General features: G+C 36.8%; 1 protein-coding gene and 1 long non-coding RNA gene across 2 annotated transcripts; one reads left to right on the top strand and one right to left on the bottom strand.

The window, feature by feature from the left end:
• The first annotated feature begins 53,674 nt into the window (after positions 1-53,674).
• LOC128283506 (uncharacterized) lies at positions 53,675-54,768 on the top strand. The gene is made up of 2 exons (XR_008273867.1): positions 53,675-53,897; positions 54,527-54,768. It is a non-coding gene; the product is annotated as an uncharacterized LOC128283506 (long non-coding RNA).
• An 8,242-nt stretch (positions 54,769-63,010) lies between these two features.
• LOC108475176 (serine/threonine-protein phosphatase 7 long form homolog) lies at positions 63,011-63,451 on the bottom strand. Its single transcript, XM_017777164.1, has one exon. It carries the CDS (start codon positions 63,449-63,451, stop codon positions 63,011-63,013), a length of 441 nt encoding a protein of 146 aa, XP_017632653.1.
• Positions 63,452-72,089: the final 8,638 nt, after the last annotated feature.

The following is a 72,089-nucleotide window of genomic DNA, read 5'->3' as shown; positions in this document are numbered from 1 at the left end:
AGGAATAGATTAGGATACAAGTGACATGTCACTAGGATGGTTGAGCATCCGAACTCGTTGAGTTGAGTCCGAGTTCACTTATGGATGCGAATGTCCGAACTCGTTGAGTTGAGTCCGAGTTCGTGAGATGTAACTAGGCATCCGAACTCGTTGAGTTGAGTCCGAGTTCACTTATGGATGCGAACGTCCGAGCTCGTTGAGTTGAGTCCGAGTTCGCTTATGGGCGGGTTACATGATTGCTTGATTGCATATATGGCACTTATGTGCAAGTTATCCATGTATCCGAATTATATTCCGATGTGTTCAACGGGTAAAGTTCTACTCAATGGAGGAATATTTGAGATGTAAAGAGACGTATTGGTGAGTGATGTGAAATGGATATTTTGGACAGGTATGTATTTAACCCTCGGGTTGAGTATTGATACAACCACTATAAGGTAATAAGATGATGAAAAATGATCAGAAATGTGATATGTGTTTTAGTGATGTATGCTAATGTTGATTGGTATAACTGTTTGTTATGTTACTTATTATTTGCATATGAACTTACTAAGTATTTATGCTTACTCCTCCTTCTTACTCATTGTAGTTTTGGACAAGCCGGTTCAGAGTCGGGATAGGTCAAGGCTCACCACACTATCAGGAAGATTTTTGGTAAATGGCTTGTAAATTTAAGTATGGCAAGTATAGTAATATACCTATTTTGTGTAAATGATCTTATGGTATGGTTGTGAAATGGTTGAGGAAATGCTTGATAATGATAAATTATGAAAATGGTTAGTTTAGATTATGTTTGATGTTAAGGAAAACTATTAAGATACTTAGTGCATAAAAACTCATAAAAAGGATGAAATTTACCATAAACAGAATACCGCAGCAACACTAACGCAAGTTTGAAAATTTACTAAAAATCATAGAAATTGAAATTAGTGGTGAAATACATATCAAATTTAACCTTATTATGTCTAGTTTCACATGAAACAAATGAAACAAGTAAAGGAAGTATATGTTAGAAGATATTTGAATTTTAGTGAAACAGAGTCATAGCAGTTTCTGAATCCCCTGTTCCTAATTTAGAAATTCACCATAAATTGTAAAGATATAATTAGGTGGTGTATTTTATATCCTCAGAATCCTTATTGAGTCTAGTTTTAGTATAAACAAACCTCATAGTCATATGAATTTTGTACAGAGAGAAATGTGGTTCGTAGTAAACAGAGGTCAGACCAGTCGAGTCCTGAAACAGGGGTAACTTTAACTAATAAACTGTACTAATTGGCCCAACCAAAAATTCTAGAAAAAAATTAGTAGATAGTTATATGAGTCTAGATTCAGGGAAAATTTACGGATCTTAATTTTGAGTTTCTGTAACACCCCGAACCCGAGACCATCGCCGGTGTCGGACACGAGGGGTTAGCAAGCCAAGTTCACTTGTTTTGCCCATCCATTGGACATTTCTAGTCAGGCTGGAAAAACTGCGTCACTGTCGCCTTAAAAATCATATCTCGAGTTTCAAAACTTGGAAACTGGTTTCGTAAATTTTCCCTGAATTTAGACTCATATATCCATCCATGGATTTATTTCTAGAATTTTGGTCGGGCCAATTGGTACAGTTTATTAGTTAAAGTCACCCATGTTACAGGGATCGACTGCTCTGACCTTCGCGCGGTATAACTTGAATATCTCTCTGTACAGAGCTTTAATGCTGGTACCGTTTGTTTCTAATGAAACTAGACTCAAAATGGAATTTTTACATATAAGGTATGTCTCCTAATTCTTTCTGGATAATTTATAGTAAATTTTTAAAGTTGCGACAGGGAACCCAGAAACCGTTCTGGCCCTGTCTCACAATAGCTTTAATATCTCTTAACATGTAACTCCTATGACCATTTCGTTTCTTTCATATGAAAATAGACTCATCAATGTTCATTTACATAGCTGATTCACTATTTAATACCATTCCTACAAATTTTGGTGATTTTTCACATTCACGTTACTGCAGCTGGCAGCATCTGTTTTTGAGGTAGGTCTTACCTATTTTGTAGTCTCCATGAACCAACTAGTCTTGCCTTACATAGGTCCACATATGATCATTTTAACCATGCCAATGGCTGATCATGTGACCAACATTCCCATTTCCAATTCATAGTCACATCATGACACCATATATATATATACAAACCGCAAATAGTTTAAGTTGATACTTCACTATTACGAGCCATTTTCGCATGGCCGTACACATATACATCATAACATATTTAAACCAACAAGGGGTAGTCCTATACATGCCATTTCAAGTTCAACCAAGAATTTATACCAAAATGGGGGCTTGATAGTGTGGATGACTTGACTTCAACGATCCCGAATCCGATTGCTATCGAGCGAAATCTAGAAAACTGAGAGCCAAAGCAGCGGAGTAAGCATTTTTATGCTTAGTAAGTCTCAAGGAATATAATCAACTCTAATTACAGCAATACATTCACATAGTTAAATGCATCATTTCATTAATGCACATTCACATAATCATACTTACTTCACCATCCCAACTCTTATGTTCATACACAAATAACGGCTTCATTAAGGCCGATAACTCGTTCCATCATAGGAGCGGATATTCACACGCTCTTACTCCTAGCGCGCAAAGCACACACCGCACTTACCTTGTCATTGGGAAATTTCACAAGTGCATTAGCTGAAATTTTCCAGCAAGCTTAAAATTTTCAAATCACATACCTTCGGAGTTTAACCGGATGTCGCTACTCGATCAATCGCCTTCGGGACATAGCCCGGTTATGGTAACCCGCACCAAGGCCTACGGGACTTAACCCGGATATCACGATTTGCACAAATGCCTTCGGGTCTTAGCCCGGATAGAATGACTCGCACGAATGCCTTCGGGTCTTAGCCCGGATGTAGCCACTAGCACAATTGCCTTCGGGTCTTAACCCGGTTATAATTTCCAGCATAATTGTCTTCGGGGCTTAGCCCGGATATCATTCAATTTCTCATGCACACATACATCAATAATCATTGGACATACATATTTATTTTCGTTACTAAGGCTCAAACACAATTATAATCACTAACATAATCGCCTTCGGGACTTAGCCCGGGTATCATTCAAATACTCATACACACATAAATCAATAATCGATCCATCCATATTTCATTCCACATAATTCAAGTAAGGTCACTTCTTGAGGACTTACCTCGGATGTTGTCGAACGGCTTTTACGGCTATTCGATTACTTTTTCCTTCCCCTTGTCCAATTGTGGCCCTCTTAGCTCTTGAGCTAATTCAAACAAATTCAATTTATCAAAACCTCATTGTGCTAGCTTATGGCCGAATATGACAAGGAATTTAAATGGTCATATGGCCACCCTTTAGCTTGAATACACAATGGTCATGCACATTTTATACTATATCAAGCAATTCAATACAATTTATTCGAGCATCAAGGAAAAGCTAAGGCCTTCAATAGGCTACCCAAGGCCGAATATACTTGTCCATGTTGAGGCCAATTATGCACTTAATACCACACAAAAACAGCATGCATTTTACTAGTTAATGCTTTGCATATTGTAACTCAAAACTTACAATATAGCATCAAGCACTCATATGTGTGCTAGGCCGAATGTGCTTACAATTTCACAATTATTCTTCAACATCTTCTTCTTTAAACAAACTTATTCATCACTTCCTTCATAACCAAAACATCATGTGCAAACATATATATACATATATGAGCATGGCGAATTTCAAGGTGTCCATAGCCATCCAAAACACAAATTTTAACTAACATGCAAGAAGCATGAACCATGCTCATGAATGCATCATGGCGAATATGACAATCATGCTCCTTTTCAACTTCAATCATGATAAAACAAAAGAAAGCTCAAAATCTTACTCAAGAGTAGACAATCCATCATTGCATGCATCATCATCAAGCTTCACACTTAGCATGCAATGGCTTTATCACCATAACAACTTTGGCCAAATACCATTTCCATGGCTTAACAAAGATTTGAGCCATGGCTAACATGCACATCAAGTTAGCAACCAAAACATGCATGAAACTCCTAACACAACCTCATACATACCTTAATCTTGATGCAAACTTAGCCAAATCTCCTTCTAGATCTCTTCCAAACCAAGCATGAAGCAAAAATCCTCCTTCTTCCTTAGTTTTGGCTCAAAGAAAGGATGAACAAAATTTTTTCTTTCCTTCTCTACAACTCACGGCAATGGGGGATTACCACACTCACACACATTTTTTTTTCATTTTTTATCACCCATACACCTTTGTTTATTATTTCACCCTAATGCACCAACAAAACATGTTTCATGACATGTTTAGCCCATCCTCCCTTGTCATGGCCGGCCACCACCTATAAAAGGGGAATTTGACATGCAAGTCCATTATTTTGCATGCATGCTTTAATTAGTCATCACACATTTCCTATCATACTTTCAAAGTTCATTACTAAGTCCTTTCTTGTGGAATTCACCCTTATAACACTAAATCAATCATCATAAAATGTCATACATGAGCACACATATTATAGGCATCAAAATAAATTTTAATTATTTTATGCCTCGGTTTTGTGGTCCCGAGACCACCTTCCGACTAGGGTCAATTTTGAAATGTCACAACTCTCCCCACTTAAGAAATTTTCGCCCCGAAAATCTTACCAAGAATAGGTTTGGATATCGCTCTTTCATAGAGTTCTCGATCTCCCAAGTAGCTTCTTCTATCTCGTGCTTGAGCCATAACACTTTTACTAGCGGAACCCGCTTGTTTCACAACTCTTTCACTTCTCGTGATAGGATACGAATCGGTTCTTCCTCATAACTCATATTAGCTTGAATTTCAATTTCGATGGACTAATCACGTGCAATGGATCGGATCTATAGCGTCAAGCATCGAAACGTGAAAGACATCGTGAACCTTTTCGAGTTCGGGGCAAAATCAAACGATATGCCACCGGATCGACTCGCCGGATATCTCATATGGCCCAACGAACCTCGGGCTCAACTTGCCCTTACGGCGAATCGAGTATCTTTTTCCAAGGCGATACCTTGAGAAACACTTTATCACCCACGATACTCGATATCCTTACGCTTCAGTCCGCGCACGACTTCGACGATCGGAGGCTATCTTCAGACTTTCACGGATTACTTTCTTTCTCGCTCAAAGCATCCCTAATCAAATCCACCCGAAAATCTTGCTTTCACCGAGCTCGGTCCAAAACAATGGTGTCTTGCATTTATTTAATCGCATAAGGCCTCGTAGGGTGCCATCTTAATACTTGATTGAAAGTCGTTGTTGTAAGCGAATTCAATCAACGGCAAATACCGCTCCCATGAACCACTAAACTCGAGGACGCAACATCTTAACATATCCTCAAGTATCTCGAATTATCATCTCGGATTGACCATCGGTTTGGGGTGAAAGGCGGTCTTTGAAATGCAACTTGGTACCCAAAGCTTCTTGCAACTTTTTCCAAAATCGCGAGGTAAATCTCGGATCTCTATCGACACGATGGAAATAGGCACCCGTGTAATCTCACAACTCGAGGAACGTACAATTCAACTAATTTGTCTATTGAAAATCCAGACGTACGCGGACAAAGTGGGCCGACTTAGTCAATCAATCTACCACGACCCAAACCGCATCCTTCTTACTTGCTGACAATGGCAGTCCGGATACAAAGTCCATTGTGACTCGATCCCATTTCCACTCGGGTATCGTGATTGGTCAAGTAATCTTGAAGGCACCGATGTTCCGCTTTCACTTGTTGACATATTAAACATCTCAAACAAAGTCGGAGATGTCTCGCTTCATACCATGCCACCAAAACCGACGTTTCAAATCATTGTACATCTTCGTACTCCCGGTTGGATTGCCATTCGGCTACAATGGGCTTCATTTAGAATTATCGAAATGAGTTCAATTCTTTGGAACACACGACGACTTTTGAACCTCAAACAATCGTCATCATCGATTTGAAACTCGAATCCTTGTTCGAACACACTCGGCCCGTTTTGCGACCAACTCGTCGTCGACTTTTCGAGCTTCTCGAATTTTGATGTATCAATAGTGGTTTGGCTTTCAATTCAGCTACTAACACACTATCGGATCAAACAGACAAGTGCACGCTCATCGCTCGTAAAGCTTAATAATGATTTACGACTCAAGGCATCCAAACCACATTCGCCTTTCCCGGTGATAGTCAATGACCAGCTCGTAATCTTTTAACAGCTCGAGCCAACGTCTTTGTCGCAGATTTAAGTCTCTTTGGATCATCAAATATTTGAGACTTTTGTGATCCGAGTATACATGGCACCTTTCACCAAATAAGTAATGTCGCCAAATCTTTAAGGCGAATACGATGGCGGCCAATTCGAGATCATGAGTCGGATAATTTTTCTCATGTGGCTTTAATTGCCTCGACGATAGGCCACAACTCGACCTTCTTGCATTAATACGCAACCTAACCCAAGTAGAGAGGCGTCGCTATAGATGACAAACTCTTTGCGGACTCGGGTTGCACTAGAATTGGGGCTTCATCAAATAAGTTTTCATTGATCGAAACTTTTTGGCATTTCTCCGTCCATTCGAACTTAACATCCTTTTGGAGTAGCCGTCATCGGCGTGGCTATCGTTGAGAAGCCTTTACAAATCGTCGGTAATAACCTAAGAAGCCCCAAAAGCTCGAACCTCAGAATATTTCTGAGGCTTCCAATTAAGTATGGCTAAAATTTTATTCGGTCGACTCGAATACCGATCTGATACCACATGACCCAAGAAGCTAACCTCTCTTAACCGTAACTCACACTTGCTTGAACTTAGCATATAATTGCTTATCCCGTAAAATTTGCAAAGACTAACCGCAGTGTTCAAAGATGTTCGGTCTCATTTCTTGAATAGACCAAGATGTCATCAATGAACACGACTACGAATCGATCCAAATATGGTCTAAAGATCCGATTCATTAAATCCATAAATACCGCAGGGCATTAGTGAGCCCAAACGGCATCACTAGGAACTCATAGTGACCATATCTCGCTCAAGGCGTCTTGGGTAAGTCCGAATCTCGGATTCGCAATTGATAATAGCTCGATCTCAAATCTATTTTTGAGAACACCGAGGCTCCTTTAGTTGATCGAACAAGTTATCGATCGTGGCAACGGATATTTGTTCTTTATTGTCGCTTATTGTCGACGATAATCGATGCATGTACCGCATGGTTCCATCCTTCTTTTCACGAACAACACCGGCGCACCCAAGGCGAAAAACTCGGCGAGCAAAACCTCTATCCACCAATTCTTGCAACCGAGCTTCCAACTCCTTTAATTCCGTTGGTGACATACGATACGGAGCTATCAAAATTGAGTGGTACCGGTACCAATTCGATGCCAAATTCTATTTCCGAACAGTGGTAAACCCGACAATTCTTCAGGAAAACATCCGGTATTCACAAACCACGGCACAGATTCGGGTTTCTTTTCGATTCCTTGTCATCGAAAGCACGACGCAAGGTACGCCGCACTCTTTTCTTACATATTTTCGGGCCAACATTGCGATATTACGGTGGCAACCCTTTAAGTCCGTAGACTTAACCCGAATTATCTCGTTATTCGCGCACCTCAAATCGATAGTCTTGCTTTTGCAATTTACGACCGCATCGTGCATGGTCAACCCATCCAAACCAAGAATAACGTCGAATTCATCGAACGGCAAAAGCATCAAGTCCGCCGGGAAACAAGAACCTCGGAACACTAGGGGACTTTTCTTGCACACTTTGTTGACAAGCACGTAATGACCCAAGGGTTTGACACCGAATTACAAACTCAAGAGACTCAATAGGCAAAGTCTTCTTTGGATGCTAAGGTTTCACATATATAAGATTGAGTAGAACCAAGGTCAATCAAAGCAATCACATTAGTATTGAAAAGAGTGAAAGCACCGTAATGACATCCGGAGAGGCAAGATCCTCGGCGTGTGCGTATGGCATAAGTCCTCGCAGAGCACGAGCCTCGGATCGATGGTAGCATCTCTAGATCCTCTCTGACCGCCACTGACATTGCCCATATTTCTAGGTGGCCTACCTCGAGCAGTGGTAGCACCCGAGTTTCCACTCTGACTCACATTCTGTTCAAGCATCCTCGGGCAATCCTTCCTAAAGTGGTCGGCCGATCCACACTTATAGCAGGAGCGATCACGAAACCAACAGCTCCCGAATGCCATTTGCCACAATGTTGACACTCCGCCCTCTCTCGGCGATCATTTCCACCACTGGCGATCGAAGTGACTCGTGTGGTCACAGGGGGTCGATCGCGTCCTCGTCTAGAAAAGCCCAAAGCGCCTCTAGACCGGTTCACATCATCTCGAAATCTCTTCGGTGCCTGTTGAAGAGACTTTCCGAGGACCTCTTCGAATTCTCCGGTTCCCACATCGCTTTTTGTTTCTCCTTTCTAAGCTCTTCGACTTTACAAGCTCGCTCAACAAGTACTACGATCTCGTATTTCGAGAATGCCAACGAACATCCTTATATCATCATTCAGCCCATCCTCAAGCGTTTACACATAATAGCCCGGACGAAATGCATTCTCACACGATCGGCTAAGCCTCACAAATTTTCGTTCATAGTCGGTAACCGACATAGAACCTTGCTTAAGATCAAGAAATTCCTTCGCTTTTGGTCGATGAATCTCGATCGATATACTTTTTTTTTTTTGAACTTGGTTTGAAAGAATTCCCAAGTCACTTGCTCTCTAGGTACCACGAAGTCGAGTACTCCACCTATAGTAGGTGGAATCACGTAGCAAGGAGATGGTACACTTTAAGCACTCATCGGTGTACAAGATAGCTCATCGAGCACCGGATAGTGTTGTCCAACCAAAATTCAGCTCGTTCGGCATCATCATCATCCGTAGCTTTAAATTCAGTGGCCCCATGTTTTTGAATCCTATCGATTGGGGCTTACTTGACCTTATTTGGTCGATTCACGGAGGTATTGTAGGTCTTGGGGTTGCATTTGTCGGGAATGGAGGTTGTGGGACAGCCGTGTTAGTTCGAATGTATTGATTAAACCATTCGTTCATCACACTATAAAAGGCTTGCCTAGCCTCATCATTCGGATTGCTGGCCATAGGTTGAGAGTCCGTGGCGCTGTCCCTTGTGCGGGAGCAGCGCCACACTCTCCACATCATCAGCTATTGCTCGGTTGGGATCGGGATCCATTGCTATAAACAAACTTAAAGTCAAATTGTCAGAAATCACCACACTATCGATTTATCATTTAATGGCATGTATAGCTAGACCCCAAACACCTCACGGTAGTCCTAGAATCGACTAAACCGTGGCTCGATACCAATAAAATTGTAACACCCGAACCCGAGACCATCGCCGGTGTCGGACACGAGGGGTTAGCAAGCCAAGTTCACTTGTTTTGCCCATCCATTGGACATTTCTAGTCAGGCTGGAAAAACTGCGTCACTGTCGCCTTAAAAATCATATCTCGAGTTTCAAAACTTGGAAACTGGTTTCGTAAATTTTCCTGAATTTAGACTCATATATCCATCCATGGATTTATTTCTAGAATTTTGGTCGGGCCAATTGGTACAGTTTATTAGTTAAAGTCACCCATGTTACAGGGATCGACTGCTCTGACCTTCGCACGGTATAACTTGAATATCTCTCTGTACAGAGCTTTAATGCTGGTACCGTTTGTTTCTAATGAAACTAGACTCAAAATGGAATTTTACATATAAGGTATGTCTCCTAATTCTTTCTGGATAATTTATAGTAAATTTTAAAGTTGCGACAGGGAACCCAGAAACCGTTCTGGCCCTGTCTCACAATAGCTTTAATATCTCTTAACATGTAACTCCTATGACCATTTCGTTTCTTTCATATGAAAATAGACTCATCAATGTTCATTTACATAGCTGATTCACTATTTAATACCATTCCTACAAATTTTGGTGATTTTTCACATTCACGTTACTGCAGCTGGCAGCATCTGTTTTTGAGGTAGGTCTTACCTATTTTGTAGTCTCCATGAACCAACTAGTCTTGCCTTACATAGGTCCACATATGATCATTTTAACCATGCCAATGGCTGATCATGTGACCAACATTCCCATTTCCAATTCATAGTCACATCATGACACCATATATATATATACAAACCGCAAATAGTTTAAGTTGATACTTCACTATTACGAGCCATTTTCGCATGGCCGTATACATATACATCATAACATATTTAAACCAACAAGGGGTAGTCCTATACATGCCATTTCAAGTTCAACCAAGAATTTATACCAAAATGGGGGCTTGATAGTGTGGATGACTTGACTTCAACGATCCCGAATCCGATTGCTATCGAGCGAAATCTAGAAAACCGAGAGCCAAAGCGGAGTAAGCATTTTTATGCTTAGTAAGTCTCAAGGAATATAATCAACTCTAATTACAGCAATACATTCACATAGTTAAATGCATCATTTCATTAATGCACATTCACATAATCATACTTACTTCACCATCCCAACTCTTATGTTCATACACAAATAACGGCTTCATTAAGGCCGATAACTCGTTCCATCATAGGAGCGGATATTCACACGCTCTTACTCCTAGCGCGCAAAGCACACACCGCACTTACCTTGTCATTGGGAAATTTCACAAGTGCATTAGCTGAAATTTTCCAGCAAGCTTAAAATTTTCAAATCACATACCTTGAGTTTAACCGGATGTCGCTACTCGATCAATCGCCTTGGGACATAGCCCGGTTATGGTAACCCGCACCAAGGCCTCACGGGACTTAACCCGGATATCACGATTTGCACAAATGCCTTGGTCTTAGCCGGATAGAATGACTTCATACGAATGCCTTGGTCTTAGCCGGATGTAGCCACTAGCACAATTGCCTTGGTCTTAACCCGGTTATAATTTCCAGCATAATTGTCTTCGGGCTTAGCCGGATATCATTCAATTTCTCATGCACACATACATCAATAATCATTGGACATACATATTTATTTTCGTTACTAAGGCTCAAACACAATTATAATCACTAACATAATCGCCTTCGGGACTTAGCCCGGGTATCATTCGAATACTCATACACACATAAATCAATAATCGATCCATCCATATTTCATTCCACATAATTCAAGTAAGGTCACTTCTTGAGGACTTACCTCGGATGTTGTCGAACGGCTTTTACGGCTATTCGATTACTTTTTCCTTCCCCTTGTCCAATTGTGGCCCTCTTAGCTCTTGAGCTAATTCAAACAAATTCAATTTATCAAAACCTCATTGTGCTAGCTTATGGCCGAATATGACAAGGAATTTAAATGGTCATATGGCCACCCTTTAGCTTGAATACACAATGGTCATGCACATTTTATACTATATCAAGCAATTCAATACAATTTATTCGAGCATCAAGGAAAAGCTAAGGCCTTCAATAGGCTACCCAAGGCCGAATATACTTGTCCATGTTGAGGCCAATTATGCACTTAATACCACACAAAAACAGCATGCATTTTACTAGTTAATGCTTTGCATATTGTAACTCAAAACTTACAATATAGCATCAAGCACTCATATGTGTGCTAGGCAGAATGTGCTTACAATTTCACAATTATTCTTCAACATCTTCTTCTTTAAACAAACTTATTCATCACTTCCTTCATAACCAAAACATCATGTGCAAACATATATATACATATATGAGCATGGCGAATTTCAAGGTGTCCATAGCTATCCAAAACACAAATTTTAACTAACATGCAAGAAGCATGAACCATGCTCATGAATGCATCATGGCGAATATGACAATCATGCTCCTTTTCAACTTCAATCATGATAAAACAAAAGAAAGCTCAAAATCTTACTCAAGAGTAGACAATCCATCATTGCATGCATCATCATCAAGCTTCACACTTAGCATGCAATGGCTTTATCACCATAACAACTTTGGCCAAATACCATTTCCATGGCTTAACAAAGATTTGAGCCATGGCTAACATGCACATCAAGTTAGCAACCAAAACATGCATGAAACTCCTAACACAACCTCATACATACCTTAGTCTTGATGCAAACTTAGCCAAATCTCCTTCTAGATCTCTTCCAAACCAAGCATGAAGCAAAATCCTCCTTCTTCCTTAGTTTTGGCTCAAAGAAAGGATGAACAAAATTTTTTCTTTCCTTCTCTACAACTCACGGCAATGGGGGATTACCACACTCACACACATTTTTTTTTCATTTTTTATCACCCATACACCTTTGTTTATTATTTCACCCTAATGCACCAACAAAACATGTTTCATGACATGTTTAGCCCATCCTCCTTGTCATGGCCGGCCACCACCTATAAAGGGGAATTTGACATGCAAGTCCATTATTTTGCATGCATGCTTTAATTAGTCATCACACATTTCCCTATCATACTTTCAAAGTTCATTACTAAGTCCTTTCTTGTGGAATTCACCCTTATAACACTAAATCAATCATCATAAAATGTCATACATGAGCACACACATATTATAGGCATCAAAATAAATTTTTAATTATTTTTATGCCTCGGTTTTGTGGTCCCGAGACCACCTTCCGACTAGGGTCAATTTTGGGCTGTCACAGTTTCGTAATTCGAGATATGATTTTTCTTGTGACTGTGATGCAAGTAGCTTAAAAGCTGTGAATGTAGAAACAAATAATCCAAAGTTCTAAAAATGTTAAACTAAGCTTAGTAACACCTCATACTCGACTCTGGTGACGGTCTCGGGTGTGGGGGCGTTACAAGTAGAATGATTAAATGAGTCTCAGAATTTCTTCGATGGAGACTGATAAGACTTACTAAATGATCTCTTTCTCGAATCTCTTGCTTCAAAATCAGCTTTACTCTTTTCTTTGCTGAGATCCTCGGCTTTACAAGCCCTTTCAACTAACACAACAAATTCTTTGATTTCCAGAATCCCAACCAGAAGTTTTATATCTTCATTCAGCCCGTCAACAAATCTTTTTCACATGATATTTTCAGTGGAGACATATTCCCAAGCATACTTGCTTAATCGTACGAATTCTCTTTCGTACTCAGTCATAGTCATTCAACCCTGTTTCAACTCTAGAAACTCTTTATGTTTTTGATCGAGAAATCATTGACTTATATATTTCTTTCAGAATTCAGATTGAAAGAACTCCTAAGTAATCAGTTCTCTAGGAACCACAGTTATTAAGGTTTTCCACCAATGATATGCATTATCTCTCAGCCATGATACAACATACCTGATATGTTCATCTAGAGTACAGGACAATTCATCAAATACTCTGATTGTGTTATCAAGCCAGAACTCAGCTCCCACAGCATCATTATCAACTTTAGCCCGAAACTCTTCGGCCCCTTGTTTACGTATCTTATCCACTGGTGGCTTACTCAAACGAATAAGATCTAACACTTGCGGCATAACTGGGACTTGTCGAGGAACAGGTGGGGGTGGAGGTTGTTGAGTAGCCGGATCCATTCAAACGAACTCTGTGAACCACTCACTCATCATTTGGAAAAAGGCTTGCTTAGCCTCTCCCCTTTGGCTACATGAAATAGGCCTAGAGTCGACCGGCGCTACCCCTTGAGCGGGAATGGGCGCATTACCTTCAACATTGTCAACTATTGCTCAATCAGGATCCATTTGTTAAACACATTTTAACTTTTAGGAATCACCACACTATGGCAATTTATATATATGGCATGTATAGCTAGACTCTCACACGCTATGTTAGTCCTAGAATTGACTACATCGTAGCTCTGATACCAATAAAATACAACACCCCTTAACCTGTATCCTTCGCCAGAATAGGGTTACGAGGCATTACCGATCAATACATAATGTTCACATACATAACGTATACATTTATGTATTCATACTCAAAATCCATTCAAAACATTCACAATGTCCCTTGTAAGGCTCTTCAAGACCTTAAAACAAGCTCAGAAGTGGTTTGCGACTAAACCGATAACATTTGCAAACTTTGGGAAACTTAGAAAATTTTCCAACATTTAAGGGTCACACGCCCGTGTGAACAGGTCGTGTGCCTCACACGGCCACCAGACATGCCCGTGTCACAGGGCATACATACTGACTTACACCACACGACCGAGGACATGCTGGTGTGCCAGACCATGTGAAATCTAAGGGGGTTACTAACTTGGGTCACACGGCCGACCACACGCCCATGTGCCAGCCCGTGTGCCACACATGGTCAGTAGACACGTCCGTGTGTCTAGGCCGTGTTAAAACTGTAGGGTATACTAACTTTAATTTGAAGGGTACCCCAGAAGACACACGGTTGTGCAACACGACCGTGTATCACACACGGCTGAGACACACGCCTGTGTCTCTTCTCATGTGGACAAAAATAGGCCATTTGAAAAGCCAATTTGCCACCCTTTCCACAAACACATATAGCAACCAAACTAGCACCATTTCAATATATCTTTAAGCAACCAAAAAAAATATTTCAATTCATACTCATATCATGCCATCTATTCACAACAATTTCAACTACTCAATTTCACATTCAAACATAGCAAATCATTATTTTAAAATCATCACAACTTATCTAATTTCCAAATGCATTTACTCATCAATTTTATCGTCTATTTCATGACACAATTTGCACCATATCTCCGTCTCAAAATCAAACCACAATTGAAAACCTTCCAAGCATTAATACATCATCAACTATTTAACCAAATAAGCAACCACTTAGCCATACTAATAAACATGGCAAACATGCCAAAACACATAGTAACTTATAAACATCACATTTATCACTTGCTAACATATAAATCAAGCCAACTCAAATGGCCATACACTTCATCATTTACAAGCCAAATCTCATGGCTAATATCATAACTCAAAACATACTAAAATGACATTAGCCTATACATGCCATATACCATATATACAAAGCTTCAAAAGTACCAATGAGATGATAGATAGTGTGATGATGTTTCCCGATGATCCCCGAGTCTGAGCTAGCTTTGATAACATATAAAACATGAAAACAACACACAAAGTAAGCTTTAAAAGCTTAGTCAACCATATACAAATATAACCATCAAATGAACATTTGCCTATTAATTCAAATATCCTAAGAATAGCTACACACATACAAGTTCACAAACCTTTCTCATTAAACACATACTCAATGTCATAATTGAATTCATCAAGTAAGTAATTTTATGAATAAGCACATGTAAATACACAAACATTTCTCAATGAATACTTATTCATATTCACATATAAGTTCATCAATTACTTCTCTTTGTAATACTCATATGAATTTCATACGTATCTGAGTCAATTAACTCATTCACATATTCTTTCTCGACTTGACTTTGCCCGTTGAACCATTCGGAATCATTAAGGATACTTAGAAATCACATAGACTCGTACAATGCCATATCCCAAATATGGTCTTGTATGTTATCACACATCGATGCCACTATCCCAGACAGGATCTTACACGAAATCTTTTAACAATGCCAATGTCCTAGACATGGTCTTACACGTAATCTCAATACAATGCCAATGTCCCAGACATGGTCTTACATGTAATCACATCTCGATAACCCAATGTCATGACATTCATATCCTATACTATTCCTAAGGTTCATATGAGACTTTCGGATGTCGTAACTTCGTCGATTCATACTTGTATTTGCTCATTCGAAATTCATAGCATTTCAATGATAAATAAACATATATAATTTAATTCAAAGACATTTATTTGCATATGAACTTACCTCGTAGTCAGAATAAATGGACGGAATCAACTATTCATCAACTTTCGATTTTCCCCAATGTAAATCCGTTTTCTTTCATCCTTGATCTATATACATTCAAGATTAATTCTTTTATTCATAAACACATTCAATTTAGTCCACAAACACATATTTAAGCATTTTTTCACTTTAGCCCCTAAAGTTACACATTTATTCAATTTAGTCCTTATTTCAAATAACACAAAATTACACCAATTCATTATAAACCCATGTGTGCCAAATTTCATATAGCTTCATAGTAGCCCATATTTTCATTTATTTTACACATTTAACCATACATTTTCATCTTATCACAAATTAATCCCTTTTATGCAGTTTTAGTAAAAATCACTTTATAAAATATGATAATCTATCAACAAATACTCATTTTCCATCATCAAACATTCAAGAACTCAAGCATTCATCCATGGAAACTTTTAAAATCATCAATACTTTTAAAAATTGAGGCATGGGCTAGCTAGTATTTAAAGCAACAATCATAAAAACATAAAAATCATCAAAAAATGATCAAAATCGTACCTTAATTGCTTGAATGATCAAAACCGAATGAAGAACCCTAGTTGTTCTTATTCTTCCTTTAAAATTTGGCTATCAAGATGATAATGGTACCAAAATTTGATATTGTTTTACTTAATAATTCATTATTAAACAATTTACTATTTTAATGTTTATTAAACCATTTAAAAATCATCATATTAATGCCCATTTAAGTCCATTCCCACTATCCATGGTCTAATTATAGCATAAGGACCTTTCATTTAATAAATCATGGAAATTAAGCACTTTAAACAAATAGAATGCATCTTTTGCATTTTACACGATTTAGTCCTTTTTCTCAAATTGAGCTATTAAACGATAAAATTAACACACGAAACTTTCACATTCACATGCTGTAAACACATAAAATAATATTAAAATAATTTTATGACATCAGATTTGTGGTTTCAAAACCACTGTTTTGATTTAGGTAAAACCGGGCTATTACAAAAGTTTTCAAGTGTCGAGAATATAATTTTACATTCATCGACCTTGGTCTCTTATCATTGACCTCCATTGCCTTCCTTACCTCCTTGACGTGCATGTGCCTTGCCTACATTTTTTGTATTTGTTTCAACAACATTCTTGGCATCAAAGTTGCAGGCCTATAGAATGTTGTTGAGAAAATGGCTTAAATTTGAAAATGTTGTGTACATTTTAAGATGGAGTTAACCGCTTCTACGAGGTTGATGGTCATATGACCATATCGAGACTTGTCATCGAAACTTTGAGCCAATTGTCACAACTCCATGCTCCCAAGCCACTCTTGTAATCTTCGATTCATTTGACCATTCATTTCAACCTGAAGCCTTGCCAGCCTCTATCTGAAACAGTGTTTTTCTAGCTCGTACCTTGCATATGTATTCTGATATGACATATTACCTTTCATTTTAGTTTCTAAAACTTTTCAATTTTCTTTAAAAAGAGGACAAAACTGATAATTACGCATGTTCACAACTTATGGCAGATGTAATAGATGAATTTCCACGGAACATCAAAACGCCTAATCACCACAACTAACCCTTCGATCTATCGAAGATTATGAAAATGTTATCTTTTCTAACAATATGTCTCAATAAGTTTTTCAAGAAAAATTGTCATGATTCCATGTTCTCAAACTCCATGATTGCAAAGGCAATTGGTAGTACATTTTGATTACTGTCTTGTGCAATCGCAACTAGGATGAATCGAATGGATCAAATGTCTAGAACAAACAGTGGAATTATTTTTCTCGGTTGTAGTTCATCATTTAGGTCATTACAAGGTAGTGTCTACAAGTCAACCACAATACTTGACATGTGCTTTTGCATCGCAACTAACTATGTAACACCCCTAACCCATAGCCATCGTCGGAACAAAGTTAAGAAGCATTATCGGAACTTTCAGAAAATTTACAAATAATTTATATCTATCACCATTCGTCCTACGAAATTATTCGTAACATCCCTTAAATTGACCCTCGAGGCCTAATATGAACATTAAAATCAAGTTAGGACATAATCGAAAACTCTAAGAATTTTTCGCGACATCTCAAAAATTTTCTAAGTTACAGGGCTCACACGCCCGTGTGGTCCAAGGGACATACCCGTGTGACCCTAGCATACGCCCGTGCTGTAGGCCATGTTCAAACCCGTGTAACTCTTTGACTTGTGCACACGGTCGGCCACATGCCCGTGTGCTAGGCTGTGTGGTTAATTAAATTCTTCGAAACTAGGTGCAGGTTTTACACAGTTGAAACACACGCCCGTGTCTCTACCTGTGTGCTCAATTCTGAGCATTCTTTTACTCGAATTAAAGGTGCAAGGGACACACGGCCTAACCACACGCCTAGGTACCAAGCTGTGCGTCACACACGGTCTAAACACACGCCCGTGTGGACAAAATGAAGCCATTTCTAGCTTCATTTCTCACCCAAAATCACACTAATGACCTGCACTTAAACTCACATCCAAATACCAACCATTTCAAGCATTCAAATTAAGCAAATTTTATCATTCAACATAGCATATCATTACATGTATACATGTTTATAATCTTTGTAACAGGCTGATTTTAGGCCTAGTCAGAATAGTGGTTTTGGGACTAAAAATTTGAGGTCATAAGAAAAAATTTAGTATTATTTTGAGGTCTAAGGTATGATAATATGTTTGTGTAAAAAAATTGTTAAGAAATTTTATCGTTTGAATGCTCAATTTGTGAAAAAGGACTAAATCGCGTAAAGTGCTAAAGTTGTGTTCTATTAGATAAATGTGTTAAATAGCTATATAACTTAAAATTTGAGGCCCTTATTGAGTAATTAGACCACTATATGTGTGATTGGATGTACATGGAGTGTAATAAATGAAAAGTCAAGGTAGGTGGGGTTTGGTATGTTAATGACTTAAGATAGATTAAATAAAATAAAATAAAAATGGTCATCTTTTTAATTTCCATCATGCACCAAAAATTTCAGCAAGAATAGCCATTTGGGAGCTTGAAATTTTAAGAAAGAGAAACCCTCTACTTGCAAGTCATTTGGGTGTTAGTTTTTGTTGATTTTTATGTTTTTAGAACCCTTGAAGCTTAAACTAGCTAAATAGGGGACTAATTTGCAATATGGTTGGAAATATAGAGTTTTTCCATGAGAGAATATTTTCTTGTTTTGAATTTTAATGGAAGAAAATGAAACCTTGTTTTGTGTTGAACAATTTTTGTTAAGGGACTTTTGATGAAAATGTGAAATAGGGACTAATTTGTGAAGCATGAAATTTATGAGTTAAATATGTGAAATTGTGAAATGTGTGAGCTTCTATAAGCATGTAAATGATTCAGCTATGCATGGGTAGTAAAGAAATTGAACACATTTCATTTTACGAGCCTAGGGGCAAAATTGTAAATATGTTAAACTTTAGGGGCAAAAACATAATTTTTCCATAATATGATTTTTGGATCATATTGAATAATTTGACTAATAAATAGGCTAAATGTGATATTATAGATCAAATAAAACGAGATTCGTGCCTAAAACGGGGGAAAAACGTGAAATTGACAGTTAGGTCCCTTTTTGCCATTTCCATATCGAGGTAAGTTCACGCGCAAATAATACAACCATATGTTATGTATTTACTATTTCGATATTGCATGAATCGTATACATTTGTTTTTATGAAATTGATTAATGACGATTTTAACAAAGTTTCGAGAAATGAGAAATCTCGATTTAACTTCAAGGGTAGAATACAAATGTCATGATATTAGGACTACCGAGATTCCGTATAAGACCATATCTGGGATATGGCATCGGTATATGATTTCGTATAAGACCATGTCAGGACATGGAATCGATATGATATTTCATGTAAGACCATATCCGGGATATGGCATTGACACGGTACTAAGAGTATGAGATCCCCGAGCATCCTTAGTATTCCAATGTGTTCAACGGGTAAATCAAAGATGAGTATGAGAATGAAATTACTATGAGTAAATAGGCATGTATGTAAGCCTATAATTGTAAATTCATGATTATTGTGGAAATAATTGTTTATTACCCATTGTGGTTGATAGCGCACATATTTGTGATGTTGGATATATGACAAATATAAATGATGATTATTTGTTAGGCTATTGGGCCAAATTGAGATGTGATCTAATATGTTTATATGCTTAAATTGTATTTCAACGGGTATGTTAAGAGCGAGAAAGTATGTGACTATATTACGAGTGGTACAGGTATGTACACAGAACTCATGTGAGGTGGATTTGGTATATGATGAATTCTTGGTGAGAATGTACATAAACAAATTACTTGTGAAATAATGATAACCTTGTGACAAATGATCTACATTTATGATAAATGGATGCATGTTAAGATTTGATAATGATCATGTTATAGGCTTAGGAGCCTAATTGATTTGTGATATTTTACGGTTCATTTATTTAAATTGTGTTTCATTGGATATAAGGAAAAGAAATATAGGCATAATTGCCGAATAAAGTCATTATGAGAACATAGTAAGATAGGAGCTTAGACAAGTGAAAGGTGGTTGAACTATATGTTGAAATTATGATTACTCATAAATGATGTACATGTGATTAGGAGGATGGGAATAACTTGTTAAATAATGTGATAAGTTATATTGGAGAGACTATGGTGGTTAGGCAAATGCCAAGGCATGTAAATGGTATTTATAAGATAAAAGAGTAAGCATTATGAACGAGTAAGTGGTAATCATGAGAATTAATACAATTTGTATCAATAATGTTCTCATGGATGGGTAAATTAAATGGATGTTAATAATTGTTTATTATTTGCATATGAACTTACTAAGCTCTAAAGCTTACTCCCCTTACTTTCCCATCTTTTATAGGTTAATTTAGCTAGTTCGGGTTGGAGATCACCAGAGAGACCATCACACTATCAAGCTATCACTACGGGCATTGATGAATTCAAGTAGTTGAGTCTATGGCATGTATAAGGACTTTGTCTTTTGAGTAATTAGTCCATTGTAAATGTGACCAAATGAGTTGGCCTAGAATGGCTTGTGGTCCAATTTGTATAAGGCCATGAGATGTGGCTCATATTGATTATTATGTTGTAAACCAAATTATTTATGCATGTATATGTCTATGCAATTGTAATGTAGCTGATTGTTGTGTGTATGTGATGGAATTGTGAATGAAATGCATGATGAAAATTAAGACTTGATTATGTCAAATAGGAGTAATCTACCACTCTTAGTGCATGCAAAATTATAAATTTGGTTTGACAAAGTATAAAGTCTTATGCATGTGTAAGTAGAGATGAAATGATAATGACCATGTCTTGTTTGTGTATGTTTAAGTGCTCAATTATGCCCTGCTAAGTGCCATTGAAGTCATGTTTGTGTATGTGCAATTAAGGGTGGTAATTGGCTTAGGAAATAGCCTCAATAATTGTCCACATGGGTAGACACACGGGCATGTGTCTAGGCCGTGTGTGACACACAATCTGCTCCATGGACATGTGGTCCGGCTGTGTGTCCCCTGCTCCCTAATTAATGCAAAACAGAATGCCCAGTAGTAAACACACGGGCAGAGACACGGCCGTGTGTCTTGGCCGTGTGAGGGACACGGCCTCAAGACATAGGCGTGTGCCCAGGCCGTGTGAATTCTGCACCTGATTTTAAAATTTAATTCACCATATGGTCTAAGGACACGGGTGTGTGCCTTGCCCGTGTAACCACATTTCGTGCATGACGTCATAAACAGAAAGCTACACGGGCTGAGGACACGGCCGTGTCCAAGCCACACGGCCTACCCACACGGGCGTGTGACCCTCCAAAATGAGAAAATTTTCTAATGTGGTCAAATTTCCATTTCGGGTTTAGTCCTGAACCACCCTCGATGTATGTTTTGGGCTTCGTGGGCCTACATAAGGGATGATATGCATGTGAATGAAAAGTTTTAAATTTGGGCAGAAATTCATGTCTCAGTTGTCTGAGTTTATGTTCGTTAACCCCTCGTATCCTATTCCAGCATAGAATATGAGTAAGGGGTGTTACAATTTTACCTTGGTATATTCCATATGTTAGACATAATTTGATCAACTGCTTAACATACATGTGGCTATCGTAGTATGACATTACAAGTATATCAAAAACAACCATTACTAGCCATTCCAATAGCTAGATTACAAACCACATCTTTAAGCCATCTGTGACCAAGTTAGCCTATACATGCCATTGTACCAAAATGATTTTACTATATATACCCAAAATAAGCTAATGGATAGTGTGATGATGCTCCAATGGTCTCCAACCTTCACGAGCTTTTGAGCACTATAAAAATAGGGAAAATAAGATCTAATAAGTATTACATGCTTAGTAAGTTCGTATAACGGAAACTAAACTTACCACTCCTGTTTATTAAATCTAAGCATACAATATCATGTTTTCCATCAACTTGGCTAAATTGCCTAAACACATGCATTCCATCAAACATGTTAGTCACAATATTTTCATATACATCAAATAAACATAGAGGAGCTCATCATACAATTTTCCTTTAAGACATTATTCATTTCATCCTATAATTCTCTTATCATGCCAAGAGTTGTGTCTGTTGAATCATTGAAATTTCGATGTATACTCAAGTAGTACAATTCAATAACCCGTCAGTTCTTATTCAAAAGTACCCATTAGGGAATTTAATCAAAGAACACACTCTCGAGCCACACATCGTATTATAGGATTACCAGTCCAGTCTAAATCCTTTATGTAACGTATGCTCAGAAGAGATCAATTAGGATTACCAGTCCAGGCTAAATCCTAATTGTAACATATGCTCGAGAGGGATTATATCAGGAATGAGATCAATAGGATTACTCGTCCGAGCTAATTGTAACACCCCTAACTCGTGACCGACGCCGGTGTCGGACACGAGGGGTTAACGGCCAAATCCTCTCAAGATACCAACCAATTTGACATTACCAGTCAGGCTAGAAAACTGTGTCACCGTCGCCTTAAAAATCATATCTCGAGTTTCAAAACTCGGAAACTGGTTTTGTAAATTTTCCCTGAATTTAGACTCACATACCCATCCATGGATTTATTTTTAGAATTTTTGGTCGGGCCAATTGGTACAGTTTATTAGTTAAAGTCACCCATGTTACAGGGATCGACTGCTCTGACCTTCGCGCGTTACAACTTGAATATCTCTCTGTACAGGGATTTAATACTGGTGCCGTTTGTTTCTAATGAAACTAGACTCAAAATGGAATCTTTACATATAAGGCATGACTCCTAATTCTTTCTGGATAATTTATGGTAAATTTTCAAAGTCGCGACAGGGGACCCAGAAACCGTTCTGGCCCTGTCTCACGAGAACTTTAATATTTCTCAGTATACTGCTCATATGGTCGTTTCGTTTCATCCATATAAAAATATATTCATCAAGGTTCAATTCCATAATTTACTCACTATTTAATTCTACTTCTACTATTTTTAGTGATTTTCAATCTCATCTCACTGCTGCTGTCCGCAACAGTTACTGCAGTAGACTATGCCAATTTCATGAATCTTTCCTTGGCCTTAATCATCCATCATACATGACACAAATTATGGCCACCTTATCAAAATTAGAGTTTCTAAGACTCGTGGCTATAGGTTCTAGCATCCCACTCGACGACCACATAGGCCATTTTCACATGGCTTAAAGTTTACAACCCACAATTCGACAAAATATAATAGCCTATACATGCCAAATGTTCTTCAACAACAAAAACAATACCACAAGATTTCAGCCGGTGTGATGACTTCAACGACGGTCCCGATCACGCAAACAATACGAGTCCGAGAGACCTAAAATGGGTGACAAGAAAACACCGAGTGAGTTTACAACTCAGTAAGTCATAAGCATTCATCAATCCACTGATAAAGCTACTACAACATGTACAACAAACGAGGCTAGGTACTCATCCATATCGAATCTATACCATAATACCTCGGACCTTTCGGTCCAATCTCGTACCAAGTCATACATCCACATTTCATATTTTACACAACAAGATAATCGAAGCATTTTTACACATTAACTCATTTTCCAGCACAACCATACAATTTCAATCATCACATAGATTTAAGGCTTATCAAATTCAACCCCAAGCATGAACGTATTCTCTATTCGTCATGAGCTCGAGGTACTTACCCGATCCGCTGTCCATACTCAATTCAATGGAGACACACCCTCCATATATATAGAGTACGCACACACAGTGCTTACTACTCGATTTCGCACACTTAGTGCCACGTAATTTAAGCCCGCACACACAGTGCCATACCCTCCGAGCTCGCACACCCAGTGCCGTATTTTTCTAGCTTGCACACATAGTGTCATATTTTTCCAGCACGCACACTTAGTGCCTTATATTTCCAGCACGCACACTTAGTGTCATATATTTCCAGCACGCACACTTAGTGCCGATCTAAATCACCGTATACACGTATTGTTCAAGACACTTAGTGCCGAAAGCAAACTTTCTACACATTTCACTATTTCTTTTACATTCAACAAATGTCATCACTCCATACACATACATTTTCATTTATATATATATATCATCCCATTAAACACAATTGCATAAATTTTACAATCATTTAAGCAATATCAAATACGTGCTTAATGACTTACCTTGTGTTCGTAATTAATTCCAAGTCGGCTACTCGATGATCTTCGATTTCCCTTGTTGGACGCCTCTCCTTTAGGATCTTGAGCTTAAACAAATAAATTAGCTCATTCAACCGCTTTGGTACATATATTGGTATCCACATTTTAATGATCTTATGACATACGGAACGACATGGTAAAATTTTTATCTTACTACCTTACGTTCTTAGCTATTCTACTAATAGTCTTATGCAATTACCATACTATCAATAATCCAATCATATTCATTACTCAAGTATAGTATTTTCACATTCGGCAATAGTATTACATACAATAGCCGATTCTTCTTACTTTGTATTTATGCATCTATTTGATCATTAGTTTAGTTCAAACACCCATACACCAAGATTTATCAAGTTTAGCATGAAACATAACCTTAATCCTCAATGACCACTATGGCGAAAATCCTAGTCAACCCAAAATCACAATTTCTAACACATAATTGTTCATAACACAATTAAAGCATCCTCTCCATTCCAACACTTCAAGACACATACATTTCCCACAAATCTCCAACTTTACATTCGGCCTTAGTGTACATACACAAGCGATTTTTTTTTCTTCCTATCATCCAACCTAACTATATGAATATTTAACTAGCTCACACTTCACCCATCCACAATCACTCATTTAACACAAAGAAAATAATCAACTCCTTCACTATCTACCATGGCGAATACTTCATGCACCACCCAAATCCAAAATTTTAACATGGGCTAGTTAAAGAACTTAGTAATCAACTTACATTAAGCTGAAATTTCAAAATCTAACATGAATTACTAACCTTGTTTTGAGCTTAAAGTTGACCGAAATCTCCCCTTCCCCTTTCTTTCTTCAATTTGGCTAAGAGAGAACCAAAGGAAATGAAGCTCTTTTTTTTTTTCTTTCTTTGCTCCATTCACTGCAAGGGGCAACCACACACACACACACATTTTTTTTTGTTTCTCTTCCTACAACCTTAATATTTTATCAATTTTGACATCAACCATTAACAAAACATGTTTATGACATGTTTTCTTTTGCCCATCATCCTTGTCATGGCGGCCACTAGGCTATCTTTAGGAAATTTGACATGCAAATCCTCATTTTCACAACATGCATTATTAGGCCACTTTGCATTTGCCTAGCACATTTCTAAATTTTCTCACACAAGTCCTTTCGGTGAAATTCACCTTTATAACACTAAATCAAATCATCAAAATGTCACTCACAATTTAACACATATCATAGGCATCACAATAAATTTTAAATTATTTTTATGCCTCGGTTTTGTGGTCCGAAACCACATCCCGTCTAGGGTCAATTTTGGGTGTCACAACTCTCCCCACTTAAGAAATTTTCATCCCGAAAATCTTACCGGTAAATAGGCTCGGGTATCGCTCTTTCATAGAGTCCTCAAGTTCCCAAGTGGCTTCTTCAATTCCGTGTTTATGCCACAACACCTTCACTAACGGAATTTTCTTATTGCGCAACTCTTTTACTTCACGCATCATAATGCGAACCGGTTCCTCTTCATAGCTCAAATTAGGTGAATCTCAATCTCGGATGGAGCAATTACGTGCGATGGATCGACCTATATCGTCGAAGCATCGAGACATGAAAACATTGTGAATCTTTTCGAGCTCGGGGCAAAATCAAACGATACGCGATGGACCGACTCGTTCGGATATCTCATATGGCTCGATGAACCTCGGGCTCAATTTGCCCTTACGGCCAAATCTAAGCACTTTCTTCCGGTGAGACTTTGAGAAATACCTTGTCTCCAACCCGATATTCAATATCTTTTCTTTTCAAATCAGCATACGACTTTTGGCGATTCAAGCGACTTTCAAACTTTCACGAATTACTCGAACTTTTGCTCGGCATCCTTAACCAAATCAACCTCAAGATTTTTCCTTCACTAAGTTCAGTCCAGAATAATGGGTACGGCATTTACGACCGTATAAAGCCTCGTAAGGTGCCATCTTGATACTTGATTGAAAGCTATTGTTGTGCGAATTCAACCAAAGGTAAATACCGTTCCCATGCACCACTAAACTCAAGGATGCAACATCTCAACATATCCTCGAGTATTTGAATTATCCGTTCGGATTGACCATCGGTTTGGGGTGAAAAAAGTGCTAAAATGCACTTGGTACCCAAAGCCTCTTGCAATTTCTTCCAAAATCGCGATGTAAATCTTGGGTCTCTATCCGACACGATAGAAATAGGCACCCCATGCAATCGAATAATTTGGGAGACGATAATTCGCCAATTTATCAAGCTTAAAAATCGGTATGACAGAATAAAATGAGCAGACTTGGTCATCTATCAACAATGACCCAGATCGCATCCTTCTTACTCACGACAATGGCGGTCCGGATACAAAGTCCATGGTGACTCGATCCCATTTCCACTCGGGTATCGTGATCGGTCAAGTAATCCCGATGGCACTTGATGTTCCGCTTTCACTTGTTGACATATCGACACCTTGAAACAAATTTAGAAATGTCTCGTTTCATATCGGGCCACCAAAATTGGCGTTTCAAATCGTTGTACATCTTCGTACTCCCCGAGTGGATTGCCATTCGGCTACAATGGGCTTCATTTAGAATTATCGAAATAAGTTTCAATTCTTTGGAACACAGACGACTTCGAACCTCAAACAATCGTCATCATCAATTTGAAACTCGATTCCTTGTTCGAACACACTCAAATTTCGTTTTGCAAGTAACTCCTCATCAACTTTTGAGCTTCCGAATTTGATGAGCCAACAATGGTTTGGCCTTTAATTGGCTACTAACACATTGTCGGGTAGAATAGACAAGTGTACATTCATCGTCAGTAAAGCAAACAAAGTGATTTCGACTTAAGGCATCCGCAACCACATTAGCCTTTCCGGGTGATAATCAATGACGAGTTCATAATCTTTTAACAACTCGAGCCATCGTCTTTGTCGCAGATTTAAGTCTCCGAGTCATCAAATATTTGAGACTTTTGTGATCCGAATACACATGGCACTTCTCACCAAATAAGTAATGTCGCCATATCTTTAAGGCGAATACGATGGCGACCAATTCGAGATCATGGGTTGGATAATTTTTCTCATGTGGCTTTAATTGTCTCGATGCATAGGCCACAACTCGACCTTCTTGCATCAATACTCAACCTAACCCAAGTAGGGAGGCATCACTATAGATGACAAACTCTTTGCCGATTAATTTGTACTAGAACCGGAGCTTTCGTCAAATGGGTTTTCAATTGGTCGAAACTTTTCGACACTTTTCCGTCCATTCAAATTTGACATCTTTTCAAGCGGTTTTGTCATGGGTGTGGCTATCATCGAGAATCCTTTTACAAACCGTCGGTAGTAACCGGCAAGCCCCAAAAAGCTCCTAACTTCGGTAACATTCCTTGGAGGTTTCCAATTGACTATGGCCGAAATTTTGTTCGGGTCCACCCTGACACCCGATGCGGACACCACGTGCCCTAAAAAGCTAACCTCTTTCAACCAAAATTCACATTTACTAAACTTTACGTATAACTGCTTATCTCGTAAGATTTGCAACACTAGCCTTAGGTGTTCAGCATGTTCAGTTTCATCTCTCGAATAGACCAAAATGTCATCGATAAATACAATTACGAACCGATCCAAGTATGGCCTGAAAATTCTATTCATTAAATCCATAAACACCGTAGGGCATTAGTGAGCCCAAACGGCATCACCAAGAATTCGTAGTGACCGTACCTTGTTCTAAAAGCGGTTTTGGTATGTCCGATTCTCGGACCCTCAACCGATAGTATCCCGACCTCAAATCTATCTTTGAAAACACCGAGGCTCCCTTTAATTGATCAAACAAATCGTCAATTCGTGGCAACGGATATTTATTCTTTATCGTCACTTTATTGAGTTGACGGTAGTCGATGCACAACCTCATGCTTCCGTCCTTCTTTTCACAAACAATACCGGTGCGCCCATGGAGAAAAACTCGGTCGAGCGAAACCTCTATCCGTCAATTCTTGCAATTGAACCTTCAATTCCTTTAACTCCGTTAATGCCATACGATACGGAGCTATTGAGATTGGCGTAGTACCGGTACAACCGATGCGAATTCCACTTCTCGAACCGGTGGCAATCCGGTAACTCCTCCGGAAAAACATCCGAATACTCACAAACCATCGATACCGATTCGAGTTTCTTTTCCGTCTTTTTACTTTCCAACACATACGCAAGGTATGTTTCACACCCTTTTCACATATCTCCGAGCGGTCATAGAAGATATTATCGCGGCACTCCTTTTAAATCAAGAGACTCGACTCGGACTACCTCATTATTTGCACTCCTCAAATCAATGGTTTTCCTTTGCGATCTACCTTTGCATCATGTACGGTCACCAATCCATACCAAGAATAACATCGAATTCATCAAATGGTAGAAGCATCGGATCGGCCGGAAAAGCAGATTCTCGAATTATTAGGGGCATCTCTTGCACACTTTATCAACGAGTACGTATTGACCCAAAGGGTTTGACACTGAATTACGAACTCGATGAGACTCAACATGTAGAGTCTTCTTGGATGCTAAAGTTTCACATACATATGAATGAGTAGAGCGGGGTCAATCAATGCAATCACACTAGTATCAAAGAGAGTAAAAGTACCAGTGATTACGTCGGGGAGGATGCCTCCTCTCGTGCGCGGATGGCATATGCTCTAGCAGAGCTCGGGTCTCGGATCAAACAGCCGTGTCGGTGGCTCCCTCCGATTACCACCCCTACCTCCTAAAACCCTCGGGGTCTACCTCTAGTATCGTCGCCCCACTAGATCTCGCACCTTGCATCTTATTCTTCTCATCTAGCTCGTGCAATCCCTAATGAAGTGGTCCTTGAACCACATCCAAATGAGTCAGGTTAACAAACTTACCCCAACATTCACCTAGGTGTCGTCTTCCACATTGGGGACATTCAGGTCTCTCTTGACGATTATTGCCCACACTAGCTACCGATGTAGCTCGGAGTCCGTCAATGGTCGGGCTTTAATGGAAATTCCATGATGCGCCCTCGACTTCTTGGTGTCCTCCCCGAACCTCTTTACGATCGAGAACGGAGCTTTACTCGTTGATCTTTTACGGTAATCTCTTGCTTCAAATTCAGCCTTCTTCTTCTCCTTCCCAAGTTCTTCCGCCTTGCAGCTCGTTCGACTAGTGTCACGAACTCCTTTATCTCCAAAATTCCCACTAGTAACTTTAACTCTTCATTCAATCCTTCTTCAAATCTTTTGCACATAGCAACCTCATCAGCCACACACTCCCGAGCATACCGACTAAGTCTTACGAACTCATGTTCAGTATTCGAGATCTGATCATACGGCCTTGCTTGAGTTCCGGGAACTCCTTACGCTTCGATCGATGAATCGTTGACTAATATATTTCTTCCGAAATTCGTTTGAAAGAAATCCCAAGTAACTTGTTCCTTTGGGACTATGGAAATCAAGGTCCTCCACCAATAGTAGGTGAGTCTCGCAACAAAGATATAGCACACTTAAGACATTCATCGTGTGCATGACAGTTCATCAAACACTCTAATGGTGTTATCAAGCGAACTTCGGCCCTTTCGGCATCGTCGGTAACTATGGCCTTAAACTCCTCGGCCCCACGCTTCCTAATCAAGTCCACGGTGGTTTACTCACCTCACGGGATCGAATCGATGGCATCACGGGCTCTTGGGGTGGATTATTTAAATTCGGGAATGGTTGGACACCGGATTGGTTCGGGCATATTCGCGACCCACTCATTCATCATGGTGAAGAAGGCTTGTTTCGCCCTTCATTTTGATTATTCGCGGATGACCGAGGCTCAACAGGCGGTGTCCCTTGCGCAGGGCAGCCACTACACTTTCAACGTCATCCGCCAAGGGTCTCTATCCCGGTTCCATCGCTAATCAAAACAAAAATTTCAACCGTCGAAGTCATCACATTATTAAGCACTAATAATTTGGCATGTATAGCTAGACTCATACGCCTATGGTAGTCCTAGAACCGACTAAACCATAGCTCTGATACCAATAAAATTGTAACACCTAACTCGTGACCGACGCCGTGTCGGACACGAGGGTTAACGCCAAATCCTCTCAAGATACCAACCAATTTGACATTACCAGTCAGGCTAGAAAACTGTGTCACCGTCGCCTTAAAAATCATATCTCGAGTTTCAAAACTCGGAAACTGGTTTTGTAAATTTTCCCTGAATTTAGACTCACATACCCATCCATGGATTTATTTTTAGAATTTTTGGTCGGGCCAATTGGTACAGTTTATTAGTTAAAGTCACCCATGTTACAGGGATCGACTGCTCTGACCTTCGCGCGTTACAACTTGAATATCTCTCCGTACAGGGCTTTAATACTGGTACCGTTTGTTTCTAATGAAACTAGACTCAAAATGGAATCTTTACATATAAGGCATGACTCCTAATTCTTTCTGGATAATTTATGGTAAATTTTCAAAGTCGCGACAGGGGACCCAGAAACCGTTCTGGCCCTGTCTCACGAGAACTTTAATATTTCTCAGTATACTGCTCATATGGTCGTTTCGTTTCGTCCATATAAAAATATATTCATCAAGGTTCAATTCCATAATTTACTCACTATTTAATTCTACTTCTACTATTTTTAGTGATTTTTCAATCTCATCTCACTGCTGCTGTCCGCAACAGTTACTGCAGTAGACTATGCCAATTTCATGAATCTTTCCTTGGCCTTAATCATCCATCATACATGACACAAATTATGGCCACCTTATCAAAATTAGAGTTTCTAAGACTCGTGGCTATAGGTTCTAGCATCCCACTCGACGACCACATAGGCCATTTTCACATGGCTTAAAGTTTACAACCCACAATTCGACAAAATATAATAGCCTATACATGCCAAATGTTCTTCAACAACAAAAACAATACCACAAGATTTCAGCCGGTGTGATGACTTCAACGACGGTCCCGATCACGCAAACAATACGAGTCCGAGAGACCTAAAATGGGTGACAAGAAAACACCGAGTGAGTTTACAACTCAGTAAGTCATAAGCATTCATCAATCCACTGATAAAGCTACTACAACATGTACAACAAACGAGGCTAGGTACTCATCCATATCGAATCTATACCATAATACCTCGGACCTTTCGGTCCAATCTCGTACCAAGTCATACATCCACATTTCATATTTTACACAACAAGATAATCGAAGCATTTTTACACATTAACTCATTTTCCAGCACAACCATACAATTTCAATCATCACATAGATTTAAGGCTTATCAAATTCAACCCCAAGCATGAACGTATTCTCTATTCGTCATGAGCTCGAGGTACTTACCCGATCCGCTGTCCATACTCAATTCAATGGAGACACACCCTCCATATATATAGAGTACGCACACACAGTGCTTACTACTCGATTTCGCACACTTAGTGCCACGTAATTTAAGCCCGCACACGATTGCCATACCCTCGAGCTCGCACACCCAAAGGCCGTATTTTTCCAGCTTGCACACATAGTGTCATATTTTTCCAGCACGCACACTTAGTGCCTTATATTTCCAGCACGCACACTTAGTGCCATATATTTCCAGCACGCACACTTAGTGCTGATCTAAATCACCGCATACACGCATCGCCTCAAGACACTTAGTGCCGAAAGCAAACTTTCTACACATTTCACTATTTCTTTTACATTCAACAAATGTCATCACTCCATACACATACATTTTCATTTATATATATATATCATCCCATTAAACACAATTGCATAAATTTTACAATCATTTAAGCAATATCAAATACGTGCTTAATGACTTACCTTGTGTTCGGTAATTAATTCCAAGTCGGCTACTCGATGATCTTCGATTTCCCCTTGTTGGACGCCTCTCCTTTAGGATCTTGAGCTTAAACAAATAAATTAGCTCATTCAACCGCTTTGGTACATATATTGGTATCCACATTTTAATGATCTTATGACATACGGAACGACATGGTAAAATTTTTATCTTACTACCTTACGTTCTTAGCTATTCGGCTAATAGCCTTATGCAATTACCATACTATCAATAATCCAATCATATTCATTACTCAAGTATAGTATTTTCACATTCGGCAATAGTATTACATACAATAGCCGATTCTTCTTACTTTGTATTTATGCATCTATTTGATCATTAGTTTAGTTCAAACACCCATACACCAAGATTTATCAAGTTTAGCATGAAACATAACCTTAATCCTCAATGACCACTATGGCGAAAATCCTAGTCAACCCAAAATCACAATTTCTAACACATAATTGTTCATAACACAATTAAAGCATCCTCTCCATTCCAACACTTCAAGACACATACATTTCCCACAAATCTCCAACTTTACATTCGGCCTTAGTGTACATACACAAGCCGATTTTTTTTTCTTCCTATCATCCAACCTAACTATATGAATATTTAACTAGCTCACACTTCACCCATCCACAATCACTCATTTAACACAGAAAATAATCAACTCCTTCACTATCTACCATGGCGAATACTTCATGCACCACCCAAATCCAAAATTTTAACATGGGCTAGTTAAAGAACTTAGTAATCAACTTACATTAAGCTGAAATTTCAAAATCTAACATGAATTACTAACCTTGTTTTGAGCTTAAAGTTGACCGAAATCTCCCTCCCCTTTCTTTCTTCAATTCGCTAAGAGAGAACCAAAGGAAATGAAGCTCTTTTTTTTTTTCTTTCTTTGCTCCATTCACGCAAGGGGGCAACCACACACACACACATTTTTTTTTGTTTCTCTTCCTACAACCTTAATATTTTATCAATTTTGACATCAACCATTAACAAAACATGTTTATGACATGTTTTCTTTTGCCCATCATCCTTGTCATGGCGGACACTAGGCTATCTTTAGGAAATTTGACATGCAAATCCTCATTTTCACAACATGCATTATTAGGCCACTTTGCATTTGCCTAGCACATTTCTAAATTTTCTCACACAAGTCCTTTCTGGTGAAATTCACCTTTATAACACTAAATCAAATCATCAAAAATGTCACTCACAATTTAACACATATCATAGGCATCACAATAAATTTTAAATTATTTTTATGCCTCGGTTTTGTGGTCCCGAAACCACATCCCGTCTAGGGTCAATTTTGGGCTGTCACACTAAATCCCTTTAACAACAAATGCAATACCTCATTTTATAAGGCAATAACATTTATCCATCAAAATTCAATATTCAAACGAGACTTTACCCTTTCTCCAACATTTTCAAACATGTAATCATTTCACACATTTACAATATTCGCATAAATATAAGTCATTTCGCATACAATCATAACATTCAAGTTAACATATTTACATGCTCGATTAAGTTACACGAACTTACCTCGACACTTGTTCGTGTAAATAATCTACTAATCCAAAAGCTTTCCTTTTCCTTGATCTAACCTCAAATTTGTGTTGTCTAGATCTATATAAATAACTGTAATCATCAATTTCACACAATTCATATTCATTTGGACTAGATTTACATCCTAAGAAAAATTATAATTTTGCCCCCAATTTTTCCATAAATTCTAATTTTGTCCCTAGGCTCGGAAAATAAAATTCATGCAATTTACTCCCTATTCCAATCCTAACCAAAATTTCAACATAAAATTTACAACACATATTTTCTATAAATTTTAGAATTTTTAATCAATTTTCACGACTTTACATTTTAGTCCCTAAGTCATGTTTTCATCAAAACTCACTTTGTAAAAGTTGTTTATTTATCAACAACCTTTCATTTTCTACTATAAATTTTAAAATTTCAGCATATTCATCCATGTCCTAATTTTCATACCTTGATAACTTTTCAAATTGATCCTCCAAATAGATAGATTAAGCTATCTCGGTTTCAAAAAGATCAAAATTACTAAAAACGGGACAAGAAAACTTTCCCAATTAAGCCATGAAAGTTTCTCCTCTCTCTCCTAGGGTTTCCATAGAATTTTCGGGAAGATGATTAGAAAAATAAGATGATGTCTTTTATCATCTTTTTAATTAATTAAATATTTTTCAATTTCCAATTTAATCTTTACTCTTTTTTCTAAATTTCTATGGATGGGTCACTAAAATATCTACATACTTTTCTTTAATGGTATAATTACCATATAAGGACCTCAAGTTTTGAATTCCATAGCTATTCAATCCTTCTAGCTACTAGAATTCAACTTTTGCACTTTTATGCGATTTAGTCCATCCTGTAATTAAGCACTTAATCGATAAAATTTTATTATCAGAATTTTCACATGACATTTCTAACATATTACAGACCAGTAATAAAATTAAAATAAAATTTATTTTCAGATCAGATTTGTGGTCTCGAAACCACGTTCCGATTACACTGAAATTGGGTTGTTACAAACCACCCCTAAAATTCATTGTATGATGCATCTCAATCTTCGTACTACTACTCCATGACCATTTGTTTAGCATTCCATGCTTTCACGTATGACACTTTGTACTGAAACTGACCTTGTGTCTCGACAATGAGGATCGATACATGAATAGTTGGCATGTCATTAATCAGTGGCATGGTGCAGTTATAGATTGTTTTCTCATCAAATTTGTGATGGTCTTACGTCATACGTGCAATGATGCATATATGAGGCCCATCAATTCTTTGAATTTTTGACAGTTGCATCCTCTGGATAAATGCAGCTTGTACCCACCAGTTGCACCCATTTGCAGAGCTCCAACACTCCTCAACATATAATGTCAATGTAGATTTAAAGACTTTTTAGGTCACCGACACCTTTATGTTATACCGCTTGATGGCAAATATGTAATCCTCCTTGTTCATGAATTTTTGGCCTACAAATAGCTCATCGGATTTGAAATCTACCACCAATAAGTAATAAGGTATTATATTTGGGTACCTAGGGAACTTGGATTCATGCACCACATTAGACTCTACGCTCAGCATGTGGGACCTAAGGTCACTGCATATGACAATACCACGATTCAGGTTCCCAACCGAAGGGGCGTGTACAATGTCACCATCATCTTTGACTTCATCATCGATATCATCCGAGACATCATCAAGATCTAGGTCACTAAAATATTTATCATTGTGATGAGAATAGACATCATTATGGGGTCCTTCTTCACCATTTGCATCAGAAACAACCACCTTTGAATGTATCTATAAATGGGGCATCGATTTAGGGTTGTTATACTCAATTGGATCATGGTATGGATGCTCGGCCCAGGTCAATGTCCATCCATAATTGCACTGTTTTACCCATCCAACATTCAGATCAAAGTCAAACTCGTGTATATATGATCGCCTCTCAATAGATGCTCTCGAAACCTCTATAGATGGGTCTTGAATTCCATATGGTTGATTTAAAAGAGTGACAATTTGAACGAGCTCCACATCTACTAACTCATCGAACAACTGAACTGCTTTAGCTTTCACGTTCCTGCTTGAGTAATAAAGTGTGACCATTGTCTCCAAGTCTTTATCATTTACAAGTTCATCTCCGTAAATTTGACAGGATTTGATAAAACTGGAAATTTGTAGAATAGTCTGGACATCCTCCTCCCACAATATCAAGATATTCTTCCACTAATCTTTTGTTCCATATCTTTGAGTTTTACATTTTTATTAAATTGCATTCCTAATTGTCAACGAGATTCAAATATACAACCAACTGTTGTTTGTAAAATTACCCCCTCAAAATGAACATATACGAAGAATTGGTTATTCATCTTCGATATAATATCTCTAAAATTAATAAAAAAATAGTTTTAACTTTAAAAAATAGTAGATCCTACTAAAAAATATAATTACATACAAATAATTACAAACTAACCTTATAAGCTCGAACTTGATTTTGTCAATATAAAACAAAAAACTTTGTTCTTCTTTCTCTCTATTTTCTCCCCTCCTACTAAACACTAATTTTGAACTGATATTCAGGATCATGAACAGAACCTAACCTGTGCACAGAAATAAACCGTACATTGAGTAATAAACTTAGTAATATTTCTACAATTCAAACATCAAATGCAATTTAAGGCAAGATATACTCAATAATCATATCATCTAATCATTAGTAAAACATATTCTAAATAAACTAATTATAACATATGGTTCAATTTAACATGTTTCAAAGGTTAAATTAGGAGCATACTTTTTGAAATATCTTATTCTGAATAGAATCATTTGATTCATCTAAAATCATATCGATCTTCTGGTTTATAATCCTTTTCAAATTGTATTTCTCGATAGTAGTCATTTGAATATCATTTTTTAGATTTTTTATTTTAAGTTCCTATTAACCTAACTCAGACTCGAACGAATATATGGATTCAACCAACACACCAATTTGGCATCCAGTACCTCATTAGACAATTCCAAAGTAAATAGATCGCACCTAGCGCTTATCGATATAACCAATGTAACAACCCGTTTTTAATGAAATTGAGACAGTGGCTTTGGGACCACAAATCTGATGTGAGAATATTTATTTTATTAATATTTTAATGTCTACAGCATGTTAGTATTATCATATAAAAATTTCATTAAGAAATTTTATCATTTGCATGTTTAATTTAGTAAAAAGGACTAAATTGCAAAAGGTGCAAAACTTGAGTTCTATAAGCTAAAGGGATCTAATAACTATGATATTAAAAAGGTTAGAGGGTTTATGTTGTAATTAAACCACCTATAATGTAAGTGGACATATATGAACACTTTATAAGCGATTTTAAAGGTTAATAATAAGGTTAAATAAGTAAATTATTAAAGAAAGTTAATAAAATTTAAAGAAAACAAATATATCATCTTTTCTATTGTCTTCTTCCACCGAAATTAAGCTAAGGAAAAGCTATTAATGAAGTTTCAAGGTTCGGCCATAGTTTATCCTTGCATATCAAGATAGACCTCATACGGCTTTAGATCGAGGCAAAGAGAAAGCTTCGGATTAATCGACTCAGTTTCTACATTTTATCGTTGAAGTAAGTTCATACATTTTAATAGTGTTTTAAATTATGTTTTAAATGCTATCATTATATAATATCAAATTATGTCTTGGTGAAAGAACTCAACGGCGTATCGACGATCACTGGCCAATGAAAAGGGATAGCTACGACTATCGAATTATGAAAATGAATAGCTTCAACTATTGAATAATGAAAAGGGATAACTTCAACTATCAAATTATGAAAATGGATGGTAACGACCATCAATTATGAAAAGGGATGGTGACGACCATCAAATTATGAAAAGGGATAGCTTCGGCTATCGAATTATGAAAAGGGATATCTTTGGCTACCGAATTATGAAAAGGGATGGTGACGAACATCGGATTATGAAAATAGATAGCTTCGAAAATCAAATTATGAAAAGGGATATCTTCAGCTATCAGATTATGAAAAGGGATGGTGACAACCATCGTGATTTTACTTCGTGTGAGCTTCGGTACGAGTTTTTGATGCAAGATACTTGTTACTATGGAAGGTAGGATGTAACATCCCATACCCGTAACCCACGTCGGGCGGAGTACAAGGCATTACCTCACTTGATCTCATGCTTACGATCAATCTCAAGTTACCGAGATTCGGTCAAATTTTAAAAATTTTTCTATGTCTACTTTAACTTCTTATTATGGGCCTACAAGTCCCAAATCGATCATTGAAAACTAGTCGGGACCATTCTGGATCCCTAGACCAACTATGAAAATTTCATCCTTGAACAGGTCACACATCCGTGTGAAAGGGTAACACGCCCATGTGACCATTTTAACATGGTCGTGCTGATGGCCCGTGTGGCTCATATGGCCTAGGCACCTAGGGACACGCTCGTGTCCAATACCCGTGTCGAATTAAATTCTAATTCACACCTACAAGGGTTTTCAAATGGTAGGAGACATGCCCGTGTCAATGGCCCGTGTCCCTCACACGGCCATGACACGCCCGTGATCAATCTCGTGTGCAAAAACTTGGACATTCTGTTTCCGATGTCAGTATCCCTAAGATGTCACACGGCCGAGTCTCTGCCCATGTGTTTAATACCATACATACTGACTTGAAATTTTTTCGTGCAGGGGACACACGGCCGAACTACACACCCATGAGGCAGACCGTGTGTCACACACGACCTAGACACATGCCCATTTGTCTACCCGTGTGGGCAATATAAGGCTATTTACCAAGCCTCATTTCCACATTTATATACCTAGTTCCATGAAAATACCAACCAATGCCAAGAAAAAACATCTTTTATAAATCAAAATGAGTGTTAGCCATCATTCAAGGCTTAATACAAAATGAAGGGTTCTAAACCCGAGTCATTGCGATTTGCTAATTCTCAAAGACACAAAATGATAAAGTCTAAGCCCTATACATGCCATTTTCAAAAATATAAATCCAACTATACCGGTTCTTAGGCCTATAGTGTGATCAATATCTCTGACTTCCGATGATCCTTGAGCTAATTAGGTGGCACTGAAAGGAAATGGAAAGGAAAGGGAGTAAGCATTAAAGCCTAGTAAGTTACATATAAGTAATATACAACAACAATGCATCAACAATCACCATGCTCATGATACCAAGGTAGGCATAAGTATAACTTACTCATTGCCATCCATACGACCCCCAAATCATGTATATAGAGTTTATATCTCATACGTACCAATTAGGTACCTGTACCACTCACAACACGGTTATACTTTTCTTCATTAAGCTAAAATCAGTACTCTCACCGTTGAACCATTCGGAACACTATCGGATATTCCATAAGCCTCAAACACGGGCAAGTTACCGATGCCATGTCCCAGACATGGTCTTACACTGACACATTCCGTAGTCGATGCATGTCCCAGACATGTCTTACACTTGCTTACGTCCCAAGGCTGATGCATGTCCCTGATATGTCTTACACTAGTACTCGTCTCAATACCGATGCCATGTCCCAGACATGGTCTTACACTGGCTCTCATAATATGGCCGATGCATGTCCCAGACATGTCTTACACTAGCCCACAATAACCCATATGTCATGGCATGAATATCCGATTTAATTCCTAGGTTCAAATGAGAATTTTGCTATCTCTATTATCATCATGCTTTCTCAATTCCAAAATCAAGCAACTCATACTATGTTAATTTCAAGTATAATTCAGTACATACATTAACAATATAGTTGTATTATTTATATACAACTTACCTCGGATTACAAAACGTACACGACTAGTCAATTTAGTCGATTTGCTTGGCTTTCCACTAATCTTGGTTCAGATTTGACAATTCTTGATCTATTTGGAAAAATACATTCGTTTAGTCACTAATTACAATTAGGCAATTGAAAATTCACATTTTCGATAAAATGACCATTTTGCCCCTAGACTTTGGCAAAATGACCATTTTACCCTTATGCCTGAAAATCGATTTTTATCTAATTTCTTTGCCTCTTAAGCTTAGCTGAACTCTTTTTACTCTTATAGGAACTCCAAATTCTCTCTATTTCACACACTTATCACTTATTTTGCAACTTATGCAAAATAGTCCGTTTAGGTGTTTTCATGCTAACACCTTTCACAAAAGTTGTTTATAAGACAACCAAGACTCATTTTCTTCCATAAAAAAATCAGAAAACACTACAAATCCATTCATGGAAAAACCCTTAACTCTTAATCATTTTGCAAAATAGACCCCTCGTTTGAAAGCTTATGCTTCAAGAAGTCCAAAAATGTAAAAATCCTTAAGAGAAACTATCAAAATCGTTTACCTGCAAGTGCTTCAAGTTGCTGAAAAATTTAAGCTTTCAAACCCCCTTTCATGGCTGATATTTTCAATGGAAAGAGATGAGAAGAAAAGAAATTGACAACTCATTCTATTTTATTTCTTTTTTGTCAAAATAGCTACCAAATTTCCACCTAATTTTTTGAAATTCGACTCCCCTATGTCTCATGGTCGGCTTTACTATCAATTAAGGGTCTATTTTCCCATTAAAGACTCTTAATTTTTGTTCTCTAACAAATTAACACCTTTAGCTATCCATTTAGAACTTTTACTCTTTATGCAATTTAGTCCTTTTTCGTAATTAGGCTTACAAACGTAAAAATTAACTTACCAAAATTTTCATGTACTAATATAAACATGATATGACTCTAAAATAATATAAAATAATTCCTAAAACTTTGAATTTATGGTCCCAAGACCACTATTTCGACTAGGCCCTAAATTGAGCTGTTACATTTCTCCCCCTTTAGGGATGTTCGTCCTTGAAAATCTTACCAGCGAATAAGTTCGGGTACTGATCTCTCATAGACTCCTCGGTTTACCATATTGCTTCCTCAAATCCATGTCTATGCCATAAAACTTTCACAAGTTCTATACTCTTATTTCTCAATTGTTTAACTTCCCGAGCTAAAATCTTGATCGGCTCTTCGCCATACGTCATGTCTGGAAGAATCTCAACCTCTGTTGGTTCAATCACATGCGAAGGGTCTGATCTATATCGACATAGCATGGACACATGAAACACGTGGTGAATGGCCCTACTTTCTCGGTAATCACATAAGGTCCTACGAAACGAGGACTCAACTTGCCTTTTCTACCAAATCTGAGGACTTTTCTCTACAGGGATACTTTTAAAAAAATGCTCGATCTCCGACTCGAAATTCAATTCCTTCCTTTTCCAATCTGTATAGGATTTTTGCCTATCTGAGGCAACCTTCAAACAGTCACGAATCACTTTAAATTTTTCTTCAATTTCCTTGACTTTCAGTTCTCTCTGAGTTTGGTCCAATACAAGGGCGTTCGACACTTTCGTCCATACAAAGCCTCATAAGGCGCCATTTTCAGACTTGTCTGGTAGCTATTGTTGTAGGCAAATTCAACCAATGGCAAGTACCTTTCCCAACTACCTTGAAACTCGAGAACACTACATCGCAACATATCTTCTAAAATCTAAATCATCCTTTTCGACTGACCGTCAGTTTGTGGATGGAAAGCTATGCTAAAATTCAAATTTGTTCCCAGAGCCTCTTGTAACTTTTTCCAAAACCTTGTGGTAAATCTCGGGTCTCTATCTAAAACAATCGTATGGGCACTTTGTGCAGTCTCACAATCTCAAAAACATACAAGTCGGCTAATCTCTCAAGGGAGTAACAGGTACGCACTGGTATAAAATGTGCCAACTTTGTTAGCCTATCCATAATAACCCAAACAGTATCCTTTTTCTTCAGGGTTATCTGTAAACCCGTCACAAAGTCCATAGTGATCCGATCCCACTTTCACTTTGGGACCATGATAGGCTGAAGTAGACCCGAAGGCACTTGATGTTCAGCCTTTACTTGTTGACATACCAGGCACTTAGACACAAACTCTAAAATATCTCTTTTCATACCCGACCACTAATACATTTTCTTAAGGTCGTTGTACATTTTCACACTGCCCGGATGGACGGACAAACAACCATTATGTGCTTCTCTCAGAATCATCTGAATAAGCTCATTGTCCTTCGGTACACAAACTCTGTCTCTAAACATTAAACATCCGTCGGCACCAATACGAAAATATGATTCAATTCCCAACTCACACTGAGTTCTCTTGGCTTGCAATTTCTAATCACCTTTCTGAACTTCTCGAATCTCTTGAAGAAACGTTAGTCTAGCTCTCATCTCTGTTAGAATTGTACCATTATCAGACAATGTCATATTGACATTCATTACTCTCAGCGTAAATAACGATTTTCTACTTAAAGCGTCAGCGACTACATTCGCCTTTCCCGAATGGTAGTCGATAATCAATTCATAGTCCTTTATCAGCTCTAACCACTGTCGTTGCCGTAAATTCAATTCCTTTTGATTCATCAAGTACTTTAAGCTCTTATGGTCAGTGAATACCCGATATTTCTCCCTATAAAAATGGTGTCTCCAAATTTTTAGTGCGAATATGATGGCAGCCAACTCTAAATCATGTGTTGGGTGGTTTTTCTCATTGGCTTCAGTTGTTTTGAAGTGTAAGCTATGACCTTACCTTCTTGCATAAGCACACACCCCAAACCATTTAAGGAGGCGTCACTATATACTACAAACTCCTTGCCCGAATTTGGTTGCACTAACACTAGGGCTTCGGTTAACAAAGCCTTTAATTTCTCGAAACTCTGCTGGCACTTTACTATCCATTCAAATTTGGCATCCTTTTGTAATAGTCTTGTCATCGACGTAGCTATCATGGAGAATCCGTTTACAAACCGTCTATAGTACCTGGCCAACCCCAAAAAGCTTCAAACCTCTGTCGCATTCTTCGGAGGTTTCCATTCAATAATAACCGAGATTTTACTTGGGTCAACTCGGATTTCGTCTCCTAACACAAGATGTCCTAGAAAACTGACCTTCTTAAGCCAAAATTCACTCTTACTAAACTTGGCATATAATCTCTTTTCTCTCAAGGTTTGCAACACAACTCTCAAATGCTCTGCGTGCTCGCTCTCATCACGCGAATAAATCAATATGTCATCTATAAAGATGACGACAAACTTATCCAAATATGGCCTAAAAATACAATTCATCAGATCCATAAATACCGTCGGGGTATTAGTCAAACCAAAAGGCATAACGAGGAATTCATAATGCCCATTTCTCATCCGAAAAGCAGTCTTTGGTACATCTTGCTCTTTTACTCTCAACTGGTAGTACCTGGATCTTAGATCAATCTTGGAAAATACAGTGACCCCCTTCAACTGATCAAACAAATCATCGATTCTTTGCAAAGGATATTTGTTCTTCATCGTCACCTTATTGAGTTGTCTATAGTCGATACATAATCTCATCGACCCGTCTTTCTTTTTCACGAAAATTACCAGAGTACCCCATGATGAGAAACTTGGTCTTACAAAGACCTTATCCGTTAGCTCTTGCAACTATGCTTTCAACTCTTTCAACTCGGTTGGAGCCATCCTATACGGAGCAATTTAGATGGGTGTCGTACCAGGAACCAACTCAAGTCCAAACTCGATTTCCCTCACTAGAGGTAGTCCAGGTAATTCTTCTGGGAACACGTCTGTAAACTCAAGACCACTGGTACCGATTCAATCTTCAACTCAGACACTTGAGTATTCAACACAAAAGCTAGATAGGCCTCATATCCTTTCCTTAAATATTTTTCAGCAGTTAAAGACGATACTACTACAAGCAGATTATTTGATCCATCTGGTCCAACTCGAAGAACATTCACGTCTTCACATTTCAACTCAATAACTTTCCTCCCACAGTCCACTACAACACTATGAGAAGTCAACCAATCCATCCCAAGGATTACGTCAAATTCATTAAACGGCAATAACATCAAGTTAGCCGAAAAACAATGACCTCTAATTGTCAAAGGACAATCCTTACACACTTGGTCCACTAATACATTTTTTCCTAATGGGTTAGACACTTTGATCACAAGCTCAGTGGACTCCACTAGCATGCTCATACGAGGTACCAATTCTATACAAATATAAGAGTGGGTATATCCCGGGTTAATTAATGCAACAACAGATATATCATGGATAGAAAGAGTACCCATGATCACATCAGGAGACTCCGCCTCTTCCCGAGCTCGAATAGAATAAGTCCTTGCAGGCGCTTTACCTTCGGACCTCACTACAGCGTCTCTGGGTGCACCTCTACTAGAAGCCCCGCTTCTCGGGTTCTTTTGTGGTCTACCCCTCAATTACTTGCCTTTACTTCTTGCTTTCTCTCTCCCATCTCAGGGCAATCACGAATAAAGTAGTCTAGTGACCCACATTTATAGCAACCCCTCTCGTTTCCTCAGCACTCGCCAAAATGACGCCTGTCACACTGTAAGCAATCTAGCCTATTTGGCTGAGCACTATCGACACTCGCTACAAAAGCGGTCTGGGCTCTAGAAGTTACATTCTGTCAATTCTTGTTTCCATTCAAAAACCCCACCGAAACATTTGATCGGGTAGCAAACTTTTTTGATCTTTTAGATGAGGACTGATACGATTTCCCCATCTGTCTCTTCTTTGAATCCCGCGACTCAATAGCTACTTTTCTCTTTTCTTTTACTAGCTTCTCAGCCTTGAATGCTCTCTCGACGAGTACTACAAATTCTCTTATCTCTAAGATGCCAATAAATACTCGTATGTCTTCATTAAGTCCATCCCCAAACCTCTTACACATGGTAGCTTCAATGGATACACATTCCCACGCATATTTGCTGAGTTTCACAAACTCGCGTTCATACTCTGTCACAATCTTATTACCTTGCTTCAACTCTAAAAATTTCTTCATTTTCTGATCCATGAACCTCTGGCTAATATACTTTTTTTGAAACTCTTCTTGGAAAAATTCCCAAGTTACTCTTTCTCTTAGTACCACGGACACTAGAGTATTCCACCAATGATATACCGAATCCCATAAAAGTGACATCGCACACTTCACACATTCTTCAAGTGTGCATGATAATTCATCAAATGCCCTGATGGCATTTTCTAGCCAAAATTCTACTCTCTCCGAATCATCATCTATGCTAGCCCGAAATTCCTCGACCCCTTGTTTTCTGATCTTATCTACTGGAGGCTTCTCTCTTTTAAATATATCCGCGCCTTGCGGAGCTACTGGGGCATACTGAGGAATCAGGGGATGTGAGGGAGGTGGAATATTCGAGTTTGCACGAATGAACTCTGTGTACCAAGCATCCATCAGCCGGAGGTAGGCTTCTCTATCCCCTCCATCTTGGCCCATAGTTAGGGGCTCACTCTCAACTGGCGCAGTCCTTTCGGCGGGAGCCGGTGCATTACTTTCCACGTCATCTGTCGTGGCTCTATTAGGATTCATTTACTATATAAAAACATAATTTATAATCATCAGAGATCATCACCCTATCATTATACAATTCTGACATGTATGGCTAGACTCATACTTTCACATGGTTAATCCTAGAACTGACTAAACCTGGCTCTGATACCACTAAATGTAACACCCCATACCCGTAAACCACGTCGGGCGGAGTACAAGGCATTACCTCACTTGATCTCATGCTTACGATCAATGTCAAGTCACCGAGATTCGGTCAAATTTTAAAAATTTTTCTATATCTACTTCAAACTTCTTATTATGGGCCTACGAGTCCCAAATCGATCATTGAAAACTAGTCAGGACCACTCCGGATCCTTTGACCAACTATGAAAATTTCATCCTTGAACAGGTCAAACGCCCATATGAAAGGGTAACACACCCCTGTGACCATGTTAACATGGTCGTACGGATGGCCCGTGTGGCTCACATGGCCTAAGCACCAAGGGACACACACATGTCCAATACCCGTGTGGAATTAAATTCTAATTCACACCTACAGGGGTTTTCACAAGGCCGAATAGATGCCCATGTCAATGGCCTGTGTCCCTCACATGGCCATGACACGCCCGTGTTCTATCTCGTATGCAAAAACTTGGACATTCTGATGTCAGCATCCCTAAGATGTCACACGGCCGTGTCTCTGCCCATGTGTTTAATACCATACATACTGACCTGAAATTTTTACGTGCAGAGGACACACGGCCAAACTACACGCCCATGGGGCAGACCGTGTGTCTACCCGTGTAGACAATATAAGGCTATTTACCAAGCCTCATTGCCACCCTTATATACCTAGTTCCATGCAAATACCAACCAATACCAAGACAAAACATCTTTTATAAATCAAAATGAGTGTTAATCATCATTCAAGGCTTAATACAACATGAAGGGTTCCAAACCTGAGTCATTGCTATTTGCTAATTCTCAAAGACACAAAATGATAAAGTTTAAGCCCTATACATGCCATATTCAAAAATATAAATTATACCGGTTCTTCGGCTGATAGTGTGATCGATATCTCTGACTTCCGGCGATCCTTGAGCTAATTAGGCGGCACTGAAAAGAAATGAAAATGAAAGGGAGTAAGCATTAAAGCTTAGTAAGTTGCATATAAGTAATATACAACAACAATGCATCAATAATCACCATGCTCATGATACCAAGGTAGGCATAAGTATAACTTACTCATTGCCATCCATACGACCCACAAATCATGTATATAGAGTTTATATCTCATACGTACCAATTAGGTACTTGTACCACTCATAACACGGTTATACTTTTCTTCATTAAGCTAAAATCACTATTCTCACCATTGAACCATTCAGAACACTATCGGATATTCCATAAGCCTCAAACACGGGCAAGTTGTCGATGCCATGTCCTAGACATGGTCTTACACTGGTTATCATCACCGAGGCCGATGCCATATCCTAGACAAGGTCTTACACTGGCTCTCATAATATGGCCGATGCCATGTCCCAGGCATGTCTTACACTAGCCCACAATAACCCATATGTCATGGTATGAATATCTGATTTATTTCTTGGATTGAAACGGGAACTCTGCTATCTCTATTATCATCATGCTTTCTCAATTCCAAAATCAAGCAATTCATGCTATGTTAATTTCAAGTATAATTCAGTACATATATTAACAATGTAGTTGTATTATTTATATACAACTTACCTCGGATTACAAAACGTACACGACTAGTCGGTTTAGTCGATTTGCTTGGCTTTCCCCCGGTCTTGGTTCGGATTTGACAATTCTTGATCTATATTAGCAAAATAAACTCATTCAGTCACTAATTACAATTAGGAAATTGAAAATTCACATTTTCGGCAAAATGACCATTTGACCCCTCAACTTTGGCAAAATGACCATTTTACCCCTATGCTTGAAAATTGATTTTTATCGAATTTCATTGCCTTTTAAGCTTAGCTGATATAGAAAATAAAAAATTCTCTCTATTTCACACACTTATCACTTATTTTGCAACTTATGCAAAATAGTCCCTTTAGGTGTTTTCATGCTAACACCTTTCACAAAAGTTGTTTATAAGACAATCAAGACTCATTTTCTTCCATAAAAACTCAGCAAACACTACAAATCCATTCATTTCAAAACCCTAAAATCTTAATCATTTTCAAAAAAATAGACCCCTCATTTGAAAGCTTATGCTTCAAGAAGTCCAAAAATGTAAAAATCCTTAAGAAAAACCACCAAAAGCACTTACTTGCAAGTTCTTCAAGTTTCTGAAAAATTTAAGCTTTCAAATCCCCTTTAATGGCTGATATTTTCGGTTGAAAGAGATGAGAAGAAAAGAAATTGACAACTTTTTCTATTTTATTTCTTTTTGGTCAAAATAGCTACCAAATTTCCACCTAATTTTTGAAATTTGTCCCCCTATGTCTCATGGCCAGCTATACTATCAATTAAGGGTCTATTTTCCCATTAAAGACTCTTAATTTTGGTTCTCTAACAAATTAAGACCTTTAGCTATCAATTTAGGACTTTTACACTTTATGCGATTTAGTCTTTTTCGCAATTGGGCTCACAAATGTCAAAATTAACTTGCCAAATTTTTCATGTACTAATATAAACATGATATGACTCTAAAATAATAATAAAATAATTCCTAGAACTTTGGATTTGTGGTCCCAAGACCACTATTCCGACTAGGCCCTAAATCGAGCTGTCACATAGGAAGCATGTGTATTCATGATTTGTGGAAAGTTATGTTTATCATGTGTTGATATTGAATTTATGTGATCAAGCACTAATTTTGGTTGTTGGTGATGCTTAAGCTTGTGCCAAGCTTGTGTCGGAATGATTCATATTTTTTTAAGCTTATGCAATGTATTGGTAAGCATCGTTTATGTTTTGCGAACTTACTAAGCATTATATGCTTAGCTTATGTTCATTTTTTCTATTTTTGTAATTAATCGGAAGCTCATTCAAGTTGGAAGCTCTTCGGATACCTATCACACTATCCATCAGCATTATCGGTAGATTTTGATGATTTTGAGTCTTGGTTATAATGGCATGTATATGTGTTCTATACTTGATGAAATAGCCATTATGTTTGGCTTGTAAATGTGGTATTTTGGTTAATAAATAGTTGTCATGTTGACTTGTATATTTTTATTTTTATGAAGGTTGATAATTTGGTCATTTGGTGCTTTTTATGCTTGATGTTGGAATGGTCAAGTTGATGTATGTTTTAGTGACCATTTTGGTATATTTGAATGTGATTTTGGTATGGTCATTTTGGTAGAATTTGGTATGGAAATTGGTTGCAATTATTGAGTTGTTAAATGGCTAAGTTATGCTTATGTTTGAGTATATGTAATGTCATGAAAATTGAGGTGCCTTTTCGTATATTGATCATATGAATAGGTACCATATTGTGCTAGCTTGATTATGCATATTTTAGGTACATTTTGGATGCTTGAAATAGGTGCAAATGGATTATATGAGTGTGCACAATTTGGGTAAAGGAAATGGCTTGAAAATGGCTTATTTCTTGTCCACAAGGCCTAAGACACGACCGTGTGTCCCCTGTAGGTTTCAAAGGGTTGCAAGTCAGGTTGTTACACGGCCTAGCATACAACCTGGCACACGGGGTGTGACTTGGCCGTGTGACCCAAGTCATAGAGTTATACGGGTCGTGTGTCCCTATTTCGAATGTCCACACGGCCTGAGACACAGGTGTGTGTCTCAGCTATGTCACACGGCCGTGTGACCCTTGTAATTTGAAAAATTCTAACTTTTTTCCAAAAATTCTATACATTTCTGATTTGGTCCCGATTCATTTCAAAAGTGTTTTTAGGGCCTCAAGGGCTCATATAAGGGACAATATGCACGTATTTGAATGAATTATAACATGATTTATGAAACGTTTAGAATTGAATGTTTATAGTTTTAAATTTTCTAAGTATACTCCGTAACTCTACTCCAGCGACGAATACGGGTTAAGGGTGTTACAACCATAGTAAATTTTATGCCTAACAGTCATCGGCATGTGGTCAAAGTAACTCGTACTCGATCCATCCTATGACATGCCAATTATATCTGACACTGCCCAAACAATTAATAAGGTAATAACCATTCAATTCCAAGTATAGACCAATTCCCATTTATCATATTCAATTCATCAACCAAATAATCATTTCATACATATAATAGCATGAATAAGTCCAATTCAAATTCAATTTTACATTTTCATCAATTTAGACTATTTTTAATTTTATTCAATTTAGTCCTTTATCTCGAAAATCAACATTTCCATACCAATACAATTCAAATAATCAATCCCAACATACCTTAATATCTTACCATGCTATAAAATGCAATTATGAAACAATTTAAGTAATTCAAATTGTAGAAACACAAACCAGAAACTCCGAGCTAATTGTCAACGGCTTTAGCTTTTCCTTTCCCTCTTGAGGAATTTAAGTTGATTTTAGTTACAGATTAACAAAAAAACATAAAATACCATCAATATCCAACCAAATTCACAATCAATTGACATTTTATACAAATTTTGTACTTTATTCAATTTAGTTCCTAAAGTCGGGACTAACCTAACTTTCAAATTAAAACTCCAATTTGAAATTTGATTTCACTATAATCCATTAGAGACCTATTTCTTATTTCTATATCCAATTTTACATTTTATTGAGTTTGGTCTCTAATGTGCGAAACTATCAATTAACTTCACAATTTAGTCATTTTTCACATCTAAGCTTAGAATCTATCAATTTAACACCTAAAACTTCAAGAAATCATCAATGAAAACTTTCTAAAACTTCAATAGTCATGGGCTAGCTTGATTAAGCTCTCATGATATCAGAAACATAAAAATTATAAGAAAATGACTAAATTGAACTAACCAATTTGTTGAAATAAAGCTTGAGCATACGATAATAGAGGTTTTAATCATTATTTTCTTCCTTGGCCACTTGGAAGGGATGTAATTCTCTCACCTTCCACCAAAAATTAGCCTTTTATGCTAAGGTTAAAGTGTAATTCATTAATTAATCATCATTTAAGTTAAATAATTTAATATTAGTTTAATTAATCCACCCTTAATGCTATCGTCCACTAATGTTCTATTAAACATGGTTTAATTGTCATTTTAGACCTTTAATTAATTGTAATTTAAGTCCTCAATCTAATTTTCAATTAAAAATCTATGACGATTAGAATTTACAATTTAGTCCCTAGGCCATAATTAAACACAGTTTCAACTAAATTACTATACAAAAAAATCTAAATTCACCTATATAATAACTCTGTAAATATTTTTGGACTCGGTTTACAAAAACAGAGTCCCAAAACTACATTTTTTAACGCCATTGACTTTTGGGTCATTACATAATAAATCAAGATATCATTTCATACCTATCATAGCATGATTCGTCTCAATTCCAAGCCAATTTCACAATTTCACCAAGTTAAACTATTTTCAATTAATTTCTCTATCTCGATAACCAATCAAATTCATACCAATATGATTCTATCTATCACAATCAGCTATCAATTCATTAAATATCTCAAAATACAATTCACCATATTTAATTTAACAGTTAATTTATCATTTCTTTTCGATTTAGTCCATATCTCACCTTTTGTACCAAATTGCAAACAATTCAAATTATTATCAAATATACACAAATTCATAATACAAATATATAACGACTTCAATAAAATCATACCATATGAACTTACCTAGTTAAATCAACAAACAAGTTGAATTGTAAAGACTAATGATAATTTTGTATTTTCCCAAGTTATCCTCAGTTTGGTTAAATTCCTGATCTATACTATAATTTAATTCAATTTATCAATTTAAACTACTTTATAACATCCTATCAAATGCATGAACCAGTTCAATTTCATTTTTTGAATGCCCTAAAGTTTTACATTTTATTCAATTTAGTCCCTAAAACTAAATTTGCCATAACTTTCAAATTTGAGCTTCGATTTCAAAACTGATCTCAATTATATCCTTTTAAGAGATCTACTGTCTATAATTATGAAAATTTTATATCAATTTCAAAATTTATACACTTTAGTCCCTATGTTAAAAAAAACTAGCAATTAAACTTTACAAACTAATCCTTTTTCACTTTTAAGCTTAAAATCTAACAATTTAATACCAATTTCTTCAAGCATTCACAATGATAACTTTTATAAACTTTAACAGATTTACAAATTGGTACATGGGCTAGCTAAATCAAGCTCCCACGACCTCAAAAACATAAAATTACAATAAAAGGACTTTAAATTACCTATCAATTTGATACCGAAAGTTTGAAAGTTCAAAACCCTATTTTTCTTTCTTTCTAAACAATAGAGAAGTAGATGGACAAAAGAATGGATTTGTCTTCTTGTCATTTTAACTTTTATACTTTCATTAAGGCTATTTTACCAAATTGACCCAAAAAATTTTGATATTTACAAAAATGACCTAGGTTCAAAAACAATCACCAAAATTACCTAAAATGAACAGTTGAATGGGGTTTTGGGAACCCAATGGCCGGAACCACCTAGTGTTTTGACCCCATGATTCCCTAGTGATTGTGTCAGGCTTTAAAAATGTAACGCCCCAATTTTCGGGAATTCTGTGAATGTTGGCATAGGTTTAATTATGTTAGTGGGCCTCTAGAAAGCCCAAACTTAAGATAGAACCCGACAATTTTAGTTAATTTTTGTTCCATAAGAAAAGGGGGGTGAAATTATGAACTAGGACCTATGTGAAAATGTTTGAAAATGCTATAGGCTAAATTGAAGTGGCCAAATAAATACGAGTGCAAAATAGGAGGATTTGCATGACAAACCTCCCATTTTACATGAAGTGGTCAGCCATCATGTTGTTGTAGACAAAATATACACTTGATATCCATAATTTATGATACAAATTGATAATAGGTTAGGTAAATGTTCAATGATAATAGGTTAGGTAAATGTTCCATGATAATGGGTTAGGTAAATGTTTCATGATAATGGGTTAGGTAAATGTTTCATGATAAGAATTTCATGTCTTTTGTATTAAAGAATTAAATGGATGAAATATGAAGTTTTATTAAAAGAAAAAGGGGTGAAAAGAACAAAGTTTTGTCCATCTTTGTTCATCATAGCTGAAAGTTAGAGAAGAGAAAGGAGAGGAGAAAGCTCTTGAGTATTTGGTCATTAGAAGGAGGAAAATTGAAGGTAAGTTCTTGGTACCTTGCTTCTATTTTGAGGTTCATGAGTTCTTCTTGATTCTACCTTAACTCTTGAAGTATATTTTGATTTTTAGTTGTGTTCTGAGCATTTAGTCATGAATTAAAATGAAGGAAATGGTTGTTGTTTCATGTTCTTTTGATGAAAAATGGAAGATAGGTGAAGTTGAGCCAAACAAATAAGCATGCATGTGCCTTAGATGTTAAAGGGAAAAATCAGCTAACATGTTGTACTTTAAAATGATGAAATGGAGATTATACTTAAGTAAAATCATAGATATGTGATGATTGATTGGTGATATACATGTTTAAATAACATGCATGCAAGTTATGTGTGAAAGAGTGATTTCGTAATAAATCTGATTGGGACAGCAGCAGTAACGTGACTTTGGAAAATCACCATAAATTGTGGGAGATGAGTTAGAAGCTGCATAAATTATGTAATTAAAGCTTAATGAGTCTAGTTTCAAATGGAATAAATGAGAACATATTTTGAATTCTGTACAATGAGAAATTTGATTCGTAATGAAGAGTGGTCAGATTAGTCAAACAGTGAAACATGCGAAACTTTGAGAAAAATCTGGTATTGATTGGCCAAACCAAAAATTCTGAAAATTTTATGGATATAAGATATATGAGTCTATTTTCAGGGAAAATAAACGGCACTTGATTTGGAGTTTCGTAGCTCCAGTTATAAATAATTTAGGGACTGTTGCTCAAGAAGACAGCTTGCAGTGAAATTATGATTATGTGGTAAACATTGACAAAAATTTGTTAATGAGTTGCTTATTGATTTCTTATAAGCTTACTATGATCTGTAGGTGTGGTTGGCCGAATATTGTAAGGGGTTAATACGTAGTTTGTATTTGAATAGTTAGATTAACGTGTTAGTAATCCAATTGTAGGCGGTTCGTGTGTGGATCTCACAAGATATCGTCAGTAAAATGTGTGTAATCGACACCCTCTCATAGACTAGATTGGCAAAAGCCGAAAAGCTGAAATGCCGAAAAGTCAGTATTTTGGGAATTTGTGAGTGTGCGAATGCTCGTAAAATAGTTGGGTTTGTATATTTGGTAATCTAAAGTAATAAACTGCAGTACGCGCGATTTCGTACATTTTGATAATTTGGGCTTAATGGGCCAAAGATCGGGTTCATGGGCCAACGGGCCCAATTCGGTAAGTATGCGCGGTAAGTGTTCTGATAGTACGTAAATAGTTAGGATATGCATGAAAACCCTGAAAGTAGCTAAATTACTATAATACACCCATGTATGGAAAATTACTGTTATACCCCTAGGTGCAAAATTACCGTTATACCCGTAGGGTTAATTTTGACTGAAAAGCATAGCGATCTGATTCTGTATGATGGATGCCATGATTATATATTTGTTGCATGGGGACATGGGTTATATTATGGAGGAAGCGTTCTGGTGGCTATGCCACAAATATCTGATCTGGTGGCTCTGCCACATATATCTGCTCGTGGCTCGACACGATTATTCAGATCTGGTGACTCGTCACATTATCTATTCGCAGCCATGCTGCAAATTCGTGGTGTGTAGCGGTTGGGTGGGTCGAGTTGTCTCCCCACACGGTGTAAGGTTGGTACGGGGGTGTATACGGTTGGATATGGTTGGGTTTCTACATAAACATGTAATATCTGTTCTGTTTTGTTATGGGCCTATGGGCTTTATTCGAATTCATCCGGCTAAGGCCAACTTATTCGCATTTCGTGGGTTGAGCTGATTTAGACTATGGTTGGGTTATTTTACACACTGAGTTTCCCCAAACTCATCCCTTTTACTTTCATCCACGCAGGTAATCCCCAACCATAGTGGGCTTGGAGCTGTGAGGGAATTCGGAGTGGCCACCCATTCTGAAAGTTTGATTTTCTTCTGGTGAACTGGACATCCTTTTAATTACGTTTGAGGTTTTGGGCTTTTAAATGTAATAAGGCCGCTTATTTATTTTTTATGGTTTTTAATATGTATTACTAAGATAGGTAATACTTATTTTAACTGTTGAAATTGGATAGCTTTAGGGCGCGTTTTCAAAAACAATAGTTGATTTCAAAATAACACGACAACAAGCAAAGCTTCCGCAATGAAAGTATTTTCCAAAATTAATTACTTTTCCTAAAAATGACTTAATCAAATCGGTTTCCTAGAAATATCCATGACGTTAATGTGTGGCAATGGCAGATGCATGTCTAGGATTGGATCCGAAGGGAGCTTGGTACTTAAACAGTCCGATGGACTCACCACCTCTTTTCCGGTTTCCTACCGGTGCATGACTTCCATTCACTTTAACCCTTAATGAATTAATCTTTTGAACATCAAGTACGATTTTCTGGACTTAGAATGGAATTTTTTTTAACGTTTTTGATGTGGCATGCCGGATCCGGCCATAACTTCTGGACCGGGTTTGGGGTGCTACATTTAGTGGTATCAGAGCCAGGTTACAACAACTCGGCTGTGGAATGGGTTTACAAAAATAAAGATTTTTAAAAAAAATTATAAAGATTGCGAAAAATGCGATTTTCAAAATTTAGATCTTTAGAAGGTGGCATTCCGAATCTCCGGCTCAAGTCTGTAAGTATTCTGAATTTTTTTGAATATTTTTTTGAATTATCTGTCTGTACTGAAACCCTACTAGGACACTCTAGATAGGATGATACTGAAACCATAGGAAAATTTAATAAGAGACTGAAACTGTAGCTAGACTCCGATTCTGCGAAAACAAACTCTGAATTACTGTCTGATTCATAAAACTTCCGTAATAAACACTGGAATATTGAATTAATGTATAAAAAAATTCGTAATCAAGATAATACGATATGAGTACAAGAGCCGTTCGTGGAAGAGGCCGTGGACGGAGCCGAGGAAGTGCTCGAGCGAGATCTTTGTCTTCGAGACATATGCCGGCGGTAGATGCACCGGTACCACCGGCAACAGAGGTAGAGTCTCATGACCGCGGTGCCAAGGATGATGCCCTGTCACAGGCAATGCTTCGTGTTCTGGAAAGGGTTGTTGGGGCAAGTACGGGCAATGGAGCTCGGGGATCTATTTCTGAACAACTTCGGGCTAACGGAGCGGAGATCTTTAGGGGCGTATCTGGTATAGCCCCGAATATGGCAGAATATTGGTTAGAGGCCACAGAACAGATTATGGACAACTTGGACTGCTCTGAGGAGATTGTGAGTGGGGTATCTGTACTAAGTTCTTCGGGTCACTCGGTTAGGGTAGACAAACCATATAGGGATGTACCTTTAGAAACTCAAGGCAAAGTTTTCCTTGGAGATCTGATGGAGTTACCGTTCGAAGAGTTTGACCTCATTATGGGAATGGACTGGCTTGTTAAGCATAGGGCGACTTTGGATTGTGCTGCAAAACAAATGGTGTTAAGGACCACGGAGGGTGAGGAGGTTATGATGATAGGCGAGCGAAGGGATTATTTGTCCAATGTGGTGTCAGCATTAAGAGTCGAAAAGTGGATTCGGAAAGGTTATGAGACCTATTTGGCATTTGTAAGTTAGTCGGAAGGGGAGGGATTATCAGTGGATAAGGTTAGGACCGTAAAGGAGTTCCAAGATATTTTTCCGGAGGAGCTTCCAGGATTGCCTCCGAACCGAGAAGTTGAGTTTGGAATAGATTTGTTGCCTGGAACGGCGCCTGTGTCCATCGCACCGAAGGAGTTAATGGAGTTAAAGGCTCAAATTCAAGAGTTGTTCGATAGGGGGATTTATTAGGCCAAGCGTGTCTACATGGGGAGCACCAGTGCTATTCGTGAAAAAGAAGGATGGTACGATGCGGATGTGCATTGATTATCGCCAGTTGAACAAACTGACGATTAAGAATAAGTATCCACTGCCAAGGATTGACGATCTATTCGACCAGCTTAGAGGAGCTTCTGTATTTTCCAAGATCGACCTTCGATTTGGATATCATCAGTTAAGGGTCAAGGAGGCAAATATCCAAAAGATGACATTCAGGACTCAATATGGTTATTACGAGTTTCTGTTTATGCCATTTGGACTAACGAATGCTCCTACAGCGTTTATGGATCTGATGAATTGTGTGTTCCAACCATTTTTGGATCAGTTCGTAGTTGTTTTTATTGACGATATCCTAGTATATTCTGAAACTGAAACGAAACATGATGAGCATCTCTGTATAGTGCTGAAGTATTAAGGGAGAAGGAACTCTTTGCGAAGTTCAACAAGTGTGAATTTTGGTTGAGGGAGGTAACCTTCTTAGGACATGTGGTCTCTGCTAAGGGGATTAAGGTGGACCCTCAAAAAATTGAAGCGAATTTGGAGTGGACGCCGCCTAGGTCAGCGTCAGAAATACGGAGTTTTCTAGGACTGGCAGGATACGACAGAAGGTTTGTGGAAGGTTTTTCTGTGATGGCAGCACCTCTGACAAAACTCATAAGGAAAGGAGTACCGTTTGTATGGACTGAGAAGCAGCAGGAAGCTTTTGAGAAGTTGAAGAAAGTTACATCAAGCACTGTGTTAATTCAGTTGAGTCTGGGAAGGATTTTAGTGTGTACAGTGACGCATCACACGTGGGTTTGGGCTACGTGTTAATGCAAGAGGGTAAGGTGGTTGCATATGCATCACGACAGCTTAAGCCTCATGAGGGAAACTATTTGACTCATGATTTAGAGTTGGTAGCAGTGATATTTGCACTTAAGATTTGGAGACATTACTTGTACGGAGAAAGGTGTATTATATACACTGACCATAAGAGTCTTAAGTATTTGTTGACTCAGAAGGAGCTGAACCTTAGGCAAAGGAGATGGATTGAGTTGCTTAAGGATTATGACTATTCGATCGAGTATCACCCAAGCAAGGCTGATGTGGTAGCCGATGCTCTAAGTCGTAGAGCTGTATCTAATCTGAGAGCAATGTTTGCTTGTCTGAGTCTGTATGATGATGGAAGTCTGTTGGCTGAGTTGCAAGTAAGGCCAACCTGGGTGGATCAGATTAAGGAAAAATAGTTGAACAATGAGTCTTTGGTCGCTCGTTTTCAACAAGTTAAGGAAGGGGAAACTTCTGAGTTTGGGAGCCAGAAGGGACGATGCAACAGCAATACCCTCATCTGTTTGGATTAGGTAAATTTCGAGGATGAAATTTCTTTAAGGAGGGTAGAGTTGCAACGCCCCAATTTTCGGGAATTCTGTGAATGTTGGCATAGGTTTAATTATGTTAGTGGGCCTCTAGAAAGCCCAAACTTAAGATAGAACCCGAAAATTTTAGTTAATTTTTGTTCCATAAGAAAAGGGGGGTGAAATTATGAAATAGGACCTATGTGAAAATGTTTGAAAATGCTATAGGCTAAATTGAAGTGGCCAAATAAATACGAGTGCAAAATAGGAGGATTTGCATGACAAACCTACCATTTTACATGAAGTGGCCAGCCATCATGTTGTTGTAGACAAAATGTACACTTGATATCCATAATTTATGGTACAAATTGATAATAGGTTAGGTAAATGTTCAATGATAATAGGTTAGGTAAATGTTCCATGATAATGGGTTAGGTAAATGTTTCATGATAATGGGTTAGGTAAATGTTTCATGATAAGAATTTCATGTCTTTTGTATTAAAGAATTAAATGGATGAAATATGAAGTTTTATTAAAAGAAAAAGGGGTGAAAAGAACAAAGTTTTGTCCATCTTTGTTCATCATAGCTGAAAGTTAGAGAAGAGAAAGGAGAGGAGAAAGCTCTTGAGTATTTGGTCATTAGGAGGAGGAAAATTGAAGGTAAGTTCTTGGTACCTTGCTTCTATTTTGAGGTTCATGAGTTCTTCTTGATTCTACCTTAACTCTTGAGGTATATTTTGATTTTAGTTGTGTTCGAGCATTTAGTCATGAATTAAAATGAAGGAAATGGTTGTTGTTTCATGTTCTTTTGATGAAAAATGGAAGATAGGTGAAGTTGAGCCAAACAAATAAGCATGCATGTGCCTTAGATGTTAAAGGGAAAAATCAGCTAACATGTTGTGCTTTAAAATGATGAAATGGAGATTATACTTAAGTAAAATCATAGATATGTGATGATTGATTGGTGATATACATGTTTAAATAACATGCATGCAAGTTATGTGTGAAAGAGTGATTTCGTAATAAATCTGATTGGGACAGCAGTAGTAACGTGACTTTGGAAAATCACCATAAATTGTGGGAGATGAGTTAGAAGCTGCATAAATTATGTAATTAAATCTTAAAGAGTCTAGTTTCAAATGGAATAAACGAGAACATATTTTGAATTCTGTACAATGAGAAATTTGATTCGTAATGAAGAGTGGTCAGATTAGTCAAGCAGTGAAACATGCGAAACTTTAAGAAAAATCTGGTATTGATTGGCCAAACCAAAAATTCTGAAAATTTTATGGATATAAGATATATAAGTCTATTTTCAGGGAAAATTAACGGCACTTGATTTGGAGTTTCGTAGCTCCAGTTATAAATAATTTAGTGACTGTTGCTCAGGAAGACAGCTTGCAGTGAAATTATGATTATGTGGTAAACATTGACAAAATTTGTTAATGAGTTGCTTATTGATTTCTTATAAGCTTACTATGATCTGTAGGTGTGGTTGGCGAATATTGTAAGGGGTTAATCGTAGTTTGTATTTGAATAGTTAGATTAACGTGTTAGTAATCCAATTGTAGGCGGTTCGTGTGTGGATCTCGTCAAGATATCGTCAGTAAACAAGTGTGTAATCGACACCCTCTCATAGACTAGATTAGCAAAAGCGAAAAGTGAAATGCCGAAAAGTCAGATTTTGGGAATTTGTGAGTGTGCGAATGCTCGTAAAATAGTTGGGTTTGTATATTTGGTAATCTAAAGTAATAAACTGCGAGACGCGATTTCGTACATTTTGATAATTTGGGCTTAATGGGCCAAAGATCGGGTTCATGGGCCAACGGCCCAATTCGTAAGTATCTTGTGTAAGTGTTCGATAGTACGTAAATAGTTAGGATATGCATGAAAACCCGAAAGTAGCTAAATTACTATAATACCCCTATGTATGGAAAATTATGTTATACCCCTAGGTACAAAATTACCGTTATACCCGTAGGGTTAATTTTGACTGAAAAGCATAGCAATCTGATTCTGTATGATGGATGCCATAATTATATATTTGTTGCATGGGGACATGGGTTATATTATGGAGGAAGCGTTACGGTGGCTATGCCACAAATATCGATCCGGTGGCTCGCCACATATATCTGATACGGTGGCTCGCCACGATTATTCAGTATCTAGTGACTCTGTCACATTATTCGCTCTCGCAGCCATGCTGCAAATTACGTGGTGTGTAGCGGTTGGGTGGGTCGTTTGTCTCCCACACGGTGTAAGGTTGGTGCGGGGTGTATACGGTTGGATATGGTTGGGTTTCTACATAAACATGTAATATCTTACGCTCATTATGGGCCTATGGGCTTTATTCTGAATTCTGTTCTAGGCTAAGGCCAACTTATTCTGTTTCTGTGGGTTGAGCTGATTTAGACTATAGTTGGGTTATTTTACACACTGAGTTTCCCCAAACTCATCCCTTTTATTTTCATCCACGCAGGTAATCCCCAACCATAGTGGGCTTGGAGCTGTGAGGGAATTCGAAGTGGCCACCCGCTCAAAGTTTGATTTTCTTACGTGAACTGGACATCCTTTTAATTACATTTGAGGTTTTAGGCTTTTAAATGTAATAAGGCCGCTTATTTATTTTTTATGGTTTTTAATATGTATTACTAAGATAGGTAATACTTATTTTAACTGTTGAAATTGGATAGCTTTAGGGCGTTTTCAAAAACAACAGTTGATTTCAAAATAACACGACAAGAAGCAAAGCTTCCATAATGAAAGTATTTTCCAAAATTAATCACTTTTCCTAAAATGACTTAATCAAATCGGTTTCCTAGAAATATCCATGACGTTAAGGTGTGGCAATGGCAGTATGCATGTCTAGGATTGGATCCGAAGGAGCTTGGTACTTAGCGATCCGATGGACTCACCAACTCTTTTTCGGTTTCCTACACAGTGCATGACTTCCATTCACTTTAACCCTTAATGAATTAATCTTTTGAACATCAAGTACGATTTTCTGGACTTAGAATGGAATTTTTTTTTTAACGTTTTTGATGTGGCATGCCGGATCTGGCCATAACTTCTGGGCCAGGTTTGGGGTGCTACAAAAAAATTGATTTTTTTTACTTTGGGAACCCAATGGTCGGCACCAGGTTTTTTTTTTTAAATCGTATCATATTGGTATACAAAAATACCAATATTTAAAAAAAATGGCTTTGGCCTTGTAATGGCCAGCACCATAGATATAAAAAAAAAAAATTGGTGCTGGCCTGTAGATGGTCGGCACCAGGTACTTTTTTTGTGTCCCAATGCAATTTTTTTTACTTTTGTACACTGATGGCCGGCACCATTAAAACTAAAAAAAATTGGTGCTGACCATGTAATGGTTGGCACCAGAGTAAAATAAAAAAAAATGGTGCTAGCCATGTATTGGCCAGCACCAGAAATGTAAAAAAAAAAATTTGGGTGCTGGGCACTTATTGGCCGGCACTAGAGTAAAAAATTTATTTTTTTGGGTGCTGGGCACTTATTGGCTTGCACCAGAGTAAAAACAAATTTAAATTTTTTGGGTGCTGGGCACATATTTGCCGGCACTAGAGTACTTTTTTGTGTCCCAATGCAATTTTTTTAACTTTGGTACACTAATGGCCAACACTAGAGATGTAAAAAAAAATTTTTTTTTTTGGTGCTGGCCATGTAATGGCCGTCACCAAACCTATATATATAGTGGATGGTTGGGGTTCTAATAGTGTAAATGGATAAGAAAAAAAAAATTTAGAAAGGCATCAAAATGAGAGTGTTTTTGCAGTATATCATCAAATGAGTTTTTGTAGTGGATTATAGATGGGAGTTTTTCATAGTGTAAAACCAAATTTCGGGGTTGAATTATATGCTGTCATGTCTACCCTAAAGGTTTTGCTATTAGGGGTTGGATGACTTTCTGCGTAATAGATGGCTAATCGAGATGTCCAACGCAGATGGTCATTATCTATGGTGCAATAACATTTACTATGCAACTAGGCTGTGGTTGGAACAGGTTGGTAAAGTCTCCATGCAAAGGTATCTCAAGGGACAATGGAAGAAGAAAAGGTCTAGAGCTTTTAGGAAATTATATTTTCCCTTGGTTTATGCAGCTAGTTTTTTGTTTCTTTTTAATTTTGCTGACCGTTTCAGGTATCCAGTTATCTTTTACTGATGCAACGTAGACTTGATTCAAGTAGAAGACAATTAATTGTGAAGAAACTACTATTAAAAATAATTGTATTTTTCTTTAGAATGTTTGTATTTTTTATATCTGTAAATTTAATGTAGTTGTTTAGGATTTAAGGATTCATTTTTATATTTTCGTGTATTAATTTCTTAGAATGTTTGTATTTTTTGTATCTATAAATTTAATTTAGTCAGTATTATATGTAGTTTAAATTTAAAATTTTCGTGTATTAATTTTACCCATATGTTTATAGTTTGTTGGGTGTTTAAATTTAATTTAGTGCATATTATTTTTGTTTGAATTTTATATTTTTTGTATTAATATTTTAGAATGTTTGTATTTTATTGTGTCTAAATTTAATTTGTCAATTTCTATTACTTATTTGCATTATATTTTTAATTAAATATTTCAAGTCATTTATTAAAATAAATAATTATTTTAGAGAAATTAAAATAATATTAAAAATAGAATAATTATAAAATAAAGTAAATATTTACAGATAAAAATTAAAATTGTCGTGATCTCGGTGACATCCCCGGCGCTAGCGTGTAACTGTCCAGATGCCTCTGTCGACGATGCCGTTCACCTTGCTGAGGCGTTTGATAATTGCTCGGTCCGGCCTCTGGTGTCCCATCCAGTATACTTAGAAAAGTAGAATAATCATATATACCATAATCGGGAGTTAATGGGTATTGGGTGACCGGAGGTGCCGATGGAAAAATATCCTCAGTGGTAGGTGTATGTTCTTCGGGACCGAGTTCCAGGTGGTATGAGGACGATCCAGACCGTGTCAAATGTTGAGGCTCCAGGCCGTCACCAAAAATATCCTCGAACGATGGAGGAATTTATTGCTCAGGCTCGGGCTCCGAGTGGTGTGATGATGAGCCGAATGCTTCATATTGGGGCTTGAGATTGAGGTTCGAGGCAATATCAGATTCGATGTTCCCGAATGGTAGAACTCAGTTATAGCGCGGTTGTGCGTTCCTTTGTTGCCATCAGGAAGATTCCGGTTGCGTATCTCTTTGGATCAACATGTAACGACATTGGAATATAAAGGGTTTCCCATATGCCATATACCATATTGCGTACTTATGCATAGAAGAGAACCCTCCCTCTAAGACATACAAGGGAGGGCGCCTCGAATGTTGATCATTCCACAGAAAGATATACGGTTCATTTTTTTGCGCACAATTTAAAGCATCCCGACCCGAACCCTTTTTGTCCATTCCGTGGACTTCTGTGATGTCGACGGGAGGGCTCGGTATAAGTTGTGGGCAACTGAACTGCCTCAAAACCTGACCTCCATTGTGCCACTCCACCATATAGAAATGAATCAACGACACATTTGACACGAACAGCTGTTGCTGCTCGATAACCCATGATGGTATGAGCGCCACGATATCTTCCTCAACGTATGGCATCCATATAAACGGCATAATATAGACAACACATTATTATTTTAATTTTTTCTTGTGCAATTATTGTATTTAAAAAAGAAAGATTTGGAATCGTATTTTACGCCATCCCTGGAATGAGTCTCTATCATCATACAGTACATAGGTATGGTGAACGATCGCTCGATTCCTGGTACAGTTGCCAATCTAAAAAAATGAATAAATTATCAGATTATTTTTTCCATGCAAAAAAAAAAGTATACTATACTATACAATTAAAAAATAGATGGCAAAATTGAACTATATATTTACCTATTAACGAGTGGCCACACATACGATTGGTGGCTCGCTGATGCCAGAAATGGCATTCGGTATAATGCCCAAGATTGCAGTAGAAGGTAGTAATCAGCCATTGTTTTCATACGGCTTTATCGCTCGACAAAGCTCGCTGTATAAGCATGCCAACACTGCAAAGCCCCAACTAAATCTTCCAGCAAGCTCGAGATCCTCTAATAAGGGGAGATACATTATTGGGACTTTATTTTGGTTGACGTCCGGCAATAATATCCCACCTATAAGTTGAAGAATAAATGCTCTTGCAGCATAGATAATATTCATCTACGTTGGACTGCTCGGAAGATGCTGAAAGTTTTCTTTTAACCAAGTAAATTTTGTAATAGCCCGAATTTCAGTGATGTCGGAAACTGTGGTTCAAGGCCACTAAATCTGGCAAATGAGCTTGTAAATTTTATTATTTAATATTTATGAGTTAAATGTGGTTTTTAAAAGATTTTTGAATTAGTAAATTTGTGTTTATAAAAATTCATTAGGTTAATTAATTGAGAAAAAAAGATATCGAGACCTCGGTGTTATAAACCAAGCGATAAATATTTTTATAAATATTTACAGAGTGTCAATATGGTAGTATTAAAGTTTTGTCAGAAAATGTTAACGTTTCGGTTGTCAATTAATTAAAAAGGACTAAATTGAAAAATATGCAAAACTTGCTAAAGTGATTAAATAGCTTAATTGTAAATAAAGGAGGACTAAAAGGGAAAATAGACCATATTAAATGGCTGAGGTGGCATGACGTAAAAAAAATCAAAGATATTCATGTGATTAGGGACAAAATTAGAATTAAAATAAAGTTTATATGGCCAAATGTTATTTTAATAGTTTCTAGACATTTTCTTCATCAATTTTCTGTCAAAAACAGCCATTGAAGAGGGTTTGAGTTGGTCTTTCATATTTTAGCTTCAAGTAAGTTCAACTCTTGCTTTTTCTTTGAAATTTTATGTTTTTGGACTTTTACAATTAGGTCCAACTTGTTATTTCATTAGTTTTTGATTTTGTTGGAAGTTTTGGAAGATACCATTGATAAGTTTATATGATTTTAGTTATTTTATGATGAAATTGAGATGTTAATGGATATGTAAAGGTACTTTATTAAAGAATTTTGAGTGAAATCATGATTTAGGGATAAAAGTGTAAAGTTGTTGAATTTATGGAAAATTTTGAAATTTCATGGAATTCAAGGGCTGCTATTGTTATATATGAAAATATTTAGGCTTGGAATAAGGAATAAATTGCATAAATTTCATTTTCTGAGCCTAGGGACAAAATCGTCATTTATTAAAAGGGGCAAAATAGTAATTTTGCCTAAAATATAAATTGGATTAAATTGAGTATGAATTGCATTAAATTAATGTTAAATTTACTCGTATAGATCCGGGTAGCTCAAATATGGAGTTAGAGTGAGGAAAGGACAAAATGTCGAATTAATAGATTTTATGTACACGAACAACTATCGAGGTAAGTTCGTGTAACTTAACTATGCATGTTAATATGCTTAAATCTAATTGTATGAATGTGATGGTATATATATATGTGTGTGATGATATATAAATCATATATATATATATATATATATATATATATATTATGAAATTAAGGATATTCAATAAAGCCCAATAAATGATAATATCCCATAAATGGTAAGTCCCGATTGAATAATGATTATCGATGGATAGTGGTGACTTCCCTATATGAAATGAGGTCCTGCATGTGTTGCGGAAAGGATTTAGCTCGGATGAGTAATCCATTGATCTCATTATGGAAAAGATTTAGCCTGGACGGGTAATCCGAAATAGGTCTCTCGAGCATATGTTTCAATTAGGATTTAGCTTGGACTAGTAATCCTAATTGACTGGATTTAGCCTGGACTAGTAATCTAGATTTGACTCTATAGGGAATTCTTTTTCATATAAAGGATTTAGTCTGGACTGGTAATCCGATAAAGCCCTTAGATTATATGCGTTACAGACAGAATTTAGCCTGGACTGGTAATTATGTTGTATAATATGTGGCTCGAGAGTGTACCTAAAAGGTACTACTGGATATGAATTTACGGATTATGATTTGTACACTATGAGTGTACTACATAAGAATCTATCGGCAATTTAAATAAATTCAACGGGCAAAGTTCTAATATGAACAAATATGAAATTGAGATAAATGGTTATAGATTGAGACATGATATGTGTAAATATGAAAATATGTTACATGAAATGAATTATGGAAGTGTGAGATGTTTATATATGAACATGAAATGGTTTGATGAATACATTCATCTATGAGAATAGATTAGTAAACCTTGAGTGTACTACCCGAATGATTATCAATAGAGTAATTGATTATTGAGTAAAGTCCTGACATGAAATATATAGGAACTCGAGAGGAATTAATATAAAATATATCTGAAATACATGGAAATAATTTGTATATATTTTATGTGAATACATGTTGTGGAAAAACATGTGTGTATGAGAATCCAAATATTGATGAATTCATATGTGTTTCTTGAAGTTTATATGAAATATGTGACTAACAAAGGTGATGAGAATCTGTGATATGGCTTGTGAGATTAAATGATTTGATTATGTCCCTTTATATTTATTTTGATGATGAATGGATGTAAGTTTATTACTAAGTTATACAGACTTACTAAGCATTATATGCTTACTCCGTTTTATTTTTCCCTGTCTTATAGTAAATCGGAATGCTCGCTGGATTGGAAGCTTGGCGGAGATCATTCACACTATCCAACAGTTCATTCAGTGTATAAGGTAAAACAATCATGGTTATAATGGCATGTATAGGCTAATTCGACTAAATCTTGTCTTGTAAATTGTGGTTTGAAACCTAGCCATTGGAATGGCTAGTGATGATTGGTTTGGTATATTTATGAAATAATGATATGGTGATTATGTATGTATTAGCATAGTCTGCCTTTGAAAATTTACCAAAAATTATGGAAATCGAATTAGAGGTTGAATAAAATATGAAATTAAATTTTATTGAGCCTAGTTTTTCATAGAAGAAACGGTGTAAGCAATGGAGTTATAAATTATGAGATATAATAAATTTTGTGAGGCAAGGTTAGAATGATTTTGGGTTCCCCTGTTTTGACTTTGGAAAATCATCAAAAATTGTAAAAAATAATTAAGGGTTCAAATTTATAATTTAAAATTCTTAATGAGTCTATTTTCAATAGAAGAAAACGGAAACATTGTCTAAACCCCGTACTAAGAGATAATTAATTTTTAGTAAAGAAAGGTCAAAGCAGTCAAATAGCAAAATAGGGGTAAATTTGAAGATTTTACTGTACTTATTGGCTAAACCATAAATTCTAAAAATTTTATGGTAGAAAGATATTTGAGTCTAGATTCGGAAAAATCAAGCTGATCTTAATTTAGAATTCTATAGCTCACGATATAAATAATTTAGAAACTATGACTCAAGTGGAGAGTTTTGCTATGAATAGTAATTTACTCAAATTATCTGAAAATATTCTGTAATTACTGGTAATGCTCTGTAACCCTATTTCGGTGACGGATATGGGTTGGGGTGTTACATTTATTGTTATCAAAACTACGGTTTAGCCGGTTCTTGGACTGAACATAGCATATGTGAAGTCTAGAAAAACATGCCATTATATAACCTGTGATAGTGTGATATCTCCCGACTCTGATGAGAATTGTTCCACAAATAGACAGAGATGCTTTCCAACCGAGCTAATTTCGATAATTCTGAAAGTGATATTCAAGTATCCGAGTAAAATGTTACTTATGATGAAATAGAAATTGAAAAGGTACGGATAAATGTTTTATAGTATATGAGAATGATAAATGTTATGTTATATGAGTACATAAATGAAAGTTAAATTGTGAGGTTTTACGATCTCGCCCCCTTATTAGTACACTTATATGTAATAAAATTCATAAGATTTATATTAATTTAGTTTAGAAATGTGGAACTGGAGAATTCAGTGGCTGAATGATAAATAAAGCAGTTAAAACTGAGAATGGGTTAGTAATTAAAGATGGATTCTGAAGAGAGATATCGAATTTTTCTGAAAAACTATTTGAAATACTCAGTGTCACTGTTAAAGAAAGAGTTATTTATGGGAAGTCGACTTATTCAGATATGGTATCTACAGAATGAGTTAACTAAAAATTTCTGCCAAATAAGCTTCGTGAATGAATTGAATGATGTGAAATTATTGATATGTCACTGGATGGATTAATGATGAAATTGTAAAAATATTTGAATACAACTGTTATAATCGGGTATATTACAACAATCTCTTCTAGGTATTTTATATGAGTATTCTATATGTATTATTATTCTCAAAGGTATATATATATAATTGTTTATGTTCAAATGCTATAATCATTACATGGAAAGGTTGGCTAAACATGGTAATAGATGGAAATTATTGTAAGTCTGGTTGATTCATAAACGGTATTGCTCTATCTTTCTCGAGTTTCCTGATTCAGCATGTTTGATAGAAAATTTGATGATGAAATTCGTATGATACTATTTTCTACTTTTGTTGGTTAAAGTTCTGAATAGCAAATGTGCAAGTTACACTGTCTTTATTATAACTATTTATAGTGTGAATGTGCAATATTACTCTTTTGGACTTTCTCTGATATGTCATCATTCTTTTTATTATTCAATATGGATTATCTTCTAGGAAATTTAGTATAATTTCGCAACTTGGATTTCATTATCTCGGTTTTCTTGTCATTATTATGGGTTGTCTGTAAGGAATATTCATTGATTGAAGGTACTTACATGTATTACTGCTATAAATTCTGATTTGATCATGGAAGTCAAATGATATGGACTTCAGATTATAGAAATTTTATTATGACACTGGTTGCTATTGGGATTACTTTTGGTTTTCCTCTTCTATTTTGGAAATATTATTAAAGTTGAAGTATTGTTCTATCTATATTGTTGAAGTGTCAGATTTATTATAGCACCATGGTTTTAAATTTATCTGATGATTGTGACTTCAGAATAATTCAAAGCCTTGATGTTAATTATTAAAATAATTACATCAATGACATGGTTATTATAGAAAAATGTGAGATTGGAATGGATCGATAAATGGTAGAAAAGTTTTGATCTGTTGGAAGCTCTGTTGATAGAAGCATCAGTTCTGGTTCAGCCTGGATCAGGTAAGGAATTCATTATTACTGTAATATGGATTAGATTGTAGTTTGATGAAGGAACACAAAGTAATGGTCTATACTTTTAGACAGACAAAATTTCAAGAAAAGAATTATCCGATATATGATATTGAATTGGCAATTATTGTGTTGGCATTGAGAATTTGGCAACATTATCTGTGTGGTGAAAAATACCATATCTGTATTGATCATAAAACTTTAAAGTATCTGATGGTATAGAAAGATCTGAATATGATACAGCGCAGATGGTTTGAACTATTGAAAGACTTTGACTTGGTAATTGAGTAATACTCAAGAAAATATATATATAGTTGTTGATATTCTGAAAAGAAAATCTCTATTTGTTTTATGAGCAATAAATATTTGATTGCTATTTTCTGATGAAAGATTAATTTTGGTTGACAAAAGCTAAACCGATGTTTCTACAACAGATTAGTAAAGCTTAGAAAGGTGATAAAGAGTTATAAGTTAAATGGGTACAAAGTAAAACAACTTTTATTTAGAATTTCATATTGAATTTGATAATTGTTTCTACAACCGATGTTTCTACAATAATTTTTTTTTCAATTCGTTTCATATTTTTTCATATTACTTAGAAGTAGTCTCAATATTAGGGTCATTTAAATTTTTTTCATATTTTATTTAAATTTTTTGTCAATTTAAATATCATTTCATTACAAAATTTTAAATTTGTTTAAAATAAAAAAAATTTCCCGTTTCATTTTTTTGGGGGATTTTTTAGCCCTGACACCCCATTTATCATGCCTATAACATGTCATTTCATTTTTTTTCAACTTGCCCGTGTCGGCCAAAGCCATCCCATTTCTCAGGCCTAGGTCTAACGCAGGCCTACCTCATATGTTAGATCACTTTTTTTTTCAATTCATTCCAATTTCATTTCCATTGTCATTTCCATTTCCATTTCATTTAAATTATTTTTTTCAATTTAAATTTAATTTTTCTCATTTCATATAATTTATCTATCTTCCTATTTTAATTTAATTTTTCCTCATTTCATTTAAATTATCTATCTTTCTATGCAAATTCAATTTTTTCTAATTTTATTTAAATTTAATTTTTCCTCATTTCATTTAAATTTATATTTTTCTCATTTCATTTACATTATTTATCTTTCCATGCAAATTTAATTTTATTCTCATTTCATTTAAATTATATATCTTTCCTTGTAAATTTAAATTTTTATATATCTTTCCTTGTAAATTTAAATTTTTCTCAATTCATTTATATTATTTTTTTCATTTAAATTTATTTTTCTTATTTCATTTAAATTATCTATCTTTCCATGTAATTTTAATTTTTTCTCATACCATTTATCTAATTTTTCATATTTTTACAATGTTTTTACAAGAACAAGCGGTTAATAATATATCATTCGTCATCTTTGAGTCCGGCATTACAAGACAATTGACCGGAAACATAAACACAATGTGGGCATGTTGATTGGTTGTGTCCGGATGTTCGACACACAGTGCACAGTTTGGGTTCACCTATCTCCCTGACATCCATTTCATTTCAAATTCTTGTCGATTGTGGCCGACCTTTAGGATGTCTACAGAGAGTATGGTCAGGCACCATCTCAAAAGCAGACAGTGGAACTTCCCTATTTGAGACATCAGGCATTACAGGAAATTCATTCCTCCATATACGCAATGTGCGTTGCAACGTGTAGATCTCGTATGATGACGAATGATATTGCTGAAATCACATTAGGTAATCCATCTAATTTATCAGATTCAACATGAAGTAATTCACCATTCTCACATTTCAATACAATATATTTCTACTTACAATTCACCACTGCATCATATCGGGTTAACCAATCCATTCCCAATATCACATCAAATTCGTCAAATGGCAATAATACATCAAGTCAGCCGAAAAGCAATAACCTTTTACCATCAACGGACAGTTTTTACAAACTTTATCCACCATAACACACTAGCCTAGGGGGTTTGAAACTTTAACCACAAATTCAGTGAATTAAACAGGTAAATTTTTAACAGTCACTAAGTTCGTGCATTTATATGAATATGTGGAACCAAGATCAATCAATGTAGTAATATCAATATCAAGTAGAGAAAACGTACCAGTAATGACGTCTGGGGTCTACCTCTTGCAACATGATTACTAGGATTTAGAGCTGGTTCTATTTCTTTTCTAGATCTTTCAGGACAATCCCTGAGAAAATAGTCAAGTGAACCACATCCGAAACAAGCTTCACTTCTAGACTGACATTCCCCATGATGAAATTTCTTACAATGTTTACATTTCAGTTTGGGATTACCGACACTACCCATACTAGTCACAGACGGAGATGAAGACCTCGGGTTAGAACGTTGAGAGCCCCGCTCTCTTCCAGAATATCCCGTAGAGGTGGTAATACGATGATAATACTTCTTTAATTTCTTATAAGCAAATAATTGTAACTTACTCATAGTTCTTTTTTCAGAAATCCGAGCCTCACTTTCAGCTTGTCTCTTTTCTTTACTCAATTCCTCAGCTTTGTGTGCTCGACCGGCTAACACCACAAATTCTTTTATTTTGAGAATTCCAATCAGTAACTTGATATCCTCATTTAAACCCTCTTCAAAGCTTTTACACATCTCAGCCTCAGTCAGAACCTATTCTCGGGCATATTTGCTCAACCGAACAAATTCCCGTTTATATTCGGATACAATCATGTTTCCCTGTTTGAGTTCTAAAAATTCTTTCTTTTTCTGATCCATAAATTTCTGACTCACATACTTCTTCCTAAATTCAGCTTTGAAGAATTCCCATGTGACATTCTCTCTCGGTACCACTAAAGTTATGCTATTCCACCAATGATAAGTTGTATCTTTCAGTAGAGATAGTGCACATTTTAGGCATTCAGCAGGTGTATAAGATAATTCATCAAAAACCCGAATAGTATTTTCTAGCTAGAACTCAGCCTTTTCCGGATTATCATCTACGGTAGCTCTGAATTCTTCTGCCCCATGCTTACGAATTTTATCTATCGGAGACTTACCAATTTTAACAGGTTCAGCACCCTGTAGTACCTCAGGAAACGATTGAGGAGCAGGTGGGGGAGGTTGTTGTACAGCGGGGTTTGTTCTCAGGTATTGTGTAAACCATTCATT

This window comes from Gossypium arboreum, chromosome 2, assembly GCF_025698485.1.
Source record: "Gossypium arboreum isolate Shixiya-1 chromosome 2, ASM2569848v2, whole genome shotgun sequence".
NCBI classification, from domain to species: domain Eukaryota; kingdom Viridiplantae; phylum Streptophyta; class Magnoliopsida; order Malvales; family Malvaceae; genus Gossypium; species Gossypium arboreum.
Note: the sequence above shows the minus strand (reverse complement) of the source record. Positions and strands in the feature narration are given on the sequence as shown.

Bases quoted from the DNA above. Each gene is read 5' to 3' on its own strand.
- LOC108475176 (XM_017777164.1), bottom strand. From the start codon at position 63,451: ATGCCGTTTATATGGATGCCATACGTTGAGGAAGATATCGTGGCGCTC.